At 38.2% G+C, this 72089-nt stretch overlaps 2 protein-coding genes across 2 annotated transcripts; both read left to right on the forward strand.

Annotated features, from left to right (window-relative positions):
- The first annotated feature begins 363 nt into the window (after nt 1–363).
- Nucleotides 364–9944, forward strand: CA3 (carbonic anhydrase 3). Its single transcript, XM_079126767.1, has 7 exons — nt 364–519; nt 1232–1429; nt 3535–3653; nt 5270–5362; nt 6444–6506; nt 7341–7496; nt 8978–9944. Exons 1-7 carry the CDS (start codon nt 486–488, stop codon nt 9095–9097), a joined length of 783 nt encoding a protein of 260 aa, XP_078982893.1. The 5' UTR covers nt 364–485; the 3' UTR covers nt 9098–9944.
- A 15031-nt stretch (nt 9945–24975) lies between these two features.
- CA2 (carbonic anhydrase 2) lies at nt 24976–41553 on the forward strand. The gene is given in 8 exon segments (XM_079126753.1): nt 24976–25381; nt 26464–26565; nt 26568–26660; nt 34390–34508; nt 34983–35075; nt 36070–36132; nt 37389–37544; nt 40755–41553. Coding segments are annotated over 8 exon segments (780 nt in total). The 5' UTR covers nt 24976–25347; the 3' UTR covers nt 40875–41553.
- Nucleotides 41554–72089: the final 30536 nt, after the last annotated feature.

A 72089-nucleotide genomic window follows, 5' to 3' on the forward strand; every position in this document is an offset into this window, starting at 1 on the left:
CAAGCTGCCGGGATGCAGATTTTAGTTCCTGGCTAAGCACAGCGACGACACTGCATTCTCGCCACCCTTCCGACTCCCCAAAATGCAAGGAACGAGGGAGGGAGGGAGGACCAGTCGAAAGCCGCTCGCATTTCTGCACGTCGGCACCTCTTGGAAAGCCCTGCAGCTTTAGGAGACCCAGAGAGAGATGCAAGGGCCCGGAGCCAGGGTTCCCTGGCGAGGGCGGGGAGTGGGGACCTCACCCACCCCGCCTCCTCCTCCCCACAGGCCCCCGACAGCTGTGCAGCTCTTGTAATTCATTGGCTTCCCCCACCCCGCCTTCCAAATACCACCCCAATCCAGTTTAGCCCCCAGCCCCACCTTCGCTGACCTAATAAGGCCATGCAGTGTGCAGGGGACCTATATAAAAGGTGAGGGCTTGAGAGGACTCTGCACGACGCCAGGAGAGAGAAGGCAGCATCCATCCAACTCCGACAAAGAAGACCATGGCCAAGGAGTGGGGCTACGCCAGCCACAACGGTGAGTGACGCCAGCTACAGCCCCTGGTCCAGGATGCTACCAGAGTATATCCCGGCATTGCACAGAAAAATAGGCGATTCTAGGGAGTGCCTTGGAAAATACAGGACTGGGGTGGGGGTAAAAAGTGCTGAGCACTTTTCAGGTGCCAAACGCTGCTGGTCCTTTTGCCTTTATCTCATTTAGTTCTCCTTCTTATCGACTTGGTATTTTCCTTGGAGGAAACTGATGCTCAAAGTTCAGTAATTTGCCTAAGCTGATGTTGCTTCTGACTGAGAAGTCAGAGCACCCTGGGTACAGATCTGACTGTCCCTTACTCCGAAACCCGGGCACTCACATAATCTCTCCCAGGCTGGTGTTCACTTAAGAATTTCTACTCCACCTACCCCTCTGTCTAACCCATGGGAAAAGGAATACCTCTGTTCTGAAAACCACAGTGATGCAAAAACTTATGTGGTCAATGAATTAAGTCCATTTCAAAAATATGCTTTCAGGCCATCTTCCTGAGACAGCAGAGGGAAGACACAGAATTAAATATAGCTTCCAGGTACACTATGAATAGATCATGCTAAGTCTCATGTTGCTCAATTTGAACCCCAGATCTTTTGTAATCATTCTCTCTCATCTGAGTATTTTGTTGGCTTAGTCAATTTGAAAGAGGCCTTGGGTCTTGGGTTGTACCACCAAATAAATAAATATCAACTTTGTTTCCTAGGTCCTGACCACTGGCACGAACTTTACCCAATTGCCAAGGGCGACAATCAGTCGCCCATTGAGCTGCATACTAAAGACATCAAGCATGATCCTTCTCTGCAGCCCTGGTCAGCATCTTATGATCCTGGCTCTGCCAAGACCATCCTGAACAATGGGAAGACCTGCAGAGTCGTGTTTGATGACACTTATGATAGGTCAAGTAAGTATAGCATTTAGGTAGGGGCACATGGGTGTTTTCAACATTTGTATTGGCAAATGTGAGCTACGACATGGTAACAGATTAGTAGGAAGAGGGAGCCCTTCATCCCTGAAAATGGAGATGACATGACATTCAACTTTGCTTTAGTTGTGAAGAATTATATTTATGCAATGAAGAGGAATGTCTCACCCTCTAACTCTGGTCACTTTGTTGTTGCAAAATGGCCCCATGCCCAAGCGAAAAGTTGGCAATACTTTCCTGAAATGGGAGCTTGATAAGACAGCGATGGTGATGAATCCAAGTTAGTATTCCAACTCTGATGACCAATAGCTGAGGGTTCTTGTACTTTTTGACCACAGTGCAAGGAGTTCAAGACTCCCACTCTCACGTTTGGCAGAGAGTCCCCTCTATGAAGCAAGAAATACAATAAAGAAACAAAATAGGCACTTTCTTCCCCTGATGCTCAGAGAAGCCCAATCCAGGGGAGAGAAGAGGACCTTTATATGGGTCAAAATGACTAGGCTTCAATGCTTCAATGGGGTTCATATGATTTATCCTTCTGGTGAATGTGTTTTGTAGTGCCTGATCTTATTTTTCTTGAGCAGTATTTGTGTGTGATAATTTTTTTTTTTAAGTTTAACTTACCCTAGTAAGCAAATCAATGAAATAAAAGTACAATTGGAAATGTGTTATTTTACTATAAATGAGGTAAGCAACACTCTTTCTTTAGTAATCTATGCCTGATGTGCACAACACAATGCCTTATAACCACATTTCTAATAAAGTTAAAAGTATCCTTATTAATATGCATACATGAATGTTCTTAATGATGTATAAAAGAAAAATCAGAGTTCCTGCCTACCAGATGATTCCAAGTAAGTAATATAATAGAAGTTTAGTTTTTCTCAGTGATTCCATGTTGCTGTCTCCCCCTCCTCACCATTTAAATTAAGCTCCATTTTGAAGGAAAAACAATGAAATTAAGACAGTTTTCGTTAGGTTGAACCACATGAAAAATGCATAGTTGAATATTTGCCATTTCATGTAATTGATTCTAATAATTTGGACTCAGATGTCCAGATAGTAACTATTCCAAGCAATCGGATAGAAAAAAGTGCATGTAGCAAGCCACTTTCCTCCTTCATGATCAGGTTCAAACAGGCCTCGCATTATTGTTTTAGATCTTTGTCCCACTTAGAGTGACCAATCATTTCCTAAATAGCTACCCTCTGAATTCTATTTTGATAGCTTATGTGGCTAGATCTTGATTTTAGGGTTTCTGCATAGTTTCCAATGTTCTTTGGAAGATATTTGAACCTTAAATTATTCCCCAGGCTGAATGAATTGAGATGTTCATTCAACAAACCCAAATTAGTGCTACCAAGAATTATCAAACTTAGCAGTCCACAATGATTGATTTCCCGAGAAATATGAATTTTCAATTTCATCTGATTTGAGTAGACAGAGTCTAAATTAGATGTGGGTGAAAGTTCTTGCTCGTAGTCCTAAAAAAAGTGTAGTTGAAAGCAAGACATGGAGGAGGGATTCATGTATGTACACTGATCACCATGTGGGCACTGTGACGAACACTATTCAGGTGTTTAATCTCAGTTAATCCTCACAGCAGCTCTGAAGGTGTGGGATTGTTATCACCTTCTCAGAGATGCAAAAATGGTTCAGAGAAATTTAGCAACTTGTCTGAAGTCACACAGCTCTCATGGGGTGGAGCCAGGATTGGAATCTAAGTCTGTCTATCAACTGCCAAGTTCTTCCCACTGCACCATAGCGCTAACCTGTTCTTTGGGTATATGCATTCTTATTGTCCACCTGTTATTTTTAATTTTATTATAATAAATGTTCAAATCCTATTTCAAAAGTAACAAAACAAGCAAGCAAAATAAGAAAGGCAGAAAAGAAAACACACTTATTTTGATGTGTCCCAAGACTATTTCGTGAGGAGTCTGGTGTGCTTGGGAGTGGCTCCATCTGCCCAGCAGACTGACCACCTCTTGCCCATCAAGTCTTGGTCGTAAGAGCACCCGTGTAAAGCAGGCCTGCATGCAGGAAGTGTGAATTACTGCTGACCTCGCTTATCCAAATCACAGTGCTGAGAGGCGGTCCTCTTTCTGGGCCCTACCGACTTCGCCAGTTTCACCTTCACTGGGGCTCCTCGGATGACCACGGCTCTGAGCACACGGTGGATGGTGTCAAGTACGCAGCGGAGGTAGGAGAAACTGCCAGAATGTACTCTGGGTCTCCCACATTGAAAACTCAAAGATTAAAAAGAAGCACTGCAGCAATTAAATAATACCCATTGTGTTGTTTCAAGCCTCTAGCGAAAAGAGTTGTAGTTTCAGCCTGAAGTGGAGCTGCGAAACATTCTAGGCTACAGAGTAAAAAGGGGTGTGCGTGGGTTAGTGTTATGCATGAAGACTTCCAAGGTTCTATTGAGAAATCAGCTGCTTAACATCAAAAAAAGACCAGGGTCCTGAATGGAACCGGAACAATGAGGATAGCTAACACTTATTAAGTGTCTGAACACTCAGTTCATCCTCTCAGTAGCCCTATGCAAGAGGTTACAGATGAAGCTACTGCAGCACAGACAAGTAACGTAACAGGCACATAGCTGATGCGTGCTCTTCTTTATGCAGGTTGGCTTCGGAGTTCATCTTCGTATCTGGTGTGCTATGCTGTCTCTTATATAAGAATATAATGTTTTAAAAATTGCAGTTAGAAATTCTGAGTAATGCTCACATTCTGATTTTTTTTTTTTTTTTTTTTTTTTTTTTGCGGTGCTAGGGATTGAACCTAGGGACTTATGCTTGTGAGGCAAACACTCTACCAACTGAGCTATATCCCCAACCCCCTCACATTCTGATTTTTAATGAAGGTGTGCATATATATGTGTACATTATGTAATCCACACATGTAGATTGGTCTAGAGATACACATATAATTTAATATGAGCAAATACTACTCTCAGTCCATTAAAGAAAAGCATGACTTACAGCTCAGATCAAGACATCCCACTACAAAGAGAATAAGAGGAACTACCTGTTTGATTTCTTTGTAAGTCAAGTCAGTAAGTGGTGGCCATGGCCCTAAAGATGAGAATCCATTCATTTTTCCCACTTCAGTCTTTTCCAAGGGCAGCCTCTGGTCAACACAGGGACTGAGGCAGGAATTCGAGACCATTGGGAACATTCTCCTAACTGGAATGGTTAGGCAGCACAATTGTTTTCTAAATTGAACTCTTTGAAACCCAAAGTACTTCATTAGGATCAGTCTACTTTTCTATAGCCAATCTAAAAGCCAGTGCCAAGATTAATTATCGAGAATGCCTTCCCAAAAGACATTTTCCTCCAAAAGTGGGGAAAGTTTAGGCTATGTTTTACCGATACAGGAAAGCCCTTGGGTTTGACCTTTACCTGTGGGATTATCTCATACTTTTAATCATCAATAAAATATTTTTAACTGCTATAAACTAATATTATATATATATATATATATATATTTTTTTTTTTTTTTTTTTTTTTGCCAGTCTAAGTAACTCAATATGTAAAACTTGATTAACTTAACAGGTGCTTACATTCTAAGTTAAGATAAGTTTGCCACTAGGTTCTCGAGTCCTGGCTATAAGGAATTAGATAATTTAAAACACATTTTATTTGAACCATTAACAATTTCACTGAAGTATTGTATTATTTAGAATTTTATCAACTTCTATGAGAGTGCTAAGCAACAACCCTTAGACTGTACATGTTTTGATTTATTGCAAATATTTTTTACTTATTTTCTATTCCAGGGATTTACCTTATAACCTGTATTTTATGGTTTCAGCTTCACTTGGTTCACTGGAATCCAAAGTATAACACTTTTGGGGAAGCTCTGAAGCAACCTGATGGAATTGCTGTGGTTGGCATTTTTCTGAAGGTAAGGTAAAAATCGACCACATTTTTTAATTTCAAAATTTAGTCCCTTTATCAATGTTGAGGATACCATGAGTTTTCTTTCTTCCTGATGTCTGAGGTGTGTGTGTGTGTGTGTGTGTGTGTGTGTGTGCGCGTGTTTTTCTTCCTCCACATACAGGTCATTCAAATAATCAAGACATTTTTGCTAATATCAACTCAGAGTATTTTCCTGCTGAAAGTATTCCTTTTTTCATACTCCAGTATCCCTGTACTTCTAAATTTCTCAAGATGTGTGTTGGGGTGGAGGAGTTGAGGATAGAGACTCAAGAGAAGTTACTATGGTTGTGGGGAGGGCAAGGGTGGCATGTGCTCATTATCCTCCTTGCTACTCTGTTTAAATTGCACTGGAAACCAGAAAAGCCCATGTTGGGAACTTCTGAGATGACAAGTGGCTGGCTGGACATCCCCTCAGCTTAAGGTGGCCACTGCCCACATGATCCCCAGCTAAGATAGCACATGGAATGTGTGTGTTGTTGAGCCAGCTTTGGTTTAAAGAGGACTTAGTGTCATTAACACATGAATTTGGTGGTAACATAATCTAGATTTTAAACCAGAGATGAAAATCTGGCTTCTTTCTTTTTGAATGACCTAATTTGCTTTATGTTCTGAATTGACTGTGTCATTTTCAGTGCTGGAACACAACACAATAGGAGCTGAAGTGGGCTTGAGAGGAACGACAATGAATTTAGTTTCAGATACATAAAGTTCATTCTAGCTCTAACTCTATCAAAATAAAAAAAAAAAAAAAAGAAAGAAAGAAAGAAAAAAATGTAACAATTTTCCAGAAAAGGTCAAGGATGTAGAACCAGATCAACATGTAATTTTGTGGTTTTGTACTTCAGAGGCCTGAAGTCCAAGTTTAGATCAGAAAATGTACACTCTAAAATCTTGGGGGGAAAGTAAACTCATATTTTTGCTTAGTACAAGACATTCTGGCAGAGTTATAAACACTAGTTGCATACGAAGGATCAAAATCAGTTTTTAAGATGATCTTAAATTATGAAGAAGGGAAAACATCATGTTGGATTTCAATTTTCTTGCAGATAGGAAGGGAGAAAGGTGAGTTCCAGCTTCTCCTTGATGCACTGGACAAAGTTAAGACAAAGGTAAGAGAAAATCATTTCCCTCCTAAAGTGTAATGCAGAGTACATACATTTTATTTTTACACTTTGGAGTGTATTTTTTTCACCTAAAATCTGTTGCTATGTCTAATGGGATGTGCTTATTTGCATATAAAAAGAATGTCATTATATTTGTATGATTTATAGTTTTTACAGCAATTTCACATACGTTGTTTTATTTAATTACCACAGTCAGCCTGTCAGATAGTGATGTTTTCAAGGAAGTGGGTGAGAGTCAAAGTTGAGTGGCCACCTTACCCTCCCTCCCCACCCACCCACATACATGCCCAGATCCCAGAGATTTTAAATGTCAGCCATGCTGGTCTTTTAAATCCTGGTGCTGCCCTATATATTTTCAACCTTAACAGTTGTCTTTTCTAATTAGCAGACATATTTTAGTTATCTTTGGGACTATTCAAATGTACTGCTATTAAGTCGTATCACTAGAAAAAATAAGTATTCTGAATATAACATTCAATTAAAATGCAAAACTGTTATCACCAAGAACCAAAACATTAATCTATATGAAATACTTCTGTCATGTTTTATATACAGTATGAGTTTCCCCCTTGTAAGACGCAGTAGAATTATAGTTCTATGCATAGTTAAAACAATAAAGAATAGAATATTACAGTGATTGTGTCAGATGAAGTCATGCACGCCAACCAGCTTCCCAAACTTTTGACCTTTATTTCTGAAAGGTCCGAACCTGGGCAAAAAGTTGCACTTGAAATCTGTTTGCCCAAGTCCATGGAGAGACCTTTGGGGTGGGCGGTGTGCGCATCCAGCTCACAGAACCTGTGCCTTACTTTCTTTCAGGGCAAGGAGGCGCCCTTCACGCATTTCGACCCATCCTGCCTGTTCCCTGCCTGCCGGGACTACTGGACCTACCATGGCTCCTTCACCACGCCCCCCTGCGAGGAGTGCATCGTCTGGCTGCTCCTGAAGGAGCCCATGACCGTGAGCTCTGACCAGGTAAACTACCGCCGCAGCGCCTTGGGAGCACCCGCATTTATCACTGACTGCCCCGAGAAGATGCAGATGCTAAATTGAAAAACACAGCTGTTGAATGGATGCTCAGGAATAGCTGTACTCCTAGAGACCTCACAGTTCGCCCTGGTTAATTATAATCAGCCTGGCGTAGGAGTACCAAGAGTGCCAGAATAGATGCAGATGTTTAAAAGTGGTTGTGATAGTGAACAATGAATAAGTTCACGCCCTAAAAACACTTAAGGGTTTAGGTTAATATAAGTGAGCCTTCATTTGTTTGAATGTCCCCCAAATACGAGCACTGGTTAGGAAACAGGATGACCAATATGGGCCTGGGAAGGAGAAGGAATAAGAAAGATTTAACATTCTTGGGAGGTATATATTATTTCTCTAGTTTTATAGATAAATAAGTCAAGTCTCAGAAAGGTAAAGTAATTACCCATGAACACACAGCCAAGTGCAGACTGGTCTGTCTGCTTCTAACACTTCTTGGCTTCTCTTCTCAGGCTTCCAGTCTTTCTGTTCATCCAAAGAACAGTTTAGCAACATTTGTTAAAGAGGCCTTGGAGGTGCTGGGGATGTGGTTCAGTGGGGAAAGTACTTGTCTGGCATGCAGGAGGCCCTGGGTTCAGTCCTTGGTATCTCCTGCCCCCCACTCAAGAAAAGCTATTTGGGAGAAAGTAAGTGGTCAGACACATGAGGAAAAAAAAAAAAAAAAAAAAAAAAAAAAAAAGAAAAAATTAAAGTGAGTGTACAACACAGTCTCCCAACCCAGAACATGAATGCATAACAGTAACATCAGTCCACCACTGTCTCCCTTGCCCAAGACATCAGTTTTCATATTTCTGCCAGTGTGGACTCACACACATAAATTGGCAATTTTATCAAAAGTTCAGATTGGAAGGTCTTATTTATTGATATAAATATTCTGAAAAAAGAATAAAATTTTTCCAAGAAGAAAAGCTAAAACCATTTCAATGTGGAAATATAATATTCCTATTTTCTGGTCCTTTAGTGAAAAAAGTTCAAAATTGAAAATGTAGCCTGACTCTCATTTCTTTTTGCCCTTTTAAAATAATTGACTCCATGAACTTACACAATGAAGGCCTATTAAGCTTATAATTAATTATTTGCACTGATATGTTAAATTGTCATGTCCTTCTATTTAAAATATATATTTCATACCAACCCCTCAAATTAAAAGACTTGTTTCAGAATTCAAGAGGAAAAGGGTTTGACAAAAGGTGTGGTGATCCTACATTAAATGTTTAAAAAAAACAAAAGCTTTACAAATAAAAAAAAATTTAAAAATTATTATTCAGGAACTGGTAGCTAACTAGCTCTGGAATGTGCTCCAAATGCAGGTGTTAGGGTTTGCTTCTCCTTTTAGAAAGTCGGTGATTTCTAACTCTGTTTTGCCCACTTGGTGCAAGTGCCTTGCTAACCATCTATCCTCCCCCTTGCAGATGGCCAAGCTGCGCAGCCTCTTTGCCAGCGCTGAGAATGAGCCCCCGGTACCCCTTGTGGGGAACTGGCGCCCTCCGCAGCCTATCAAGGGCAGGGTGGTGAGAGCCTCCTTCAAGTGAGCTGCTGGTCTTGCCCTCTTCAGGAAAGGAAACCTGCCATTGGAGAGCTTGGTTCCTTGCCTCCTTCTGGTGCTCCTTACCCCAAATGTTATTTCCTGTTCTCACATGGAGCAAGGAATGTGACAAACGCAGTCACCACGAAACCAAAGTCACTTTTGACAAGATCTAATACAAAAGCATGCATTTCACACTTGACCTTTGTAATAGTCATCTTTTTTTCTATAAAAGTAGTATTTTTAGTAGGTTTCAAAGAAGAAGAAACAAAAATGGAAGAATAAATACGTAGAAAAATGGCACTCAAGCACTATTTTCCTGTCATCTTAAATCTCACAGAACCTCAAGTTTCATATTTTTGTATTATGAGTTGTCCATCCTACAGAAATAATGAGTGATTCTATATGTAGGAGGAGAGGTATATGAAGATCATCTAACAAACATCAGCCAGAATGTTTGTTGTACCAAGAATTGAAATGCTAATGTGTTTCACCTCTTAAATAACACCAAGGAAAAGACCATCACTTTTTAGAACTTTAGCAACTATTTAGATACCTGGTTTTGATGGTCAATAAGAGGAAAACACATTAAGACCAGAAGTGTTGTAAGTTTTGATGCAGTGTCTGAATTTCTTCTTCATAAAGATGGTTTTCTTTATCTGAAGCAGGGCCCTTGATTTTTTATTTCATTACTTTTATCTTTGCATGCCTATTAAAGTAAAAACTGTCTCTGATGTCTTGCAAATTCAAGGCTGGAATTAATGATTCCTAGAACACAAAGGAGTAAATGACAGCACTTGAAGCAAAAGCAGTTGTACTGATCACCAAAACCAATAAAGACATGGACACAAAAATTGACTGTTGTGTGTTTTAAAGAAAATGCATTATAAATGACAAAAATAGAGTAAAACTAAGAATGGCAAACTTTGTAGGTTTGTTTTTATAACTGAAGTGTGGCAATAAAGGACTCAAGTTCTGAGTCTGAATGCTACATTCCTTAAGTGGGGAATCACGGCAATTAGTGATGGCCATCTCACTAAATTGCCAAGAGGAATGTGTGAGTACACACCAGAGAGTGTGAAATAATTCCCAGAGGCCTCAATGTTGATTAGGATTCTGGGGTTCAGACCAGTACAATAAGTTATACAGGTAGGCAAACAAGTCAGAAGGTAGTTTTTATGGCATTGCTTCCTAAATCTGCTTTGGAATGACACTGGCTAACACTGCAGAAGTCTGTCTATTTAGACCTTTATCGGATTTTATATCTTTAGACACTGTTATGATTTGGATCTGAGATGTTTCCCAAAGGCTCTTGTGTTGAAAGTTTGGTACCCAATGCAGCAATGTTCAGAGGTGAACTTTTGAGCAATGACTAGATAATGAGGGCTTTGACCTCATCAAAGGATTAATCCATTGATGGATTCATAATTTAATGGCCTATTGAGAGGTGGTAGGAATCTTAGGAAGTAGGCCTGAGTTGAAGGGAGAGTCCTTGGGAGCATACCCTTGGAAACTGTGTCTTGTCTGGGGCCACTTCCTTTCACTGCTTGCCAGCTACTATGAGGTGAGCAGTTTTGTTTTTTCATACCCTTCCACCATAATGTACTGCTTCACCACTGGCCCAGAAACAATGAGCCACCCGACCACGGACTGAAACCTGAAAAAGTGAGCTAAAATAAAAATCTTTCCTCCTTTAAGTTGTTTTTCTCAGGTATTTTGTAGCAGAGGTAAAATGCTAACACAGAATAAGGTCTAATTTTGCTGTTAGTGGCTTTGATCATTGTTCATTACTTCAAGGTTAATATATTAACTACTTGAGAAAATGGCGCAATAAGTTCGTTATTGTTAGGAATGAAGATGGTATTGGGTCAGAAGAGTCCTGAGTTGCTGGAAATCAAGTCATGTAATAGAGTCCTGTGAGGCTAACATTATTTAATAGATTACCACTTGGGTAAGGTGAAACCAGGTTGGTCAGTATGAAGTGGATGCGTTAATTAAATCCCTTGAAATTAGGAGGCGTGGAACTTTGATCATTAGTGGTAACACAGAAGCTCATTCTCTCAGGGTACTTACTTAGTAATACTTAGAGCACTGCAAAAATGTATCAAGTATTCACTCTATGCAGAAAGAAGTGGGTAAACTAATACCAGCTACAGATGGGTCTTATTCAGTACTCTAGCTGGACAAGCCTGGAATTGTTTTGAGGAAAAATGCTGGATCAAAGGAGATGGTTAGAACATAAGCTCCATTAGGGCATGAAGATGAGTCCTCCACACCAATATTCACCAGTGTGTTTGGCACTAAATAAGTGCTGAGTAAGTATTTGAATAAATGATGTTATGAATATAGAGAAATCCAGGAAAAGTACTCATCTTTTTGAACCACACAGTACTCTACATGGTTAATACTAACACTGGATTTTGCTTATTTCTGCCTCCTTGGAAAATGCTCTTGTAGCTTCAGTCAGGAGCTTTCAAGTAGGACATAGTCTCCCCCAGTATGAGTGATTGCTGATGATCACAATTATCATCCACCTTAAAACTTCTTCCCAGTTTCTCCCTTCCCTCAAAGTGCTGCAGCATTATTAATGTCCTTTGGAATATTGAACACATACTTCAGTCTTTATTCCAAGGAGGTATCATTTTTCCTGATCAAGCACAAACCTCCAAATAATTGTACTTCAGGCATCCACATCCTACAAAGGGGCAGAGCCAGGGACTGCTGTGGTGAAAAGTTTCAGCATCTGCCAACTTTTGTTCCTCAAGTTGTAATCATTGGAGCTATCTTAAAATTTCAAAATAAGGTAGAAACTAATTTGGATTAAGTGTTGAATATTCAGATGATTTTACACTTAAAACCCTACAAATGGGGCAGCAGGAACATGAATTTATTGAATATAGGAAATTGTTAAGTTTCTAGGTTTACAAATAAATTATTATTCCTACCTTTTTAAAGTGGAGATAGGATATATTTATGAAAAGGCAAATAACGATTCAGGGCATTTGATATAAACTTTTAAATGTACAATCAGTGAATATTTACCTTAATGAATAGGAAGTATTCTACCTAGAACATGCAAATCTGAAGCTTTCAGTGTCTGACTCTAACCATATATATAACAAAACAAATACAGTTGAGAAAGATCAACAATAATCAAGCTAAGGCATAAGTGAAAAATTACGTCAGTTATCCAAATAAGAATTGACACAATAAAATTGGTCTAAAAAACATATGGTTCCAAAACACATTAACTATTATATCTATAGAAAATTAATTGGTTTCTATTTTCTCTTCTAATGCCTTATTTGATATTAAAGAGGAACCCAGGACATAAGCAAAGTATACTATTTAGCAGAGGAACAAGTGAGAAGAGTTGAGAAAAAGAATGATAACTGTGAATGTCAGAATTTGAAAAATATTAGATTTAATGGATACAAATTTAATAATATTTAGAAACTACCCTGAAGGTAGGTAGTACTTAAAATGCAACTGAGAAGGTGTAATCCTGTTTGCAATTATTTTCATTTTGGTCACTAGATGGCGGCAAAATGTCTTAAAATTTCATATGGTTCACTAGGTGGCAGCAAAAGAATTACAAAATGACTGAAATTCAAACCTATATTGTTTTATTCACATTAATTTCCGAGCAATTAATTTAAAAAGCTAAATGAGAATGTATTTTCCTTACTCAAATTTTTATCATTAGACATTAATATCTATCTACAAAAGAAAAGATTTTAGATTCTTACATATTTTTTGAGAAACTTAATAGTAAAAAATGAGGCCTGAGGGGGAAAAAGGATACTAGTTACTGAACTAAAGCTTAAGTATATAAGAGACAAACATTTTAAAGTCCTATTCAGTATTCAGAAGTACTGAGGTCAACTTTTGCTGACCTCAGCAACATTTGCTGGCAATTTAATTTATTTGTTTCTATCTTCTCATCTGTAAATCAGAATAATAATATTACCTTCCCAGGGGGTTATTTTAAGACCTAAATGAGTTAAAACAAGTAAACTGCTGTGAGAGTCATTCTGACATAACTCTCAATAGGTTAAATTATTGTAAATTAATTTTACTTCAATCAAGAAAAATATCACTAGATTATTCCAATGCTTAAAATCATGCTTTTTTTTTTTTTTTTTTTTTTTTTTTTTTTACTTGTAATGTGACTCTACAATTTATCTATTCGGATCATATTTAAAAATTTACTATCATGGACTCACTTCTGCTTTTTTATTGGGGAAAATGACAATTAAAAACAATGACTACGTATCCCATGTATGCAGCTGGAAGATCAAGACATGGCTTAGTTGAACCAGCACATTGCAAGAGGTTATCCAGAGAAAGACCAGAGAATTTTCCCCGATGAAGCTTCTGTCTCAGGAGCTCTGCACTCTTACTTGAGAAAATGTACAATTAGCAAAACATCCTGAAGACAGACCAAAGAGGAGAGGTGAGAGAACCATGGTGTTCATTTTGTTCAACACTGACTCTCAAATGTTGATGAAACACAGTCCCTCGGATTTCTGCATAAAGTGGAAAATCTATCTTAATAGTACATACAGAGAGTCCCCTGCCGTGAAATTAATTTTGAGCTTGTCTGGGCATGTCATAAAATCAGAATACTGAATAACATGCACCAGCCACTCCTGGGAGGAGGGTTTTATATTTTGAGGGTGGTACAACTCCAAATAAACAAAAGGAGATAAGACAATCTAGGTACATCATCTACGATCAAGGGGTTGACTAGAGAGCTAATGAACTGCAGATGTGAAGGTGTTCAGTAGGTTCAGCCACCTGACAACTTGACCAGGTAGATAATCACAGGTAATCAGCAGGAGTAAAAGCGAGTCTAACAGTTCAGTCACAGGGGACCAAGTGCACTGCAGCGGCAGAAAACCCAGTGATTTAAAAGCTAATTTTAGCCAGGTGAGAATCAACTGTGCAGTAAACAGGGAATCAGATTTTCCCTTGTATTTAAATCATTCCCAGGTAGAGGAGTCTGAAAGTTCAGGGAAAATATTTTGGCCATTAAATGTACATTTTTCTCTGTTCCAACTTGTCCCTGAATTTCTGTGATATTCATGCAACATGCACTTTGCAATGTGGATGGTTCCAAACACGTTTGTTCAAGGGAAGTCATTCCCTAAAGGGCACCGACTCCCATGAAAGTATGATACAAATGCAAGTGTTTGAAAATATGAGGCTCATGTCTGCTTCTGTGTGTGGTGATCAGTTTAATACAGGACTAAGGCCATGAGGGGAAAGCTGGATGGATCAAAACCCAAAGAGGGGGTCTTTGAAGATTGTGCAAGCCAAGCAGGGGAGAAGTAAAAGCAGGGTGCAGTACTGGGCAGAACTGAGAACTAAAAAGGCTAAAAGTGAACACATAGGAGTCTGGGTTCTTGCTCTGAGTCTAATCAGAGTGGCAAGAATACGTGTAATAAAAGTTGGAGTGTGTCGGGGGAGAGGGAAGAGGCTAAGAGCATGAAACTTGAAAGTTAATAAAATTTGATTCCTATTCTCACTTCTGCCACTCATCACTTATTGACCACAAAATATTAATTTTAAAGTCTTTAAGGCTCAGTTTCTCAATGTGTATAATGAAATCTTAAATAAGATAGAAAATATAAAACAAGATGCTTGAAACATTATAAGTCTTTTAAAAAACAAACATTCTTAGAGTTTTACCTGTTTCCATTTGCTTTTATTGAAAGCATTTGAATGAGTTGTGTCTTTCTGTGATGAGCAGTGAGGGAGCGAGGCTTAATGAAGGCAAGGACTTCACATTTCTTGGTACATGACCAAGGCCCCAGGACCCAATATGGAGTCTGGAGCCTGGTCAGAGCTCAAACTTGTCAAATAGATGGAGGAATGAATGGATGGATGGATAGATGGACGGATGGTGACATGAGACTCCTAAAACACCAAATGCCAGTCTAGGTCCAAGAGCTTATGGGAGCTAAGTCCTTATTCTGTTTCTGCAACCCAGGTTTCTCTGTAAAGAGAGTGTGCATGGAAAAAAAGAAGCAGTTTTATATATACCCAAACTTACTATTTGCAAGTTTAAATTTTAAAACCTAATTTAACTTAGAAGAGACATGTTTAAGGAGATATAAAAGGTGATTCTCCCTGGACATTTATCTCTTTTAGCACTTGTGCTTCTATATGCAAATTGAAGAGGGAGGTTGGCAATGAGCCTGTGACACTAGGTCTGATGATACTAGTTGGCATGATTCATCCTAGCACTTGAACTTTCTGTAAGTTGACCTTCATTTTCTCATTACTGACTACAGTGCTCCATTGCATTCAGTTTCTTTTTAATTTTATTTTTTAGTGCATTGTAGTGGTTCATAATAGTGAGGTTCATTTTTATATATTCATAAATGTATTTAGTATAGTTCATTTCATTCAGTTTTGTGTGAAGACATTTATAGCAATTCCACATATGTAGCTAAAGAAACTCTCCCTAATTCAAATGCCTATATGAATGGTTCAATATTAGCAAAGTATAATGCTTTTGGAAATTCAATAAGCATTCCCAACCAACCCATTCTGCTCCACCCCAACCAAGAAGATGATAAATTCAGGTCAATTTTCCACTCTTCACAAACAACATAGACATTAATACTGCATACATACTTATAATTACAACCCAGAGTTTACTTTTTAATTTAGAGCATTTTGAAAAAACTTATTCAGACAATGTATTGCCAGAATCCAGGGTCTATTCCCATGTGGCAGAGTAGGGACAGTACTCTGGCTCAACTCATAACTAGATTTGTAAATCTCTGGCTCCTATTATAAGTATTTTTCATTCAAAGGAGCATTTTAATGACATTTAATCAGAGAAGGTCTAATTTCTTCCTTTTAATTTGTTTTCTCTAACAAAGGGCCCGTTGTCAAGCTTGTGAGGTGTACTAAGTCTCTTGTCCTTAGGAGTTTAATTGATATAAGACATTGATTAGGCCCCAGGAGGGATGGAGAGTTTCAGAGGAATTAGGAAATAACTGCAAGACATAAAGAAGAAAGTTTACAAGCAGAGGGTAGTGTTTTAGCTGGGCAAAAACATTCAACATTTGATTTGTGATTTTTTTCTTTTGTGTCACTACTTTTGTGCTTTGGGCCATTATTAAGTAGAATTGGGGTTGCTTGGACACGAGCACTATAATACACACAAGTGACTTCAAAAAAATTCCTCTTTTTGAAAGGATTTCATGCTTTTCAGAAGTGTTTATGTGTCAAGCATAGAAGAAATAAAAGTAGGTCTAGAAACTACCTGGATGCATTAAGGAAAAAGTACAAAGAAAGGGGAGACTTCCAAATACTGCTCAAGAGACATTAAGTTAAACACAGTGTGGCTACCAAAGAGAAGGGCTTATCAGGCAGCAGCACCGTGCTCAGCACACTGGGCGTGTGAAGTAGAGATATGGCGCCATCGCAAAGAAGGCAGAGATAGCAGAACCGAGGGCATAGGCGACCTGCAAAACCTGGTTCAGTCACCTGGGCCTCAGGGTCAACAATAGACTCCAGGTTTGTTTTGGGTGATGCAGGCCCCTGGGTTACAGTTCTTGATCAAGGACCTCCAATACAGAATTTGAAAAATTAATTATACATACACACAGTATTGTATTATTACACACAGAATATAAACAAAGTAGGTACTTTTAGAAGGGGAAAAAATTTAACTCTAAGTTCTTTCATTTTCTTCCTGGCACCAAGTGTGCAGAGATGGCTAGGGTGGGGTCTTCCGCTAAGGAGACCAGGCTGTAAAGTCTCCTGCTAGCTGGTCTAATTTGCTTTGTCTTAGAGTTTCTCACCATGCTGGTCCACTGCTTCCTTACAGTCTCATCAAGACTGGAGCCGACTGAGAGTGGAAGAGGATAAATCCATCGCAAATCCTAGAAAAGCAGTGCATATAAGATCCTGCTGTGAACTGTGAAAAGTTTCAACAGTTCATTTTTGGACTGGATAATTTTTGGTTATAACTCTTTCAGTTTGGTAGAAGATGGTTAAAAATAAAAATAAAAAAAAGAAAGAAGAGGAAAAAAAACCAAAAATTATTCATCATATCATAGATCAAGGAACATTTATCATATTATTCCTTCTATCCATTGAAATAGTAAAATAACATTCTTTCCTTTCATTCATTCAATGCATTTATGTTCCAGCCACTCTGCTCAGGTGGAAAAAGAGAACCGCGAAGAGCAGCGTAGAGATAATTAAAGGGAATAATTTTGAAAATTTTGTGTTGAATGGCAAAAACACATAAGATGAACATGAAACAAAGAAATTTAAAGAAAATGCCAAGAAGATTCAAAATCAGTAGCAATTTTCTTAGGCTATGTAATACTACATCTATTTTCCTAAATTGAAATTTTGAGCAATCCAGAACTCTCAAAGATGTCTTCCTTTCTGCTTTAGAGTTAATCTGAATAAGCAAAAAATGAGAAAACTACAAAGTTGTAGAATATAAGCATCTTTGTTTCCTGTCTATATCTATATCTGTTATAGGATTACACCAATACAGCTTTCTCATTCACATATTCCTTGACAATGGTGACCCTGGACTCCTGCCCTTGAGCAGGAGGAAGAACTTAGCTGTGGTGTCTATGTTCCTCCTACATGGAAAACTTTAGTTTGTTCTTATGACTAAAGGGAAGTCAGGAATTTCCCATGTGAGGTAGTGATTTCTATGTGAAAGAGAAGTTTAATCACATGGTGAAGCTAACATTAACCTAATCAAGTTATTATGATCATTATGATTTGGGTAGGAAAATCATTGGAAGTGTGTTTAAAGCAAAGTAAGCAAAAAATGCCAAGGTAGAGGGGAAGGATTCCATTCTTTCCTAACCTATCCAATAAACAAAAGGTGAGTGGGAAAATATTATGGGCAAAGTATCATTCTAGGGCTCACCCACTGCTGAATATGTAATTGTTTTTCAGATCTTTGACAAAAGACTACCTCATAGATAATCTTACGACAGGGTTTTAAAACCTGTGTGCAGTAGTCCCCACTGATGCAAGGGGACGCATCCCAAGACACTGAGTGGATAACTGAAACCTCAAATGGTCTCAAACTGCGCACAAACACACACACACACACACACATACACACTTTTTTTCTTTATGTCCTGCAACATTACTACAAAGTATCAGAATTAGTTTATCCTTCCATATTTTAATACCATGTACCTTCCTGTCACCACTCCTATGCTTTGAGCTGTTCTTAAGTCAAATAAAGGTTGTTCAAACACCTGTCACAGCAGTCATTCTGATAACCAAGATAACTACTAAGTGACTAAGAGGCAGGTAGTATATACAGCATGGACATGCTAAAAAAAGGATGACTTCATGTCCCGGGTGGACAAAGTCATGCCGTGAGAGGTTTTGAATGATACACAATCAGAATCTGAAAAATTGTTTATTTCTGGAATTTTCCATTTGATATTTTCAATCTGTGGTTGACCACAGGTAAGTGAAGCCACAGACAATGAAACCACAAATAAGAGGAGACTACTGTACTATTAACATTTTGGTTGAATAATTCTTTATTGTGAGTGGGCCGTCCTGTGCATCGTAGGGTGTTCTGCAGCATCTTGGCCTCTACCACTGGATGACACCTATCACCCCCTCTTGCGGGGAGCCTTCATGGGCGTATAGGAGAACCAAGCTTGGTTGAGCTATTAGACAGGAGGATCTGGCCTCAGGAACTGCCTGAGTCATGTGGTTATCCTGCATTGGTTCACCGCTGAAGTTCAAATGCAAGCAAGCCCTGAACGTGGGAATGAACCACGAGAGCCAAATGGCTTGCTTACCTCCACTTTCCATCCTATTTTTCTGGAAGAAGCTCCTACCGGTCCCCTTTTGATCTGTACCGCTACAAATAAACTAAGTCCAGCTCCTTCATTTGTTGGAGCCAGACCCTTATGGACAAGCCTCTGCCTTTAAGTAAATTCTGTCTTCTGTCATTATTTCTGATATTATTTTATTTATTTATTTATTTCATAGATTTTATTTCACAACCAGCCCATCCCTCCTACAGAAACCCTTTCCCTCACCCACTAGGGACTTGCAGCAAGACACTCTCTCCTCAAGTTATGAAGATCAAGGGTCTCCAGACATAGCCAGCATTTCCTGTAAGGGGAAGGTGGCCCTAACTGAGAACTGATACTCTAAGGAGAGCAGAACACCTATTATTAGATTATTCAACTGTCCTGGAACATAAAATATTTAAAATGCATAATTTGCATATTTTAGTATAATTATCACACTTAATATTTCATTACAGTTCTGTTTGAAATTGAAAAATAATAGCAATATTTGAATCTTAAAAACTAGATAGACTGGATTATTGATAGAAAAGCTAAATATTACTAGGTACTCTGAATAAACAAAGACACATAGAGAAACAATGTTTCTAAAAGTCTGAAAAGCAGCTTGCTAAGGGAAGTTGAACTCAACTGTTTTTTAGATGTAAAGTCAGTGTTATCTCCTCCCACCCCAGTGGTTACATGGTGTTTGGAAGGAAACTGTAAAGATGGCCAGCATGTTGATATTACTTTCTATTTTACAGAGCAGTGCTGCACACATAATCTTAATGCATTAATATCACAGAACCAGGAGCAGGGGAGTCTTTCTAAGCTCCTGGAAGGCACTGAGCTGGCTCTGGGGAAGTCTGCCTGGCAGGTGCTAAGAGCTCCAACAATGGATGGGGCTGTTTGTTTTCAGACCTGGCTCTATTACTTCCTAGCTGAGTAAATTGGGCTAAGCTAATTTACCTCGATGCCTCAGTGTCCCTGGCTATAAAGTAGACCAATGGCAAGCACACAGAACTGTGTTGGTGCATAAACAGATTGCAGTATTATTTTTATAGTGTAGGAACTCCAAAAATGTTCATTAAATGTGAATTTGTTTTTCATCCAAGTTGAAAAAGAAAGAAAGAAAGAAAGAAAACAGAAACAACAACCTATCATTTTACAATGGGAAGAATATAATGACAATTATAGCATTTATTCAGTCAAGAAAATGTGTTGGAACTTTATCATCTTTCAGACATTCATTCTCATCACAATACTCTGGAGCAAGAATTTCCCTCCAATTTACAAATCAAGTAAGTGAAATTCAGAGAGATTGTTTATTTTGCTCAAGTAAGTGTTGGAGTCAGAATATAAACTCAGATTTGTCATTTTACAAAATTGATTTCATTTTAAAATTCTATGACTCTCTACAATGATGATAATAATAATCTTAACAGAGTAGCTAATAAGATGCCCAGTATCATGCTAATTCACATAAATTAGGTTATTAACATGCTCAAAGATCCTGGATAGCCTTACCACATTTTGCATATGAAAACAGAGGTTTGGGGAAGTCATAAAAATCAACCATGTTTGTGTAGTAGATATGTTCTAGAAACCGAATCCAAACTCACAACCTGGGCTCTTGGCCCCCATGTGATGCCGTTTTCTGGTCTCCTATAGAAAAATGAGGGGACACTCGGAGGCCAAGAGGAAAGCCAAAGATAGGATTGGACCAGTTTGGACATCAGGAGAGAAAGCCTGGATCTTTTCCCAGTTGCTAGATGGGTAAAAGCAAGGAGAAGGGGAATAGTAAGAGGGATACTGAGAACCTCCACCTATTTCCTGGCCTATTTAATAGAGAGTTGTGCTAAATAGTCTTTAAATTTCTTTTAATTCTTTTACTTATGGTTTGTATCATTCTCTTCCTTACAGTCTCCCTAGTGGCTTCCCTGGGCAATTAGTGTAAAATCCTTTTCTGGGCTCATGGTCTGTCTTGATTTCACTACTTGTGTTCTCTTCCTCAGCCCTCATACAAAAGTTGCAGAGTGTTCTAGAAACTTCCTTGTTTGGGTCCTCTATATTGCTGTTTCTTGTGCCTAAAATGTCCTTCTCCAGATCTTTCCTCAGTGAATGCTTCCTTCCACAGGACTTTCATGACCACTGCAACTGAAGTAGCGATTCCTTCCTTGTGATTGTCTACCTCATCCCCATTTTATTTTCTCCATACTCATTGTTACTGTTGGAAATTCACGTCATCCCTGTTGTTTGTTTATCCATCTACTCTACTCCCATCCATCAGGTTACCTAGCTAGTGATTGTAGCCCCTACGTTGAAGCCCATCCATCACAGCGCTCGAAAAGATGTGTTACATGAATGGACTCAGCTTGTGTAACCCACATTACACATTAAAAAATGAAACAAAACAAAACAAAGCAAACCTAACCCAAGCACTTAACAGGAGCTCGAGAAACATACAACAGCAGAAAATGACAACTACCCTTTATTAAGTTGTAATTATTGGCACAATGCTAAATCCTTTACCCAAATTATATCATTTAGTCCTCACTACAACTCTCTGAGGTAGGTACCATTATTATCCTACTTTTAAAGGTGTGAAGCTGAGCTTGCAGTGTAGCTCGGTGGTACAACAGTTGCCTAGCATTAATGAAGCCCTGGATTCTATGCCCATCACCGCAAAAATAAGTAAATAAATAAATAAATAAAATAATTATGATGTGAAGCTGAATCTTAGTAAGATCAAACAATTTTTCCAAAATCACAGAGCTGAGCTAGTAAAATTAACCCAGATTCAAAACTAATTTTATTTTAACACAACATTATTTTTAACTGACCGACTTTTGTAGAGGAAAACTGCTGTTTCCTCCTTTTAGATTAATAAAACGTCATAATTTCAAAGCATTTTATGTGAGTAGCTAATACATGTATCCTAACCTGGGACTCAGGCTAGAAAAAGGGTATTAGGTACTCAGGACATAGAGGTAAATCATATGATACAGTTCCCACCCTCAGGGGCTCATTTTAATAACACAAAATATTCAAGTGTGATGGAATAGACTGCCTCCAATGACCCAAACAGTCCTCATTCCTCTCACCAAAACAAACAAACAAACAAAACACTTCAGAATTCTGGAAGTGGCCACCTCTTAAACTGCTCCCTTGAACCTTGTCCAGATGTTTACCTTGGCATTCATTACCTCATATTCTGTTAAGCACTGTCTAGGAAGAAATGAAGAGCTATCATTTACTGAGTGTCATCATGTGGCAGGTGATTTACATATATACATTAATTGAATTCTTGTTTTTCAAGGGATTCTGTTTTTTCTTGGGGCATTATTATTATACACAACAGTGGCATTTGTTATTAGATATTTATACCTGTGTAAAATAAAATGATATAATTTGGTTAATTTCATTCCCCGCTACCTCTCACTAATTTAATTCTTAAATAATCCAGAGGTTGTCATCATACTTACTTTACAAATGGATAGTCAACAGTTTATTGAAGTGGATGATTACAATATAGTGTCTGATTAAAATGTGGTGCCACAAATACTAGGCTAGAGGAATCTCTGAAAAGAGCTATGGGAACCCAAACAAGTGAGTGGCTCTTTACCTCCACATATATATTTGAAACTATAATTGTAAAAAATATGAGACTATCTGGGTTTTTAGTTAAATATTTAATTAATCATGTATACCTCACTGTAAAATATATTAACAATATCTATACTTTTGTGGGAAAAGCAAATGCCTTTTATTTTTATTTTATACTGTCACTAAGATTAATATGTTAGAAGTTTTTTTAATTATAATAATTGGAAACAGACTTCAAGTGTTTTTTTTCATTTTCCCCATATACATACATCATCATATGCTCCCCAGTCCCGGAGGGTAGAGGTAAATATCTTTCTTCAGATACCATTGGTTTCTTTATTTAGGATCATTTTTTTTCAATGAACCAATCCTTCCCTCTTAAAGAAACGAACGTACTATTTTTTAGTTTTTAAAAAAATCGAATAGTCGTTGGCAACAAGTGAATCATGACAATTGGTTAAGAAGGCCCTCAGTAAAGTTAGGTAGTGACTGATCTACATGAAGGAACAAATCCACCTCAGTTGTGGAAAAAAAAAAAAAAAAAAAAAAACTGATTAAAAAAATGCTGGCAATCACTGTAATACCTAATACCAACAAAAGTGAATAATAAAATATTTGGATCTCCTTAAGTACCCAAAGGTGAGCCACCTCCCGCCCATTGGTGAGCATGAGACAGTCTCTGAACACAGCAGCTCTGTGGGAAGGTCTGCTCCCATGGAGAACTAGCAGAGATCAGGGAGCCTACCCAAGGAGGCCTTTGGTGAACTGCAGTTGGTGGTACTTGAAGGATATTTTATAATCAAAATATGCACCTCTTCCATCCACATATTAATAAAGCCACACTCCAGTTCACAGGAAATGAAGACAGGATTCCTGCTACTTTTAGTAGCCTGGCTACCATAACAGAATCTTTATAGCCCACTTGACATTCATAGGCTTTGTGCTCAACTCCCAGCATTTATCACTGGCATATTCCCAGGAACAAGTGAAGAGTCTCACAGCAACTTAGAGTCCCTCTCCATCTGACCTAATTAATATTTTAAAATTATGCAAGGAATAAAAAAAATTATTTCACTGGGTCCCAAGAAAGATTATGCAACTACAGAGGTCAAAATAAAGGTTCTTTTCTGTGAGCTACATTTCATAACGCTCCTAGAAATCTTAAAAGTTCATTGATGTTCTTTAGTCTAAGAATTCCCTGTGACATCAACCAAAAGACCCACTTACACAGGGGAATTACAATTTTCTAGTTTTAAATAGAACAAGGAAATCTAAACATGAATCATTTCTTGTGTGTGTGGAACTGACTGAAATAAAGAGTAGATAATGATTTTGCCATTGACACTGTAAAAATTCGAAATCATACTTTATCCATTTATTTATATATAGATTTTTAAATATAAGTAATGTGATATTAAGGCTGATACCGATCACAAAAGTCACATCCTACTAAGTTCAATTCTAATAATATGCTCTCAAGGATCGAAGAGACCACAGAACAGAACCTCCCCCACCCCCCCTATAGCTTTGTGGCAAAATCTCTTGTGGCAAAATGAATTCTTTCTCCATTTAAAATGGCCTGACTTCCCCATTAGGCACAGTAAACACAGGACGTCAGGTTTACAATAGTTTTAGATGTCCAGGAAAATCTGCTTTCTGAAAATCAGTTTTAGATCACAGAAACAAGAATCGAACTACTAATGCAAAAATGCCTCAGAGCCCACGAAAATCACAATGCACCCTGCCCTAAAAAAAAGTCTTTTCTATTAAATTATTTGAGCGATTCCCTAGGTTTGCCAGATATAAATTCCTTTGTCAGACCCAGAAGTTTCCATCTCTTTGAAAGACATTCTTTTGCCTGATTGCCCCTTTAAAAAGGTGGTATTTAAGTTTTGGTGATTTTAAATCAATATGGATTCAACTAGGAAGTCATCTCCCCCAAAGTTAATTTGTTAAATAAAAAGAAGAAGTAAAGTAGAAGGAAATAAGCACTTCAAGCGAGGTCCTGCTGGGCTACATGGAAATGCAATCCCAGGCCTCCTGTGCGCGCGCTGGCAGGAGAGACCGCGGCTTCTCTGTCGCTCTATCCCACAGCCGTCCAGCAGAGGGCGCGAGGTTCTCAGCACCCAGAGCTGCTCGTTCCCCTACGCCTCAAGGACCGTATCCCTATTTGCCCCAAGGTCAAAGCTCCTAACGAGCCAGCCCCAGGCCCGGGAGATCAGAGCCTGAGCCCTCGGATTTGAAACGCCGCGCGAGTAGGGCAGACGTGGCGGGCAGCAGGTCTTCAAGGGCCAGGGAAACGCTCACAATGGGGACAGGGTATGAAGGGCACCCGGGGCCCGAGTCCCAAGCAGTCAGCGCCTCCGCCAGACTCTGCGCTCCGGAGGGGGATGGGGTGCGCGCTAGACGATCCGCAGCCCCGGTTTGGACGAAGGAACGCGGGAGCCGCCACCCACCGCCGCCACGAGCACCGAGAACCTCGGAGGCTCTCCCAGGAACCCGGGGCCCCGGCCTCTGGCCGAGGGGAGCCGGGCGGCGCGAGAGAAGCTCCCCAGCCCGGACGGACGCCCGCCGAGAGGGCGTTTTCCCCGCCCCCGGCGCCTCGCCAGCCCAGCCCGCCCCGAGCACTGGGAAGATCACCTCCGCCCGTCACCTCCTCCCCTGTCGCCCAGGTCCACCAGGGTCCCCTCCCCCGGGCCGCCCCCGAGCTCGAAGTTGGCGGGAGCCTATAAAAGCCAGTGACGGGGCGACCCGCGGACACGCACGGTGCAGGCGCCCGAGCAGCCACCGCTAGACAGGCGCCAACTCCTGCCTTGCCCCGACCGCCGGCGCGACCATGTCCCATCACTGGGGATACGGCAAGCACAACGGTGAGTGCGGGCGACCCGCGGCGCCGGGGCCCGATCCTTGGATGCCTGGCGCGGGCCCGCAGCGCCGCACCTGCTGTTTACCGCGGCCGCGGGGAGCACGGGAGGCTCGGGAAGAGCGGGAGGCTCAGGTGCGCCCCGGGCGCCGGCCTCGCCCGCGGCTCCCCTGCGCCGGGGATGCCCCCATCGCCCCAACTCCTGCGCACTGTCGAGGAATCCCAGCGTCCGCCCGCCGGCGCGCAGGGCCCGGGAGAGGCAGGCGCAGCCCTGTCCGCGGGACCCGAGGACAGCCCTTCCTGGGTCCCGAGCTGGGACTGCCTAGGAAGCGGAGAAGGGTAGTACGGAAAATTTAGTTGTTGATCACAGAGAAATGAAGCCCCCCTGACATCCTTCCAGCTTCAGCACCACCTGTGGCTAAGATTCCCCGCACAAACCGTCCCGGGGCATTTTCTGGAGTTCCTTGAATACATTGCTGGGATTCTTGAGTTTCGCCTTCATTTCTCCACTTCTGATGTTAGGAGTTCAGTAACCAAGATCCGGGATTTTTCATGGCCATAGGTTTGGGTTTCCGGAGCAAGCGGAGGGAAGACAGTGATGCGTCTGGCGCATCTTGGCAGGGGGCTCCCCTTGGGGGACTCTTGACTGTTAAAGAAAGGATACCAGTGCAGGAGCAGTGGCCCTGACCTTTCATCCAGTGCGAGACCAGAGGGAGGAACCAGGACCTGGGAGGATGCTTTGAGTGACCTGGCATATCCCAAATCCCAGCCACAGACTGATGTTACTTGCTGTGTTTAAGTAAAAAGTCCATGAAAATAGCTAATATTTATATGATGTTTTTTTGCACTAAGAGCTTTATGTGTATTGATTCTAATTTTCACATCTACAAGATAAATTTGTAATATTATCACATATTAAAATGAGGAAACTGAGGCACAGATTGTTTTCTCAAAGGTTACTCTACTATTAAGTGGTGCCACCAAAATGGGAACTGAGCAGTTTGACTCTCGAACCATTGCCCCTTTCTGGGGGTCTGGGTATATTCGTCCGGACACTGGGGTATTCACACGTGTCTTCTCACCTTTCAGGACCTGAGCATTGGCATAAAGACTTCCCCATTGCCCAGGGAGAACGCCAGTCCCCTATTGACATTGACACCAAAAGAGCCAAGCATGACCCTTCCCTGAAGCCCTGTGCGTTTGCTATGAGAAAGCGACTTCTCGGAGGATCATCAACAATGGTCATTCTTTCAACGTGGAGTTTGATGACTCTCAGGACAATGCAGGTTAGTGTTTAAAGTGTGCCTTTTAGCCAGTAGCTGTATTCTCACCTTAGTGGAAGAAGTCCAGCTGTGGTAGGAATCTCTTTAATACTATGGTTTGTCTTAGTACCCAAGATGTCACTCTGATCCGCTTCATTAGGTCCCAGACTCAGAGAAGTAGGCTAATTATTTGAAGTTTCCCGAGGCTGCATCTCCTTTCTAAAATTCCTGGCTTCTATGTGGGACATAGAATAACTGTGGTCTGCCTGTGAAAAGTCACAGAAAGGAAGCCCTTTGCCCAAATCAGATTGGCAACAATGAAATTTGCAAAAATATAACTTCTGAGATTAATTCTAAAATATTTGTCTTCAGAGTTGATACCTTTCCATTAAAAAGTATATCTTCATGTGTGTTATTATCTTCAAGGAAGCAGTAAGAAAAGCGATGAAAACCTGACAAATTAAATATTGAAATTCTTGGAGAACATTATATTTATGAATATTTCTCACTGTTGGGCTAGTGTGATAAAGGTGGCAGTTTATCTTGGTCTATATCCAGAAGTTCATTCCACAACGTAGATGTTTTAAAGTTGGTGGACATGCCTGACCCATGACAGATAAAACCAGTTACCATAGGTTATTTGTAACAGTGCTGTTTACAGGATGCCACCGAATGCTTCTTCTATTTTTTTTTAGAAAAAGGAGAACAATCCCATTTAGTCATAGTAACTGCTTTTCTTGCTCACTGGTTGATTTAATTGCCAATGTCCTATTTTCCTGAGTACTTTCCTCTGAAGGTCATTGAATGAAATGTTCTGGCAAACAGTGTGGCATAGGAATGGGGGAAGCATTGGAACAAAATGAGAAAGTAGAGAGGAAACATTCAATAATGCTGTCAAAGTTTTGGAGTAATGGTCTACAAAGCTAATATAGTATTTAGTATATAATTAAAACCAAATCAGTAAGGTTGACTATTCTTTTCCAGTAGCTATACAATATATTCAGTTCAGTTTTGAAAAACCTCTTCCCTCTTCTTCTTTTAAAAAGTTTTGGACACTTGGTTTTCTGAAACAGTAATTCTGGAAGACAATTTAATGAGAGATATTGTGGAGATTATTTGAGAAATGTTTTCACCCTTCCTGTTCCCTTGTGTACCTCTCCTTAGTACACACAGACACAGTCAGACATACAGACAGAGACTCTCTCTCTCTCTCTCTCTCTCTCTCACACACACACACACACACACACACACACACACACACTTACTTTTTGACCTATCATGATTAGAATCAAGTTGAGGGTATACATTGATGATGCTTCTTCAGTAATTTTGCTACATTGATTTTCCTAAGAATTTCTCCTATTCCAAAGAAATAATGCTCAAATGATTAAACATAAGACAATTTCCCTTTTCATGTAAAAATTACCATATATTTATAGTATGGTCAAAGGTCTCAAGATAAAATATAAATATAGGAAGCTATACAATTTTTATGTTTAGTCATTGAAAAGACATGAGCTACTTTAGTACATAGTTGGCCACAATGAAATCATTATTTTTAAAGGCCACAATGAAATCATTATTGTCAACAGATGTAATGCCCAGCGAATTATGTACCTCATTGGATGGTGCAAAGAAATTGCATAGTTATGTTTTTTTTGAACAATAAAGAAACGAATGGAACCAGATGAAATAGTTCTTTATATTCCTTACAAAGGTAATTGTGAAAACAGATTATTCCAGGAGTGTGCATTACTGGAAGATGGATTTTAGCCTCTGGTAGGATGGCCATAAGTACTAACTGGGGTCAGACAGATCTGGTTTCAAGTTCCAGCTCTGCCACTATCTCAAGTGATTTTTGGAAGGATAATAACTTCCCTAAGTTTTTAAACTAAAAGTGGAGTAACAGTAGTATCTGCCACAGAGGAAAGATTAAATAGAACAGTTTGTATGAAGCACCTAGCCCAGTGCCTGGCACATAGCAGCTCCTCAGTAAACAAACAACCGCTATTATGACTGCACTACTTGATGACTTTATTAGGCAATCGCTGTAGCTGTTGCACCTGTGATAATATCCTCAAGAAACCTTTTATTTAATTACTTTTAAGGTGACTTCCTATTACTTGATAACATTTGAAATTTTATTTTGATATATTCCCAGACATTTGGCTTATTATATTAAATAGTACTGATTCTATTTATGAAGTTATATAGTTATGGATTATATTGTGTATATACTAACCTTTGAAGGATTTCTACATGAATAGTAGCTGATTAGAACTTACTACATTTTTCCAACTATTTTTTCCAGTGAATAATGGCCATGTTTAAATTGTGAAACAGAATAAAAATAGTGGATTGGATAGGGGTTTTAACCCATGTCTTTAGAGATACATGTATTATCCAGCCAGTTCTTGCACCAAAAAATGATTAGTAACACCGATTAAATGCTTGATGAACTAAGTATCATGAAGTCAGAATGGGGTCTTGGGCCCTCTCCTTATCTCCAGAGCTCAGCATGGGCTGAGGCTCCCTAAAATAGAAGGACATAGAAACAATAGATACTGACAATCACTTTGATAAGTACAAAAAGGAAGTACTCCAAGGAACTGTGGAGACATGAGGGAGCCTTAAGTAGTCAGAGAAGAGTTTCTGGAGTAAATAGGCTTAGGTGAAGTCTTGAAGGATTTTGATGTCTTAGAAGAGATTCCAGGCAAAGGGAACTAGGAAACACCAGGGGACCTAAGAGTATACAGTATATGATTTAGAAACACAAGAAGGTCTAGAAAAACAAGGGTCAGTAATGAGTATTAGAAAGACTTATTTGGGCGTGGTGGCACACCTGTAATCCTGCAACTCAGGAGGTAGAGGCAGGAGTGTCGCAAGTTCAAGGTCAGCCTGGGTAACTTAGTAAGACCCTGTCTCAAAATAAAATAAAAAGGGTTGGGGATGCGGCTCACTGGTAGAGCACCCCTGGGTTCAATCCCCCAGTCCCACCCAAAAAAGACTTGTTCTCCCTTGCCATGAAAGACTCCTTTGTAATTTTGCCCATGTCTCTTTCAGTCATTTTGGTTCAACAAGTATGCAGAATATACTAAAATTTGGTAATAAAAAGATAACCCATCTACAGGGTAGATTAAAAAATAATAATACTGTGTGGAAAAATACCCTTCATATATATATATATATATATATATATATATATTTTTTTTTTTTTTTTTTTTAAAGAATCTTAGACTCAAAGCTGGAACAAATGGTAGAGATCCTATAGTCAACCACTTAAAATAAACATGAAGAAACAGAAAGCTCAAGTTTAAATAACTTGCTAAGTCTTCTCCTTCCTAGTTTACTGGAGAGACTAAATGGCAATCCCTTAAAAATAGAATTTGAATGATAACCATAGTTAACGTTTAGTTTGTACATACCATGTTTTCGAAAGCTAATGTATTTTTCTTACATTTAAGTCTAGAAAGTGTTCATTTGGGTCACTTAATTGTTTTAAAAATTAACCATTTAACAGCCCCTTAGTTAAGAGTGATCTTTATGGTATTAATATTTCTAGATATTCTTTACCTCTTATTTTCTGCATTTAAATGCTTCAGTTCATTTACATTTCTCCCCCCTTGATGAGATTTCAGCCTCCTAGAACTTCCCATAAGTTCAGGTTTTCTAATGTGTCCTAAAATGTAACTCGGTATACCCAATCTTAAGTGCTTGGGTGTCAGGAACTGAGCTGGTTGAGTTTATTACTATGTTTACATTAGAGATAATTCTTTTTAAGGGTGGAATTATAGGCTTTAACTAGAAGCTTAGGCTAATGTTCTCATCAGTTTTTAAACCCCTTTAAAATAAACCACCTTAAATTAATGAAAAATGGTTAATCCTGTTAGGTATTTTTTAAGTTATTAAAAAATAACTCTCCCTGCTTGATATGTTTTATTGCCAGCTTTTTTTTTCTGGTGGAAAAGAATACTAGTCAAATTATTAACTGCTGCTAACTTACTAACTTATGTTAATGAGTTTAATACTGCCCTGCTTTATTGCAAAGTTAGAACAAATATTGAAAGTCAATGCCAGAATTATTGGGCCAGCTTATTTCCAACTCCCACATGTTTTCTGTTTTCATTTTTGAAACTAGAATTTTTAAATTTATTTATTTCAAAAAAAAAGAAGGAAGGAAGCTCACCTGTACTCCTTTCAAGCAACATTGTCTGTGTGACATAATGGGTCTTTATACATGAATCCTGGTTGATTTTTCAGGGATTAACTTTTGAAGTTGTAAAATTTTCCTTCCATAAGCAAGCATAAATTAAAAGGAAGCTTAACAACCACAAATGAAAGGGCTTGTCATGTGCTCATTTAATGGGATCAGAACTCTAAATATCTGGAAAACTGACCTTTTAATCATTCTAGTTAATTATGTTCATGGCAAAAGAGTGTCAGTTTTACTCCTATGTAATTGCTGTATGATTTAAACTAAACTTCCATTTTCTTGAATTTTGACTACTTAGTGTAGTTGGAAGTATAGCTAAACATCTCATTGTTGAAAAGAATTGAAATATGAGCATATTCCCTCCAGATTTGTTGGCACTGACCTGAAGCCCTAGGAGGATTGGCTACCGTCAACAAACAAAATATGCATGAATTAATCAGTAGTAAACATAGTAATGCATAATTTAAAAATTTTAGGATATTCATGGAGAAGATTATTCAGCTCCTGGAAATGCTATGTTTTCTGTGAAATTACTGATTTCCTTTATTAACAGAAAATTGCATAAATTTTAATTTTTAAACTAAGGATAATTGGGAGTACTTTTCTTGTCCCTTGGATTTAAGAGAGATTACTGACATACCCTAAAGGTCTTTAGTTTGCTGTTTGAATATGTCTTAAGTAGTAATGATTAGAATGAAAAATATCCAAAAATGCCAAATTTTAAGTTTATATTTTTGTGGGCAGTCTGATTTAGTTCAGTATTACTGAATCTCCTATTTTTAACAAAAACAAATAATTTAAGAATTTTTCAAGTAATAAATATAGATCATTCTATAATGCTATACTTAGTGCTTTTATTATATTATATATACATATATATAATATTTAATTGTTGAGTGATCATGAAAATTAAAATTGGAGTTCTTGATGCTGGTATTTGAAGTTAAATTAAATTTTTGGAGTTTGCAAAAAAATTAGAGAAGAAATCACCTATGTTTCTGTATCCCTTATAGTACAACTTTTTAATATTTTTTTTTTTATTTTGAGACAGTATCTTGCTAAGTTGCTTAGGGCCTTGCTGAGCTGCTGAAGCTGGTCTTAAACTTACAATCCTCCTGCCTCAGCTTCCTAAGCAGCTGGGATTGTAGGCATGCAGCACCATGCCTAGCAATGTCTACCATTTAAAAAAATATATATTTTGCATTTGAAAAATGGACATTTTTAAAGCTGGGGCAATTTAGAAAATGCCATATAGCAATCAAAATAAATAAATAAATAGACCTGGATTATAGTGTAAGCTCCTATATTTAACCAAACTGTTGTCATTCTGTTTCTCAAAAAGATATATCCTGCCTTTATCAGAGTTTATGGTGATTTATTATTATAACAACGTTTTTCCATTACATAATTGACTAACCTTATTGCTCAGAATTTGCTGAGAAATAACCCGGTAAAGAAGACCAAAATTGCTACTTTTTATAGCAATTAAATTTTAATGATTTAGCAATCTTTCCTAATTACAGTGGGCTTCTAATCTGCATAACAAGTTTTCTTTTAACAGGGACTAAACCCAGGTATCTGGTGATAATGGATAAGCACTAAATGTGTTTAATCATTGAACACTGAACACTTTTTTTTGCTTGCTTTTTGGTGTTCACAAGGCCTTTTTAAGTAAAAACTTATATCCAGCTCTTGCCTAATTCTAAATGTTCTTTAAGACAAGAAAATTAGGACACAATTCTAGGGCCTGCAAGGAAGAGAATAACAGTAAGCTTTATTCTCTTTAATATTTAAGATCCTGGCATGATTCTCGATAGGAGAAAAAGAAATACATTCAGAAAGATCAGTTATCTCAGAAGCTTAATATAGTTTTATTTAATTAGTTTTGCCACCTGGTAGAATTAGTGATGTTATAAATGGCATTTGTTTTTATGATCAGCCAATTGGTTATTTACTTCAAAGAGTTATTATAAAGGAATTTTCAATATAGCTGTTTTATAAACATGTATTTCATTTTTAAGGGTATGTCGTTTACAAAAAAAAAAAAAGGAATTCTTTTTTTTTTTTTTTTCAGAGAAAGCTTAATATTGGGGCTAAGGTTAATTCTTTCCATATGGAATTATCTCAGACAAATATTAACTTTTACAATAAGTTGCTTTTGTGTTTCAAGAGACATGATTTTATCAGAATACATCCAAATTCACTTTTCTTAATAGATCTGTAATATAACACCATTTATGACTCATTCTTCCTATTTTTTGTAACATTATAAAGCAAAACTGGCAACCAGAATATATCAAGAGCATAGAAAGGCCATAGTGCCTAAATAACTTCCATCCAGTTCCATCTTTTACTTTGAATAGGTGAATGGATGTTGCTACCATCTAAGCATATTTAAGTGAAAAGAAGTGAACAAACTTTATTGTACAGACCTTGTCCCTTTGTCTTTCAAATCTGAAGTAAATTTGAGCTCACTATTTTATGAAATTATAAGTGAAGGCTAATAAAATACATTTAAAGCAATATCTGTTTTAATTCAAATACTAGATAAACAAAACAGTAGAATTCAGTTACTTATAAAGCTTTAAAATATATTGGTTAAATCCCACTGATACATACAAGTGAAGCAAAGAATTTTTTGTAGCAATTTCCCACTATTGTAATTTTCTCTCAAGACACAACTTGTTAATTTTCTACAGATATGTGCACCTAAAAGTGTGGCTTCTGGTATTGATTTTACTGAATGAAGTTAAGTTAATCCCAGGATAGTATAATTTGAGTATAGTTATTATGGTTTGACTCTTAAGTTCTTGGAGATAATAGAGCACATTATGCTGAATATAAAAGTTGATGTGTACATTATTAGTGAAGAACTAAATGAATGTATCCATTTTATAGGTGAGGAAATTAAAGTCAAAGAGGTTCATTAAAATTTTAGGGGACAAAACAGGTTAGTAGCAGTTTAAGCAGAATTAGATTTTATAAAGTTAAGATTGATAGTATGTGTATTAATAGATTTTAAAATTCTGGTACGTCAAAACTGGTCTCATAGGTCCTTGAAATAGGCTGTAGGGCAGCCCTTGGGCAGTGGAGGCCCCATATTTGCATGTGTGTGTGCAGCAGACCAATGCCTTGGCTAGTAGCTGCCTGAGCTCTTCTTAAGTGATACACAGAGGAATTATTAGTTCCACTTAAAATTTCCTCTCTGGACCTGAACCTATGATTCTAAATCAACCCAAGGAAGAGGTACTACTGTACTCAGCTAGCAAAGAAGGGAAGAGCTTCCATGCTTTGACCAACACGTGAGGGGGGGGGGGGAATCAAAATAATTTTCTTCAGCACTGTAGATTAAACCTGAGCCTGTATTTAATTTTCACAGAGTGAAAATGTGGCTGTCTACATTTAGTAATATAAAACAGGTTTAGAGATGGTAATATTTAGCAGTGTGTGTGTTTCATGTGTGGATGTATGAGCATGTGCATGTGTACATGTGTATGTATGTGTACACAGCTATATTACACACATGGATCTTAATTTCAGCACTGAAAGGGGGACCCCTCGATGGCACCTACAGATTGATTCAGTTTCACTTTCACTGGGGCTCATCTGATGGACAAGGTTCTGAACACACTGTGGATAAAGCGATGTATGCTGCAGAGGTAAGATATGTGAACAAAAATGTCTAGAAGGCATTAATTTTAAAAGCCTCCTTTTGCAAATTCGACTCACACTAAGTGAACCACTTCTTTTGTCAAGGCTACTCAAGTTTGCTTCTTATAACCTCTGATTGTGATATTACAATTAAGGCTAAGGAACTTTCTCTAGTGTCTCCAAGAACAACATTTGCAAAAAATATCTGAATTCAAATTGGAGGAGTTTGTTTTCATATAAATCTAGAAATAATTTATGCCTTCACTCAAAACATTTATTCATTTTTAGAGCTGTTGATGAAATTACTTGCTATTCTACCAAGTAGTGGGTAATTAGACTGAAAATGAAGGAAAAATTTTATTTAAAATAATCTACAATTTTTCTTCAGTAACTATTAGTTAGGGAGAAAAGATCACTGGATAAGGTCTGCTGCCTTTTATCATGTTAATCATTCTTTGTGGTTTTTGTCTCCTGTGCTTTAGCTTCACTTGGTTCACTGGAACACCAAATATAAGGATTTTGGGAAAGCTGTGCAACAACCCGATGGGCTGGCTGTTCTGGGCATTTTTCTGAAGGTTAGTGTATGGCCCAGTTCTTTTTCCTGTTTTCAAGAAGGATTGACCAGACAAAACAGTCACAACAGATATTTTACAAAAGAGCTGAGGAAATGCCTTTGGCCCTGAAGTGTTTTCAGGCTTACTTCTCCCCCCATCTCTCCATGCCTTCTTTCTGGAGGGTAGAAAGACAAAGTGGGAGGTGTTGATTAGATAGTATTACATGGAAATTTGAAGCACAGAAGGAGGTCAACTACAAATGACTAGTAGGTACATGTTTTGTTTTAATTTAACCTTAAGCTAAGATCACTAAAATATTGTTCCAGGACAGACAACACCAAGTAAGACGGGGATCTGGAGGGCTCAAAGTCAGTGACTCAGGATTGGAGAATTTCAGGCCACAGTGGGACCATACAGGTCGAGCCAGTTGTAAAGAGGAGTGTAGAACTGTCTGGACTGGAGATCATGAGCTCTGACATCATATTGAGGGGGGTGCTGCAGGAATTTGAAGTCATCCTAGGACAACACGAAGAAGCAGGAGCTGATGAAGCTGCTGGGATGCAAACCTGAGAAACTATAAAATGTAAGGCCGTTAAGGCAGTGGCAAGGGGGGAATTCAGTGACTACAAAAGAGTCAAAGGATATTAGGAAGGCTAAGGCATGGGGAAAGCTGAAGGAGAGACTGATTATAAAGAAGAAAAGGCAATGTTGTAATGTCATGCAAGGAGGCAAAGTAAGGAAGGTAGATACACTTTCACTTCAACAGTTGAAGGACACCAGGGACATTGGAAAGATGGTTTCAGGGTAACTAGAGGGGTAGAAGCAGAGGCAGGTTGGGAAGTGACAGTAGGGAAGTCCATGGTATCAGTGTCTTCCAGCTAAGACTGATCAGTGTGGCATGCATAAAGTGGTAGAGTTTGCTTCACTTTTTAGAGAAATTTATGGTATGCTGCCTGAATTAAAAATGCTATAGTATCAGTTGGTTACATTATCTTCCTCCTTGTGTTTTCTGTAGATTGGCAGTGCTAAACCAGGCCTTCAGAAAGTCCTTGATATGCTGGATTCCATTAAAACAAAGGTAAAGTTTAATTTTCTGCTGCTTCTTGGGGGTACCTCTTTTCAATACTTGATTGGTTTTAGAAATTTCCTTTTATCAAGTTTTATTGACATATGGTGTTTGGATGAACAATTAATGGAGGTAAAATATTGCTTACATATTTACTTTTCTTTCTGCAAAAAGTTGACCCTAATTCTAGTAGAATCCTAAGATTTGCATCTATTGAATCTGCTTCCCATCATTTGAACATCCTGGTGAAAGAATCAGAGAATCTCATGACTGCAAGGAGGCTGAAAGATCATCTGGTCAAATTATTCAGTCATTTATACAACAAATATTTGTTGAGTACTTTCTATGTGCCAGTCACTTTGCTAATCCAGGAGATACAATGATGAACAAGACAAACAGTCATGCTTCATGGAGATTTATGTTCTGTGACTTCTTTGAATTCATCCATCCTGTTTTTAAATCCTCTCTGTAGCAGACCTGTGTTGAGGTCAATGAGAGTCTGCTTAAACACTGAAGTCACTCCCAGTGGTGTGGAAGTACATCACCCATGGCAGCCCCACCTGTTTAAAGCTTATCCTCAAGTTGAAACAGCGTCTATCTTCTGAAACATGCAACCTCCACTCCTAGCCTCACCCCCTTGAATCCTATATTATGGGCCTGATCCCTCTTCCAAATAACCCTAGGATTTCTCTCTCATGACCCAGGCTAATTATCTCTAGTCCCCTCTAGTTATTCTCATAGGACATAGTCTTATCTTTTTGTAACAACCTTGTCACTCTTCCAGGAAAACTTTCTTGTTTCCCATCTATTGCTATTCAGCCCAGAGCTGAACACAGTTCTTTGGTTCTGATCTAGCTGTCAAATAGCATGGCAAGACAATGGCCTCCCCATCAAGGATAATATATTTCTGTTACTGAAAACTCAAATTTTAAAAAATTATTTTAGTGGCATCAGTCTCATTTTAAATACCAGACGTGATCCGTTAATGACTTAATGGAAAACATAAATGATTATGTTAGAGGACAAAATGAAAAATGGACATGTGACAAATCAGTTCTTGCTCACACCTGCCTAATCTGTAAGTCCAAGTCAAATGTCTTCTGTTAATTTCTTCTCACTTTGCCCGTAAATCTGGAAACTGTATATAAAAAAGAAAAAAAAAAGGTTCCTGGCTGTACGGAGGAGTAGATTTATTTATTGTTTGCACTCTCTTTTTGTTGTCCTGCTGTGATCACGTGTCAAAATTAACCTGTGTGTTTGCCTGGCAGGGTAAGAGTTCTGACTTCACTGGCTTTGATCCTCGTGACCTCCTTCCTGAAAGCCTGGACTACTGGACCTACCCTGGCTCACTGACCACCCCTCCTCTTCTGGAATGTGTGACCTGGATTGTGCTCAAGGAACCTATCAGTGTCAGCAGTGAGCAGGTCAGTTTTCTACGGAGAAGTCTGCTTAGAGATGTGGGGTGTTTAGTGAAGGCTGAAGAGTTTGGCCTTTGGAATCAGTCCTCAGATTTGATCCTTCTGCTGCTTCTAGCCATGCAACTAGTATCTGCAACAGTGCTCAGCAAGTAATCGGCATTCAGTAAATATTTGTTGTTATTAGCCACAGCTCTAGGCAGTTTGTTTAGTCTGTAAAATTGAAGATTTGTTGTGAGGATTAAATGAGAAAAATATCTTTCACTATTGCACATATTTTTGGCCAACTACAAGGAAATAAAAGCTCAAAAAAAAAAAAAAAAATGAGATTCAAAGTTACCCAGATAGCAGTGGAAATTCCCAGCCCACTGCTCACTCACATAAGAGCTTACTGCAGTTTCACTTATTTAAGAATGGATTTCTGAACCCCAAGGAATGTGAAAGCCATGCTTTGGAGAAAAAGTATCTATCAACACTCAGGGAGCTTGCTGTAGAGACTCAGAACAGACATTCTTATATTACCCGTACAGTGTAGATGGTCATGTTCAAGTACTAATGCAGCTACTGTCTCAGTGATAAGCATCCACAGAAGTGGATACAAAGGAATTTTTCCTGGGCTGTCTCATAGCACACAGATGAAATGCAGAAAATGGACATTTCTTAGGATTCACAAGAGGTTGTATCATGAATAATTTAAGGAGAGAGTCAGCAGTGAGCAGCTTTGCAAATGACAAGTGTTTGAATACTTGTATGATTTAAGCCTATAAAATTTTGAAATCATAGAAATTTAGATCTGCAGTGTGCAAGAGAGGTTGTGTTGTCCGACTTTCTCATTTTGCTGTCTAGAATGTGTTGAAAAACCGTCGGGGGTGCAGGAAAGTTGAAGTGCTTTCCACCCAGCTAGCTCATGGTAAAATCAGGTCTGGGAGCAAGAACTCTATTCTTGTGTTCTCCTTTAGAATATTAACTTATGAATACTAAAGATAATTTACAGTCTTCTTTAAAGGAAATCTATATCTGTCCAAAAGCTTATTTTGTAATATATCAAAATGGGCCAAAAAATAATGTGCTTGACTTGAAAATTGGCCTTGTTGTCATACATTTGAGCAATCTTCCTGAAGTAGTAGCAGAAGCAAATATTATAATGCCACATCTTATTTGTAGATGTAGTGTTTGGTTATGGTATTATTACTTTTATTATTATTATTATTATTATTATTATTATTATTATTATTTGGTACTGGGTATTGAATCCCAGGGTACTCAACCACTAAACCACATCTCCAGCCCTTTTTTTGTATTTTATTTAGAGACAGGGTCTCACTGAGCTACTTAGGACCTCTCTAAATTTCTGAGGCTGGCTTTGAATTCATGGTCCTCCTGCCTCAACTTCCCAAGCCACTGGGATTACAGGCTTGTGCCCTGCCTGGGTTATGGTTTAAAAACATGAAAATTTTTTTTTATTCCTTCACTAAGAACCATTAAGCTTGAGATCCAGTGTCTGCCATTGATAGCTATTATGACAAATGGATTTATTATGTACAACACACCCATACACACAAGTACCCAGAAAGGTAAAAGCAATTGAACTGACTTCATTAGTCCTCATGCTTTGAATTACCCTTTAAGGTAGAAAGTGATATAAACTAGAAATATTAATCACATATATTAGCATAATACCAAGAGTAGGGATATTTTTCAAATCATGTAAGACAGAAGGGTCATGCTCAGATTAGTAAGCCAGCACTCTGGTTTCTTCTTTTTGTGATTCTCTTTACTTCACCTTGCCCGTTGGTGACTTTGGAGATGCAGAAGCACTTTGAGCATCATATCCATGTACAGTCACCTCACGGAGGAAAGGAACAACTTTTCTATTGGTTCCCTAGGAACAGGGAAGCCTTTCTTCAAAAGGCTTCACAGCCTAGCACACCTTTCACATCCCACTTCTAACCCAATTCTCAGGAAGGGAATATGATTGCCATGGTCAGTGTAGTGGCTTAAAGGGAGATGACAGATGTCTGTCAATGATAAAGTATGAGGGAAATGGATGTTAGGTATGGAATAGAAGCGGGTCTGCTACATTCTGCTGCCTTGATTGGCTATACTCAGGCTTTGTCTTTGTGATGCTAAAATAATGAGTCAAACTGATCAATGTAAGAATATAATTTAAGTGGCAGAAAGGAAGTATTAGTCACTTACACTGGATTGATCCAAAAAGTTTGACTTAATTGAACTTTATAAGCAAACTCAACTCCTTTTTTCTTTCTTTTGTTTTTGTACTGGGAATTGAACTCAGGGACACTTAACCACTGAGCCACATCCCCAACCCTTTTTTATATTGTATTTAGAGACAGGATCTTGCTGAGTCGCTTAGGGCCTCGCTAAGTTACTAAGGCTGGCTTTGAACTCGGGATCCTCTTGCCTCAGCCTCCTGAGCTGCTGGGATTACAGGAGTGTGCCCCTGCACCCTGGTGACTCTAACTCTTTTATATTGCTGGAATTCCAGGGTTGTAGTAAATCGACCTTGGATGCCCTTAGAGAGTTCTCTTGCATCGCTTCATGTGCTTCTATTATGTCCAAACCATCTTTCTTAATTTAGGGGAAGGGGGACTCCACTTTACAAACAACCTCAAAGACGTGGGATTTTGTCTGAATGCAGCCTGTGTCACATCATTGAACCAGGAAATCGAAACAGGTGTAAAAGGGAATAAAAATCAACCATGACAAGGGCTTGAAATCCCAGCTGGGGAAAATACATTTTCGTGTTTCTATATATTTAAGTAGAATGTCCGCTTATCACTCAGCCCATAGAGTTTTCAGATCCTGGGCCTTTTATCTAATTGTACAATGTTGTACTTTGTCTTCCCTGGGGCCAAAAGCAAAAATTTAATTTGGATCTAGAACTATTATTGTTGTACATGATAAAGGCATGAATTTATAGACTTTGATTTTTTATTTAAAATGAGAATAAGAAACAAAGCTCACTGAAAATCTCCTTTAAGGTGACCCCAAAGATTCTGTGTATTTTTATGAATTGATTTGTTACATGAAAGCATATATGCATAATCCATGTATGATTCTGTATCTATTAGGAATCAAACTGAGTTTGGGCCATCGATAGATGGTACTTGAATTTTGGGGAATGTATTTCAACAATTAACACAAGCACATACATAAATACTATTTCGAAGCTTCTAAAATTTTTACTATGTCTTTTAGATGTCAAAATTCCGTCAGCTTAACTTCAATGGTGAAGGTGAACCTGAAGAGCTGATGGTGGACAACTGGCGACCAGCTCAGCCACTCAAGAACAGAGAAATCAAAGCTTCCTTTAAATAAGATGATCCCAGAGCAGGGCATCCAAACAGTGAACCTTCAGGTGTTTCCCTTTAGCTAAGTACAAATCTACCTTGGTGAAATGGACCCTGGCTGCTTTGTGTCTGGTTTCCTTCATCTCTCACTTGACATGCTTACTGAATAAATGTGAAGAGCGAGACCAAATGTCCCGCTTGACAGAAGTGCCGTGATGGGGTGCTGCTCTGCTTAGGGTATAAGCTTTCTGTAACAGGAATCTAATATAAGGGATAGGAGTGAAGCACCTTGACTTTGTTCACAGCACAAGGGTGATGAGCACTCACCTCACAACTGTTCATTGAAATGCTATTTTTAAAATATAGGAAAGTGGGATGGTTGAGTGCAAACCCATACAGAGACCAATTAAAGCAAATCAGGTCAAATAGTCACAATTTTATGTAATATAAACCAGATAAAATAGTTATTCATGATTCCAAGATCTTAAAGGAAATCTTTTAAAATTCTTATATATTTGTAGCAAAGTTATCTTAAATATGAATTATGTTGTAATTTAGTGATTTTTGAATTCTAGAGCTATAAATGGAGTACGATCTGTAAAAATTGCTATAGTTGTGGTACAGAGTATATTTCCATTCAAATAACATATTATAAATGAACAAATATTGTATTTTAGATATATTCTGTAATAAAATTCAGAATTCTGTCTGAGTTATTTTTTTTTACAAGCATGGCAGCGGGCAGTTATGGAGGAACAAATATTTCCTTTCACAGTCCATATCAATTCATTGTTAATAATGAACTGTCATAATTGGTGTACTCATAATTGAAGGAGTCTCCTGCAAGAAAAACCCTGGAGGACATTTACTATTTGCCAACCACTGATTTAAGTGCTTTATGGGCACTTACTCATCTAATCCTCATGACAACCCTGTGAGGGTGAATCCTGCAAGGGAAGGAGAACGTACTATATGAAACATACGTAGCAAGGTGGAGGAGAGAAGGAAGGGTGTACACACTAAATCCCTGTGAGCTCCTGGGGAATAAAATAAACTCTATTTTATTTAAAAAGGGAATCCACATGAAACCTGGAATTAAAATAAAAGATAATTTGAATCTTATACCTAGTATGGGAAGAAGGTGAATGAATGAAATACAAATTTCTCACTCTTATACCTTTTCTGGATTTAGCTCTGGGCCTTGACCCTGGAATATTTGGCTCATGAGTTATTCTCAAATATCATGTTTAACACACAGCTCAGGTTCTACACTTCAGAAAATAAAAACCCTTTCTTACTTTAGATTAAACATTTTCTGAACTCATTTAAATCTACTCTCCTAAAGCATGAGTACTGAATTTTATATAGGAGTTTGGTGATTTGCTTTGAATCTCAGCTCTTCCTAACCTCTCTGGTGCTGGATATAAAGAGAAAGTGATACCCACATTCCTCTCCCATCCTGCAGTTGGTAGCAGGGTGATAGGAAACTAAACTCTACCACTAAAAGGCATCTCAAACTAATCTGGCTTAGGCATTTTGTTGTTGTTGTTGTTTTTGTTTTTGTTTTTCCTTTGTTGGTACCAGGGATTGAGCCCAGAGGCACTTAACCACTGAGCCACATCCCAAGCCCTTTTTTATGTTTTATTTAGAGACAGTATTTTGCTGAGTTTCTGAGGCTGGCTCTGAATTTGCAATCCTCCTGCCTCAGCCTCCTGAGCTGCTGGGGTTACAGGAGAGCACCACCATGCCCAGCTAGGTTTCTTTCCTCCTACTTTCACACGAGCCCAGATGGATGATGCCTGGGTCTCTGGGAAAGCCGGCCAATTCTGCAAGGTGTCCCCAGATCCTTGCCATTCTCTGTCATTCAGTAGCTGGTTTAGGTGGCCCAAGTCCCAATCTGTGTCTGCTGATGTGGGGCTTATTTCATCTGGTCTTTGGAAGCTCCTATTAGAACACTTATCCCTGTCATTTCCACTAGTTGCAAAGTCCTGTAGTTGCCTATTAAAGAACCTGGGGGAGGGCCCAGGTAGGTGGAAACAGGATATATGGGTAACTCCTGTCACACAGGAAGGATTACACAGGACAGCCTTCCTCTTCTGAGTGAGGTACCAATGTCCTTGCTTCACCTCAACACTCAGATTTGAGAAAGAATGGTGGGGCAGGGGACGGACACTGCTGATTGACATTGTCACTTCCTCTCCCCTCCTCCTCTACGTGCTAGGTCAGGAAAGTTTGGCTGGCCTTTCTTCTACGTGACTATGGCTTGTCTTATACTTTCTTTCTGAAAGTGACATCACTTGGACCTTTTCCCAAGCCCACAATAGCAGTCAAAATACACAGAAAGAAAATTGGCTGCACAGGAGGGGGAGTTCTCTAAAAATTATTTCAAAATTAGTATCCACACAACTATGGATACATTGCTACCACAGACTTCAGAGTTCTTTAGTCTGCTTGGTAAAATCTAGAAGAAATTTGTGTTTCTCTCCTTTCTCTCTCCATCCTCTCTGCCCAGATTCTTACCTTCCTTATAAGTGATAGTGCTTCAGCGTTTGTGAAAGATAGTGTTATATTTTGGAACTGGAATGTGTTAAAAGTCCATGTGTTAAAGAATTCTAAAGCAGGTGGCTGTTATGGGGTGGTAGAAGCTAAGAAATGGGGCCTAGCAGAAGGTCTTAGGTAATTGGGGGTATGTCCTCAAAGGGGATTGTGGGACTGGGTCTCTTCCACTTTCTTTTGGCTTACCAGCAGCCATGAGGTAATAGCAGTTTCCACTGCTGCCCAATTCCACCTTTATGTACTGCCTCAGCACAGGTCCAGAAGCAATGCGGCCAACTGACTGTAGACTAAAACCTCCAAAACTGAACCAAATAAACCTTTTCTTTTTTTCAGTTGATTGCCTCAGGTATTTTGTTATAGTAATGCAAGGCTGCTAACATAGGTAGCATCATTACTTTTTATCTAGTATGTTTAACAATTTGTTTTATGGAAGGAAACAAAAGAGAACTCTGAAGGCTCTATATTGAAAGGCTCATGTTCTACAAAAAGAAAGTCACATAATTTTCTTTACATGTTTGAAACTGTCAGGGCAGAGGAACCCAGCATATTGGCTTGAGGTTGTATCCAGCCTCAGATGCAGTTACATTCTGCAGAGCAACATGACACCCCACCATTAAGCACATGTTTTATAATGGAGAGGAAACTAGATAGAGGTTTTGAAACCAAAGGGCACCTCAGCCAGCGGGGGCCTGTGGTTGCACTTAGAAAGACTGAATCCTGAGCAGTCCAAGGGACCTTGTATACTTTAAACCATTGTCCCAGAGATCTGAAAATTTCCTCCAGGCACCTTTGATCTTTGGAAAAAAGGTCATTCCCGATATTAGTAGAGAAGGTATGGTTCCTGGCCTTCTCTTAGAAGAATGATTCTGTTTTGTTTGACTGATACCAAAGTATCCTCCCAGAATAGGTCTGTTTAACCTCTGTTACTAGTCCGTCATTTTTTCCCCTCCCTTCATACACCTGAATTCCTACTTCCTAAAAGCTTCTAGCTCTGCATACTTTGTGGCCTTTGAAGTCTGTTCTTAGAAAGTTCTGGCAGAAAGAATGATGCCTTTCAGCCCTGAGACCTGTGTATGGGACGTGTAGAATTTCAAAACAAATTTATACACACACACACACACACACACACACACACACGCACGCACGCACCCACACACCATGGCTGAGAATGTGTAAGTTTTCATATGTAAGATATTTCTCCAGTGTCTGGCTCTTTGGTTGCTTCAGGAGCCAGTACTGAAGTAGGACTTAGTATTACAACTGCTCCATGTCACCTCCTAGCCATATACCCTCAAACATAAGAAACTCAAGTACTGTTGAACAGTTCAGGCTGCAGTTGTCGTAGAATAGGATTGTTGTTTAAAGTTATCATAGAATAGAAGTGTGGTTTTACATCATACATGTGCAGTATTTCATGTCCTGAATCCCATTCACCAAAGGTCACGTTTCCCCTCAGGGACTCTGCATCTCCCTTTGCTGCAGTCCCTGCCCCTGAAGCTTCCTTTGGGCCTCAATTTCTTCTCTAATTACAACAGTGTAATTTAGTTCCACCTTCACAGCCCCTTTCACCTCAATACACACATATACACTCACACATACGCTCAGGCTCATGCATGCATGAACACAGGCACGCTTGTGCACACACATGCATCTGCGCTTTATAGTGTACTCCACCAAGTATGTTAAAGATTAGCAAAGGAAAGTTCCTCTTTTCAAGATCTACTCTCCATAAAGGTGGTAAGAGAAATATAAATGTCTATTTTTCTTGTCATTAATCATTTTTAATTCTTCTACCATACATGTATTATTTCTCATATATTCAATATAAAAGAGTAAAAGTATTCCAATTTTAAAAATGAAGACTTGGGCATTCAAAAAGGCTAGACTACATGCCCAACAAACCACAGGCAAAAGGCAAAGACATGCCCAAGCTTATGATCCCTTCCCCATACCTGATGCAGGGTGAACCGATGGCCCAGGGCCTGTTCGCTAATTGTATCAGGCTCTCATCCCCACTCCTACCCTTTCTCAAATATGCTGGTTTGGGGGGCCAGAACACAAGGAGTAGAGCACAGCAGGTTAAGTGGCCAATTTTGCAAGGGGAATTTGAGAATTTAGACTAGGCCAGGCTTTGTCTAGCACAGTGTATGACTCAGAGCAAAAAGTTCAACTTAGACCTTCAATAAATACTGCTGAATGAATAGGTTAGTGTTTTTCTTTAAGTCAATGTAATGAAAATGGATTGTGGATACTAAGGATGGTTGTACAACAATGCAGAGGTACTTAATACTACTAAACTATACACTTTAAAATGGTCAAAATGATAAAATTTTATGCTATATGTATTTTATCACAATCTTTAAAACAGGCAAGTGTAAATGATTTTACACTATTCATTGTTTCATTATTTGCTCTTCCCTGTTCATTGAAAATGTATTTTGTCAACAAACAACCCCCCCCCCACACACACACCAGATACTTACAGATGTAATTTAAAAGATGAATAAGTACCTTGACCATGACACGGTACCAACATGAGCTGCATTCAAGAGTCACAAATGCTGTGGTTGATCACAATGGATTCTGGAGTTGGGTTGCCTCGGCTTAATGCCTGGCTTTATGTCTCTTAGCTGCATGAAATGGGACCAGTTATTTAATCCCTTTAAACCCTTTTTTCCTCATCTGTAAAACCAGGATCATACTAGCTAACACATAACATTCTTGTTAACTAATCCATGTAAAAGACATATTATCATGCTTAGAAAGCACTAAAAACAAACCAACTATGATTATTCAGATTCCAGAAGTCACTAAAACTAAAAAAAAAACCTTTAGCATTAGTCCAATCCTTATCTGGCTGCTGCTTGCAAACAGCAATGATTGACTTTGTATAGCATATAAAGAATCCATGGTCATTTTGTGAAATATTTTGAAGTATAGGAATGAATAAATATAGATAAATAAAAATATATTTCAAAGTCTAGATAGCCTTTTTGCAACCAGAAAATAAAATTCAATTATTTTCCATAATTAATTGTCTTCTCCAAAATACATTGAAGGGTATATTTAATTTTTTTTTATTTTAAACTGGTCAAGTAAACCTGAGTCATTCCCAGGGAACCTGCAGAACTGTTCTGCTGCTCTTGGGGGAGGTGGTATTGGATACAAATGCAGCCCTACTGGAATTTCTCCCTTTCCTCTTGTTTTTGCTTTAACTTCTAAAGTGTTTGAAAGAGAAATGATTAGTCTATCTCAGATTGGAGTTAACTGTTCAATCTGGCAAAATGAAGAGCACTTTCTTAAGTATCTTGGTCTCGTGAATGGAAATAGAAACACCAACTTTGAGGGAAAAGAGATTTCTTATTGCATCATTGGTATCCATCAGAGATTAATAGGTAAGGTATCAGAAACAAACCCAGAAATTTTTAATAAAAGAAAGAAGTTAACAGAGCAAGCAGTATAGCCTTTAGAGTCCAACTGAGAGACCTACATTTTAACTGTGACCTTGAATAAATTGCTTACTGATTCAAATCCATTCCTTCATGTGTAAAGTGAGGATAGTGATACATTTCAGAGTTGATGTGAGAAGTAAATGGGATTATGTACAAACAGCACCAGAGTAGTGCACCTCACTGTAAGTGGTCAATAAACAGTTGGTTTTATAAATACAATACCCTCAAAATAATTTGTTTCCCAATAAAACAAAACTATGGCCAAAACCTTACCTGAAAATCATATCAGACTCCATCTGACTGACCTGGGTATGGTAAGATAGTGGCCAGTAGGAGGTAGGTCAGTCTGTGATGAACCCTGGCTCTGCTCTTATTATTCACCACGAGACGATGGGGAAGATACTCCACTTCCAGAAGCTCTGATTTCCATATCCATCAATGGAAATAATAAAGGTATATACTTGTTAGAGTTGTTTTGAAAATTTAAAAGGAGAATCTAGGTAACACTCTTTTGGGGTGGGGGTGAGTACTAGGAATTGAACCCAGAGCACTTTGCAACTAAGCAATATCCCAAGCCTTTTTTATTTTTTATTTTTTTAAAATTTTTTGTAACAGGGTTTTACTAAGTTACTTAGGGCCTCATAAGTTAGATGTGGAGGCTGGCCTTCAACTTGGGATCTTCCTGCCTCAGCCTCCCAGGTCTCTGGGATTACAGGCCTGCATCACCATGTCTGGTAGTAAAACTCTTAATATTATATGTTGCTCATGGCACATTCTCAATAAACGTTATTTGAAGTTACTAAAAAAAAAAAAAAAAAAATCTGTTGGCTCAACCATGTAGAAATTTATTCCATGAAGAAAGAATTAGATTTTTTTCCCCCAGTCTTCTGAAGATACAAAACCAACTATGTGGCTCCCTTCACTTTAGAACAAGCTTTGGTTATGTGGCAAGCCTACTGGAATGCCTGATTACTCTGGGTACAACTCAAGGAACTCCCACAGTAACATGTCCCAAAGAGGACACCATCCAACAGATTAATGGTCCATTAACTGTGGAATGACAGTCCCTGAAATGAGTTTGTTAAGACACAAATATCTGATGCCTTCCTTAGTGTAGAGATGGAGCTGTCAGGAACATGAAGCTCCACTACTTATTTTTCAGATGATTTTGTAGAGTTGAAGAAGTGCTTTTCTAGAGGCATTCCCAAGCATTTGCATACTTTTAATCATCATGACTGTGAACCAAAATGGTTGCTATAACCATGAGTTTATAATATGTGCTTTTTATGCCATTGACCCTGAAATAACTTATTTAATATGTACTATTCATATTTTAAATTGACTTTAAATTATACCAATAAGATTACTATGTCCAAATTTACATGAAAATTAGAAAACATTTACATTAATGTTTACATTTTTGGACTTCTGATCCTACAATATTCTTGCAGAAAGTTTGGTCTGCAAAAGTTTCTTTCTTTCCACACATTTCCTCAAACCTGAGAGAAAAGTACCTTTATTTCGGAAACATTCCTTGGGCGTAATTCACTATTGTCTGTTGACAAAAAGGGAAGGTGGAAACACTCATTGTGGGCAAAACCCTCAGGTAATGGATTACAGAAAGGTCCCTGACTCTGTGTCCTTCCACCATTCCTGTGACTAGCTAGGGAAAGGTGGGTGAGTCTGCCATTGCATATGGGACTGGGGACCCACTGTACTGTATCTCTAGTAGTATGTTAACCTTGCCACAGCTTCTGGCTGAGACCTGATACCTCCTTCAGTTCTCATAGGTTGGGATGCTCTTGAAAAGGAAGGGGGTATGATCATGTCCTCCCTATGTATTATACTGGCTTGAAACTACTCCAAAATGCTGACTAGCACACACACACACACACACACACACACACACACACACACACACACACCCCGTAGGATCTAGGGAGCTCCCACAGCATGGGGCCAATGGGGTCATCAAGTTGTGGTCAGCTTAGATCCAGACTCCATCTTCTTTCTTGCTGCTTTTGCTTTCATGGTGAATTCTAGTTTGAATCATTTGTCACTCCAGTTTGTATGTTTTTATAGCTTGAATCCTGATGAGGTCAATACTCTATCTCTTTTTTTCACATGCAGGAAGATTTTTAGTTCTTCTATAAGCTAATTCATTCTAATAGACATTGAAGATAGCATCCAACTCTGCTCCTCCTCCACAGAACATAGGCTTAACCTTCTCATGGATTTCCAGGATGACAGGGAATTCCTAAATCTAATCACCGTCAGCCGGTGACCATCTGCATTGGTTTGCTAGGGCTTCTGTAACAAAGTACACAACCTGAGTGACTTAAGCCATAAGTTTTTGCCTCACAGTTATAGAGGCTGGAGGTCCAAGATCAAGGTGTCATCTGGCCTCTGAAAGTGCAAGGGAAGGATCTGCTCCTGATCTGTTCCCTAGCTTCTGGTAGTTTCTTGATTTTTGTGGCAACTCAATCTCAGTCTTCTCAAAGGACATTCTCCCTATGTGTTTGTGTCCAAATTTCCCCTTTCAGGCCACCATTCATATTAGAATCAGGGCCCATCTCTGCCAGTATGAGCTCATCTTAATTACATCTGCAATAACTGACCCTATTTCCAAATAAGGTCACAGTTGGAGGTTCTGAGAACTAGGACTCCAATATTATCTTCTTTCTTTTTTGGTATGGAGAAACAAGAATCAGCCCATAACAGTACCCAAAATACCCTTTCAGATAAGCTCTGTGTTATATGACAAAGTGAAATTATATTCTTCACTCGTGCCTAAACATTTTCCTATTTGGACCAACACTTTATCTATCATTACTTCTTGTTAGTAAATTTATGAACCATATATGGAAAGTTTTAATCACTGCAACAGAAATTCAACCCAAAATCTAAAATAAGGGGAAAATATATAATCTAGAGCTCCCAAGTATCGTCTTCTATAGAAATTCATGTCTTTTACAACAGGCAGAATTTTTTAAACAAAATTTTATTTAAAAAAATTTGTGCCAATCTGGAAATAATAAACACTTGTTAAGCTACACTCAAGTCCCCCATGTCTTTAAATACACTTTGGTATAAATTTTTATTTTTCATGAAGCAATGTGTCTGTTGTATATATCCTGTGTTTCATGAATGTTTGTCATCTTAGACATAATTATGAGATATTTTTTTCATAATGAGAGCAAAGCTATTTCTATGTATGTCAGAATAAGACTTCCTGCTACCAATGTATTAAATTTCTTTGATCATTCCATAAAATAAACTAACTCTCTTTTTCTTTTTTTGTTGATAAAAATACTTTTTATATAAAGCAAATATGAATTTGGCTTTGTGTTAACTCATTGAATATGTGAAGAGAAATAATTCACTTTCAAACTTCTTTCTTAAGAGGCTGATGATATTCTGGAACATCTTCACTTCAAATACCAGACCTCTTTTTGAAGGAATTCTGAAATAACCCTTCATATAACTTTTCTTTGCCCTTCAGAGACAAGAATAAAAGCATTAAAATTATACTGAAATGGCCTGGAGAAGAGAGTTAACCAAACTCCATGCTTGCTGTGGGTGCAAATTAAAAGAGATCATGAGAGGTCAGAGAAACTAATGCATTGGTTATTATCACCCTGCCAGGCCCCTTCCAGCTGGAGTTGTCTCTCTAGGGTTCCCACTTTGGGGAAGCAGAACTCTGTGGTTCTGAGTACCATGAAACACTTAATGGACTGTGGAGGGAATTCAAATCAAATTTGGACCAAGAAGTATCTTAAAATAAGATTTCTGCTCAAAAGAGAAAACCATGAACAGGTGAACCTAATAAGCAGATGCCTTTTACAAATTAGGCTACAGATTGTCTAATAGAGAGAGGAGGGCAAAACAGCATGCAGAGTCACCAAGACAAAGACCTTCTGGAAGCCCACAGGGGAGAAGGGAGAAGATGATCCTCAGAGTTGCTTGGGTTTGTGTGACAGCTCTCTGTTTCTGTCCTCTTTTTGTGAATTCTTCACTTCCTCTTTCTTACGGTGGCCTGAATTATTCTTTGTTTCTTATAATCTAAGTTCCTACACATATAACCAAAAAAGCACTTTACTTCCATAAATGTTTATTGAGCCCCTTCTATTATGTGTTGGGGACCCTGAGCTAGAGATATCCAGCCTTCAAGGAGTGCCCAGGAGAAATCTGTTATGCATATTTTTATCCAAATGACCTTCATGAAATAATGCAGAAAACAACTTACAAGGCTTTTTGTGAGAACTGAAGAAGATAATGCATTTTAAAATACTTGGTTTACTTAGTGCTGGCACAGGAATGATCAATAGATGTCAGCTTCTTCCTTTCAATTCTTGTTATCTATAACTTCATATGCAGTCAAAAAGTCTACTTAAAGATTTACATTAAGAACCACATCCCCAAACCTAAAGGACAAGATATTTTATTATTCTGAGTCATTTTCCTTCATGTGACATTTGTTTCCTATATCACATAGACTTGATGACCTTAAATACAAAACCAAAGAGAAGTTATTTTCTTGGTTTGTCATATGAAATGTGACTAAATCACTTTTAGCTCTACTCTTTCACAATAAGGTATGTGCTTGAGAAATGGAAATATTTCTCTTCTGGAAATGGGGCCCCAAAGGTATACAACGTTGGGTTCATCCTCCCTGTGACAGGCATGGATCTCCTCAGTGACATAATCTTTGTCTCCCTTTAGCGTTCTTTGGATCTTTCCAAGTTATCTAGTATTCCTAGGTCTCTTCTCCAAGAATTGGCCCTGAGGGTCTCTCTATATCAGACAACTTTCTGACTGTGGTAATACTGTTTCTGGCAATCAAAGAAAAGATACTAAGTAAATACTTAGACAATGTGCTTTAAAAACAAATTAAAGCATAGTGTATTTGGCTGAGAGCTCATTAGAGCATTTGAGGTTCAAGGGAGGATGTGCAAGCTTGTACACACTTTGGCAAGTTACAGCATCCAGGTCAGCTGTAAATCCACGTCTTTGCTCACAGCAAATCTCAGGAGAGTTGTCTCTACTTGCTGACTCCACTTCCTCATTCCCTTCTCTCCTTGACTGACTTCAATCAACATTCTGACTGCACCAGACCAATGAAACAGCACTATTTAAGATCACAAAGACCAGAACACAAAGATCAAAAAGATATAAATGATGCAGACTCTCCCTTCTTAGTCTTCATGTTACCTGACATCATCGTGCATTTGATACATTTTTTTTCTGCTAGTTTAACATGTTTTTCTGCTGACTTCAAGGACTAGTTTTCCTTTTCCTTTGCTCCTATCTTGTACTAACCTCCTTCATTGCCTCCTCTTTCTCTACCAGACCTCCTATTGATGAAGTGTGTTTCCCCTCTAATTAGGTTTTCTACCTAAGTGATCCAGAATTACAGCAATAATTGTTACTTGCACATTGAAGACACCTTATTTATTTATTTATTATTGTGGTTCTGGGGACCAAACTCAGGGTCTCAGGCATGCTAAGCAAGCACTCTACCACTGAGTGATACATCCAGCCCAAGCCTCCCAAATTTTTATTCTGCTTCAGACCTGTACCCTGAACCAGAGCCTCTCATGCCCTACTGCCTATTCCATTTTGCCACCTGGATGACGGAGAGGCATATTAAACTTGAATGTGACCAAAAAGCCCCCCTGAGCTTGTTTCTGTAATCTCCATTCTCAGCTTTCTTTAGAACAGCAAATGGCATCCCGTCCCATAGGGGCTTGAACCAAAACTGAGAAATCACACTTGCTGTCTCTTTCCCTAAGACTCTTTATGTCACTCCTGTTCCAAATCACCATCGTGTTTCCTGTTCACTACTGCAAAACCATCTTGACAAGTCTCCCTGCCTCTACTCTGCAGCTTATTTTCCACAGAAGAGTCAGTTATCCATTTAAAGCACAATCCAAGTCATGTCCTTCCCTCTTTAAGATCCTTCAGTGGCTTCACAGCCTCAAGGCCCTGCCTGGTTTGCCCGGAAGGCCTTTCCCTTTAAGCTCACTATCCTCTTCTCTTCCATTGTATTCTCCTCCCCTACCCCTCGAGGATTTTACACTTCCTTTCCCCTGGAATTTCCAGAGGGCTAGTATGAATTGAAACACAGTGCCCTTTGAAGAAGACCCTATCTTATTATCCTTGTATGAATTACTCCTCTCTGCCTCACCTCTATCACTTTCTTGTCTTTTGATTTTCAGCAAAGCAGCTACCATTGTTTGAAACTATCTTATTTATTTACCCATATTGTTTCTGGTGTTTTCTCACCTCCAGTACCTCAGATCCTTCTTGCATCACCAGCACTGAGCACAGAGCCTGGCCTAGAGCAGGGGCATCCTCCATCAGTGGTTGGCAGGCTACTGGACGCTTTCATTTTCTGTAAAGGTGTGTCAGGAGCAAGACTGTCACAAGGATCGACTAGGTAGTGCTTTTCTGTACTTATAGAGGTGGCTCAGTAAATGTTAGTCATCATTATTATTAAAACAAATCCTGGTGTAGAAAATTAGCTATTAATAAATGCTATCTAATACTGAAAAGGGGGGTTCATAGACATCCTCATACATTGCTGGAACAATGTAAATTCTCTTGGAGAGCAGGTGGGCTCTATGGAGCAGACTTTAAATTTGTTATGAAGGACCTTAGCAATTTTCGCAGCATTTCACTCATAACTATACAAAGAAAATATATCTGTATTTTCAGAGAGTAAAATTGATGAGGAAACTCAAAATGTATTCATCATTATTTATTATAGTATAAATATAGAAGAAACCTCAAAATGGTAATAGTTAAATAAAATATGTTTACAAAACATACAATAAAGGAGGAACTTTAGATTACATAGAGGGAAATGAGAGGGAGGAGGAGGTGGGAGTATGAAAAATGGTGTAATGAGACAGACACCATTACCCTATGTATATGTATGATTACACGAATGGTATGAATCTACATTGTGCACAACCATAGAAATGAAAAGATGTACCTCATTTGTATACAATGAATCAAAATGCAGTCTGTAAAAATAAAAAATAACTTAAGAAGCATACAATAACATGGAAATTTTAAGTATATATGCTTTTTTTCTTTTTTGTGGTATTGAGGATTAAACCCAATGGTACCAGATCACTGAACTATATCCTCAGCAACCCCTCCTCTCCCTTTTTAAAAATTTTGAGACAGGGTCTCTTTAAGTTGCAGAGGCCGATCTTGTAATATTCTTGATCAGCCTCCCAAATACTTGGATTACAGGTATACACCACCATGCCTGGCTAAGCATATACTCTTGAAGTAAAAAATTATGTGTACTTGTACTATGGTAAATGCTGTCCCCTCAAATAAAAATCCATTTAAAAAGTGGAACTAGAAATAAATATACAGTGCTGGCAATATTATGGCACTTAGCTAATGTTTTTTTCTCTAATTTCCAACTTTGTTTAATTATGTTGTTTTTATGAGTATATAATAAAAACAGAAGTGCATATAATAATTATAATTAAGACATATTTTTAGTTCAGCCTTGTATCTCTAGTGATTCATTTGACAATTATTTGAAAAGTTTTGAAGGATAATACAAAAATATAGAAAAGTACCCAAAATATAATTGATTCCAATATTCTATCACCTATTAACAACTGTTAATATTTGATTTTTTTTTTGCTTTGGCTATCCTCAGTTATTAATTTAAAATACATCACTGGCAAACTCTATATATACGCAAGTCAATTTTTTTTTTGTCAATTTGTAGGTGTTTTTTCACCATCAGTAAGCATACCCCTGTTGCCCACTTTTAAAATGACCAATATTTTTACTCATCTCTACTGCCATCTTTTGTCTCAGTGAAGTAAATTTCACTTTCAGTCAAAAACTACCCTCGGAATTCCACCTTTTCATCTTTTGCACTCATGATTATTCTGCCTTCCATTCTTTCTTCAGCCTTTTACTTTCACTTGATTTGTGACATACTCAAGCCCTTATACTAAAAACAAACAAACAAACAAAATACACCCAAGAAGACTTTATAGCTAACTTCCATTATTTAAAAACAAAACAAAACAAAACAAAACAAACCATGGAAGTAGAGGAAATGATTAGTTTTATCAGAAAAGCCAAGGCATTGAAAAAGCAAAAACAGAATAGATTGCATTAGATTGCAAGAAACTTAGACATAATCAATACATTTGAAACGTGTTTGGATCCTGACTCCAACAAGCAATTTTTCTGAGACAATGGAAAAATTTTGAATATCTTCACTAATGGATGAAGTTATTGTTCATTTTGTTGCCTACAATAGTGGCATTATATAAGAAAAATATGCAATTCTAGTGAAGCATAGGGAAGAATGTAGGGATTATATTAAATCTCATGATGTCTGGGATTTGCCAGAAAGGAATTTGGGGAAAGAGAGCAAGAGAAAGAATAAGTATAGTAAAAGTGACAAAGTGATTGATGATAATTGTTCCAGATGATTCATTTTGCTCTTATTTCTACTTAACTGGATGCTTGAACATTTTTTCTTCAAAAATGTTTTAAAATACCTTGTGAACAGTATGTTTCTTTTAACCTCATTTCCTTTCAGGGTACATTCTCGACTCTATCTCCCTTTCTCTTGACAATTTTAGAAATAACTGGTTAACCACCTCCACTTCCGTATTTACCTACAGCAACCTGATTCTTTTGCACAAAATTTTCCTGAAACCGATCTAGCAAAGGCATCTTATATCTCTGTCATCTACTTTTATTTCTCTGTCCCACTGGGAGAGGCTGTTTACCTGTAGAGGGGAAGAAGACAGGAAATAGAGTGGGGGAGGGTGGGCACTACTCAAAGAACTGTCACATGACATGCTTGCTCACATATGTCACTAAGAAGGATGTTATAATCCTTTTGAAGAAGCGATTGTCAGTTATGAGGACCACAAAAGCCTTCACTGGAGCGAAGGATAAAGACCTTTTCTGTGCTTGCTAACCCATCTGTCAATTACAGCAAATAGGATGTGTTATGGCTTCCCCGCCTGCCTTGGAGGGCTAGTTTGAGGATTCTTCACAGGAACAAAATATACCCTTAAATAAAGACCAAACTCCTCCATGTGACCTCTAAGGGCTGGTGTGACTATCTCCAGCTTTCTGCTCTTGGCACAGACTCACGGTGCTTTGTTTCCCCATCCTGTACAGCATTTTCCAGTTCTTCTTATCACTGCTCATTGCACAAACAGTCCCCTCACCCCAGGCCCTGCCAACTGCCTCGCAGGCAGCAGCACCTTCAGAGCTCAACAGTTATTCCTTTCTCAGGAAGCCTGATCTCCTGAAGTGGGTCAGTCCTTCCTACAACCTGCTTTTCCACTCCATGTTCTACTATTTCTCATTTTTTTTTTTCTTTTTTTTTTTGCGGTGCTGGGGCTTGAACCCAGGACCTTGTGCTTGTGAGGCAACCTATTTCTCATCCTTTATTGAGTTAGAACCTTACATTATTGAGTCTTTGATAAAGTTTGTCCCCATGAGAGTGTAGACTTCATGAGGGTTGGCATCACATTTTAATTTTTTTCCCTCACTTATCTTTACTATCTTGCAAGTGGTAGGCTCTTAAATAGTTCTCAGTCTCTCAAAATGTAAACCTCAAGAGTCATTTGACTTCTCTTTTATCTCCACCTATCCTGCTCTGTGCTTCCTATTTATGACCCAGCTTTCATCTCAGTCCTCTTCAATTCCATCCTAAACCTATGTGCTTCAATGTGGATGCTAATTCACAAGTGTGGGGGCAGGGCTAAGGAAGAGTAGAGTTACTTTAGATTAGGTAGAGGGGAGTGAAGGGAAGGGGTTGGGGGGTAGGAAGGATAGTAGAGTGGAACATATTATTACCTCGTGAACATATGTGACTTCATAACTGACGTGATCCTACAACATGTACAATCAGAAAAGATGAGAAATTATACTCCATTTTTATATGACTTATCAAAATGCATAAATGTATTCCACAAATAAAATTTTTAAAAAATAAAAAAATTTTAAAAAAGATTAAAAAGTGGAGTCAATATTCTAAATCTCAATTGCTGTATCAAAATTCAATCACTTCCCTGTGTTAAATCTCATTGTCTTGGTTTAAGTTCTCCAATTAGTCTTACGCTCACCTCTCAGCATAAAAGATTTCGAAAATTGTCTTTTTCTGAATCTCATATCCTGCCAGCATACCAATGACTTCTGTGGTCATTGTGGATGGGTGACCTCACAGTCCCTTTTTCCTTATCTCCGAAAACTGTTACCTCTACTCCACCTTGTTACCAATCTAGACTCATTCCTTTTAGATAACTTAAATTCTATGTCACCATAGTTTACAGTGTGTCCATAATTACCTCAGTGAATGGGTTATTTGCAGCCCTCATCTTACGACCACTTTGCTGCATTTAAAAATGTTGCCCAATTTTACCATATAAAAACTATTCAAGGGGCTGGGGATATAGCTCAGTTTATAGAGAGCTTGCCTGCCAAGCACAAGACCCTGGGTTCAATTTCCAGCACCAAAAACAAAACAAAACAAAACAAAAACCCCCCACTATTCAGTGTGTTGTCTATCATGAAAACTACCTCTGCTGGTCATCCTCTGTCTCTGTTTTCATTTACATGAGTTTTCCCCCTGCCTCTCAAACCATTGCTTCTCCAGTTTCTGTCCTTACCCACTGCTTTTCTCATTCAAAATGGATGTCCAGGTGATTCACATGGTTTAAGCAACTTTTATATCAAGATGACTCTGTATATCTATCCATCCACCCATTTGTTTCTCTTTTTGCTATCTTGACTTTTCGTCTGAGCTATAAATATGAATAACCAAATACTTTCTGAATATCTCTACTTGGATACACCATATTCAACTTCAAATTTTAAACTTCACATGCTGCACCCTCCCCTCCTTACCTCTTCCTATCCTGATCTGTTCTTCCTACTAGTTTTCTTGCTCATTTAATGACACTATCACCCCAATCAGACACTTGTGAATCATCCTGAATTCTTCCTACTCCTTCTCCTCCACATATCCATTTAATTGCTAAATAAATATTCTATTTCATAAAGTAGCTTGAATTAATGTCATTTTTTTATCTTATAGGAATACCCTCTTTCGTTTGCTCATTATTTCTCACTTGGAATATTACAATAGCCTCCTACCTTTGTTTACCTCCCACAAACTTCACTTATTCATTATTTCTCTTGAGGATATTAGTCTTCTCTCCTCCTTTAATCCTGAGGAGCTTTTAAATTCATCTTCCATACTGTCATAGAATGGTCTAACTAAAATGAAATTCCAACCAGTTACTACTCCTCTGCTTAAAAGACTTCAAAGCCTATCTGCCTTCTTCAAGATAAAGTTCAAGGCCTAAAATAGCATAAACAAGCCTGCCATAACCACTCTGGCCAAGGTAGTCTTTTATAGTAGGAATATCAAGCTGGTTGTCATTTCCATTCAGGCCACTCGATTCCTCCTCTCTCATCATCCCTGTCCTAGACTACAGTCTGAGAATTTCTAATATCGTGCTATTGCAAAAGTATCCAATTGGTTATCACTAAGTGATAGCTTCCCGCCTGCCAACTCATTTGCCAGATGGCTGCGCAATTGCTTTTCCTAAAGTGTTGATACAACCATGTCATTTTTCTGCTCTACACCTTTGTTCACTAATCAGCCTTTTCAAAATGTATTCACTCGTTTACCCATTTAGTCAACAAATATTTAGCAGCCGGCATATACCAGGCATTGTGCTAAAGCTCTCAGCAACTATAATATGTGTTCTAGGACCAATTTGTACTTCCAGCTGCAGATTCCTGCTGCGGATCTCTCTGCTTATCATTCTCTACCGTAGTTCAATGTCACTGGTTCCTTCTGTCCTTAGGGACTCAGCTAAAACATCCCTTTCTCAGAAGGACTTCACTGCATCTTTTATCTAAATCCTTTAATTTTTCTCTAAAAGATGCTATAGTAGCATCTTCATTTCCTTCATGGCATTTGCATCTTACAAGCCTTATAAGCATGTTTATGTCATTTCTTTTTTTGTCTCTCACTGCTGTAAATTCTTTAAGGACAAAGAACTGCCTTCTGCTCACTACTAGCTACCCAGTGCCTAGGATAGTGCTTGGCACATGGATATTATACGTGAAGAGAAAGCATGAAATCTGCATAAGTGAAATCATACAATTCATGATTCTTTATACTATTAATATAAAAGTTTCCAATTTTGAACAACATAGATGCACTATGCTTCAGTAGTCAATGCCCTGACCCACTATTTCAGCTATTTCTCTTCTTGAATCTTTTTTCCCCACCTAGTACTTCTTCCTCATTCTACGTTCTTCAATTTGTTCTCCATTGGAAACACAGAGTTGACCAGGTATGGTGGTACACACCTCCTGCTGAGGCAGGAGGATTGAGAGTTCAAAGTCAACCTCAGGAAAAACCAGGTGCTAAGTAACTCAGTGAGACTCTGTCTCTAGACAAAATATAAAATAGGGTTGAGGATGTGGCTCAGTGGTTAAGTGCCCCTGAGTTCAATCCCCAGTACCCCCATCTCCCCAAAAATAAAAAAGAAACACAGGCCCTTGGCTATGTGCTATCATATTATTAGTATACATCTATTCTTCAGCATTTGTATGTAGGAACACAGGCTCCTACTGAATTATGAGCTCCTTAAGGCTAAGATTCTGTCTCTAGATTTAGTGTAAAAAACTTCTTGAATACTTAGCACTATGCTAAGTGACTGAACACAATCTCATTTGATCCTATAAAGGAAACTTTACATGGCAGAAAACATTGCCTATTGTAGGTAAATGAAGCTGCAAGTCACAAGGGTAACTGATTTTCCAGGGTCAAAATAAGTTAAAAAGCAATAATAAAATTTATCAGTTAATAAATTCTAGCACTAGGGCTTGAAACAAGTTAGTGTTGATTTTAAGACGAAGTATTTTTATGTTTGCCTCTTGCTCATCTTTGTATACCAAGTACTAATTCATTATCTTCCACATAACAAACATCAAATTGCCTATAAGTTCAAATTTAAACTAGATGGGCATTCACCTCCTCTGAGGTTTGCTGTGTATTAGGTAAATTCTTATGCCACATAGTTTTGTTCATAAGTTTTAATATATATTCCAAAAAAGATACATTGCCACTCCGCATTTTCTCCAGATCATGATAATTTTTCATATCCTCACCTTCAAAGGAGAACAAGTATGTTTTCTAAGAAATACTGTGATATCCCACCATGCACATCTTCTCTGTGACCATCAGTTTTGTGATCCGAGAAAGGAAGCTACAGATGATCTAATTGACTTCTAAGAGCCAATCTATTCTGAAATTCTGTGAATCTGTTACTGTGAACAGATGGATCAGGAGCACATGTGTCTAACAGGGTAGAAACTTACCTAACCAACCCAGACTAATAAGAATGCCAAATACCTATTGTGAACCAATAGCTTCACATGAGAGTTCACATAAAGTATTTATAATCCAATTTCCAGAAGCATCACATAATTTTAGAATAAAAGGAAAAAAAAAAAATAAAAGAATTGCTGCCGTAATGGAACACTCTTTTTAAATTTTTTTACCAGTGTACTCCAGCATCACTCCTTTACAGTCCAGCTGCTTTTGAGTGAAGTTAGTACCTGTAGAAAGCAGTGATTCATATGTGCACAGGATTCAGCAAAGTTTTGGTTTTCCTTTTGACTCCCAATGGTACTTAAACATCCTCATCCCAGAGAGAATAAAGTCCAACAGGACTCAAGCAGAAAAATTGAGTAAGTCTATTGTTTTTATCTTGATAAATTTAGCACAAAGTTTTGGAATGTAGCCAGGGTAAGAACTGCCATAACAAACAAATATTTTCTTTAAAAGTAAAAGTGGAAGTGATTGCAGCAATTGTTATTTGTGAGGCTCCAAAGAGATACTGAATATTGCTACATAATAAATTTGTCCCATGAAATTTTAAGTTTTCTGACATGACCTCATTAAGTCACAGCTGAATTTTTTATCAACAAAATAAAAGATTTAGAACTACAATCTTTTGTACTTTAAGGTATGTTTGTTTGAGGCTAATGATCTCATACAGTTTTAAGTAAGTAGAATAATGATGTCTACATCATAGGTCGATTGCATTTTAGCTCAGATGTGAATAGCAAGGTAATGTTTTGAAGTGGCCAGAGGCAAGTTTTTCTCAATTGAACAGAAAATTTTAGCTCTCTGTGAAGGAGAGCTTAGAAACTACTTTGGACATCCATAGAACTATAAGGAGAAACTAGTTTGGTAGACTCAAGTACTACCATACTTTCTATCATATTAAGTTTCCTAGGGAAATTTTACTGTGGATAAAGAAGCTAGGATGACATTTCTCTTGCTTTAACACAATGGAAATAAGTGAAGATTTCATTCTGTATTTTATTTTTATTTTTTATTAAATTGTCTATTAGAAGGCATACCCTTCTGGATCTCTACCTTCAAGAGGAAGCACCAGCATCAGGAGTTAAGACTGTGAAGACAATTACCAACTGAGATTTAACTGTGCTGGTATTTGCATTAGGATTATTAATTGTTCTTATTAATGCTCTGACTGCAAAGTCCACTGCTTTTGTGCAATCTTTTCCGATTCTGTTCTTCCCATAAGCTTTCTTATTTTAGTGTCCAAATTTGTAGACAGAGACATGCATTATGGTAGAAATACCAGAATCATTTCCATTTCATGAACAGTAGAATATCTAAATGTGTGAGATATTAAAGCCTACTCATAATGCAATGCAGAGTCACAGTGAAAATTAGGATATACAATTCTTAATTCTTGCATCTTGTTTTAAGAAGTACTTTTTCATCTATATTTAACACTGAAGATATGTGGTTGGATAACAAACACATTTATCAAAGTATCATGTTACATCCACAAACATACACAGTTATTTGTCAATGAAAAATAAATTAAAATATTTTTTAAAAAAGGAAAAAAATCAAAACCTTTCAATTGACTTCATTTCCCTTTTATTTTTTTTCACAGATTCATTTCCAAAAACACATATATCACTCTAGAGACACACCAAATGCCATTATTATTATTTTTTTTAGATACGGCTAAAGTTGCAAAGTTGCACAGTTGAAAAATACCACATAGCTTTCAGACTGCACTTGACAACTTTTTAAAAGAGAAATGTCAACATTCCAAAGACTTTCCTACTGAGTGGTGAAGGGTGGAGACAGTTTGCACCTGTCAGCATGCTAAGCTGGCAGTGAATGGTACTTCCACGGTGGATAAGGTTGTGGAAGGTGGTGGTGGTGTAAGTCACCGTCCTGCATCACAGAGTGAGACATGGCCAGGCAATGGGTGCATGACACAAAAAAACCTGCCCTGGGGCTTTTCATTATGTATACTGAATCTTTTGTAAATTGTTGGGGGCTATGCCATGCAGACTACGCCAAGATGGCGCCTGATAGCCAGCCAGAGGTTGTTTTGATCACATCGGTGGTGAGGAGGTTGATTAATATAAGCACACTCAGGTGATTTATCATTGGTCTATTCAATTAAGTCCACGCACACAACGCGCGTGCACAGGTGTTCCCGAGTGCTCCTGATCTGCCTGCTCCTTTTGACCTTTACCTGATTGGACAGCTAGCTCCTCGCCTAATCTTCGCATAATTGGCTTCAGCCCTACCCTCCACCTCCTGGAGGGGATATAAGCCGGCTCTCCTCCACCGCCAGCGCCCGTGTTTCCGCGTTTCCTGAATCAACAAATAAACCTTTCCGAATTCAAGAGCCTCCCTACTCTACTCCGATGGACGGCGTCAGTAAATATCATTTCTCCACATGAATTAATTATTCGTTTGATTCAAGAAACATATAGCACATTTACTTTTTTTCCAGGTACTATGTTCAGCGTGAGAGAGAAATGAAAAACAAGCAATCTCTCTTCTTAAACAAGTCAACACCCCACCGCAGTGCAATGCAGTAAAGAGTATGAGAAACGGTGGAGGCAAAGGAGGTGGTTCTAAGAATGTGCTTAAAAAAAAAAAAAAAAAAAAAAAAAAAAAAAAGCTTAAAATGTGAAGACAATGTTTGAGTTTACAATTCAGGAAAACCTGAGCGCCTTCCAGGTAAATATAAGGGAGGAGAATGGAATGCAGTGAGGCATGAAACAAAAACCATCAGAGTTTTGAGAAATGCAAGTGAGTATGACTACAGCATACCTTGCACTTGTGCGCACGCACATACGTGCATTTGTGCTTGTGCATCTGAATGTGTACACAATGTGTGGGCAGTGGGAGTGAAGGGGAATAACGGGGTTGGAGGCTGAAAGTGACGACAAACAGGCAAAATCGGAGTCATAAAAGGTTTTTGTTTGTCAACAGTTTTAATCGTGCTATTTGACAATTTATTCATTTCCATTTGCCTCCATTATCTATTCTCCATCACAGCATTTTCAAACCTTTGCTGAACATTTGGCTCTGGAAAGGTAGTAGCCGTTACTATGTGAGCCACAATTGTATCTCTGGGAAAAAGCACAGTCAATGACCCACAGGAGAGGTTCAACCGTTACAGGCTGAATGAATGAGGAAATTCATCTGTCAAACTTTAAGCCCTATGCCACCTCCTTCCTCCCTGCTGACCTTGATTTCTGTTTAATTGAGGAAATACTCTTGCTCTAGTATTGCATTAGTTTCCTATTGCTTTCATAACAAAAGTGCCAAAAGCTAAGTGTCTTAAACAACAAATTTATTTTCTCACAATTCTGGAGACTCAAAGTTCAAGATCAAGGTGTCAGCAGAGTTGATTCCCCCTCAAGGTGTGATGGTAGTTAGGATAGTTAGGGTAGTTTTGATTTGCATTTCTCTTATTACTAGAGATGTTGAACATTTTTTCATTTATCTGTTATCATAGATCTTCTGTGAAGTGTCCATTTCCTTAGCCCATTTCTTGATTGGATTATTTGTATTCTTGGTGTAGAGTTTTTTGAGTTCTTTATAGATTCTGGAAATTAGTGCTCTATCTGAAGTATGAGTGGCAAAGATTTTCTCCCACTCTGTAGGCTCTCTCTTCACATTACTGATAGTTTCCTTTGCTGAGAGAAAGCTTTTTAGTTTGAATCTATCCCAGTTGTTGATTCTTGCTTTTATTTCTTGTGCTATGGGAGTCCTGTCAAGGAAGTCTGATCCTAGTCCGACATGTTGAAAATTTGGACCTACTTTTTCCTCTATAAGATGAAGGGTCTCTGGTCTGATTCCGAGGTCCTTGATCCATTTTGAGTTGAGTTTTGTGCAGGATGAGAGATAGGGATTTAATTTCATTCTGTTGCATATGGATTTCCAGTTTTCCCAGCACCATTTGTTGAAGAGGCTATCTTTTCTCCATTGCATATTTTTGGCCCCTTTGTCTAGAATGAGGAAATTGTATTTATTTGGGTTTGTGTCCATGTCCTCTATTCTATACAATTGATCTACCTGTCTATTTTGGTACCAATACCATGCCGTTTTTGTTACTATTGCTTTGTAGTAGAGTTGAAGATCTGGTATTGCGATACCCCCTGCTTTGCTCTTTCTGCTAAGGATTGCTTTAGCTATTCTGGGTTTCTTATTCTTCCAGATGAATTTCATAATTGCTTGCTCTGTTTCTGTAAGGTACATCATTGGGATTTTAATTGGAATTAAAATTGAATCTGTATAGCACTTTTGGTATTTTGGCCATTTTGACAACATTAATTCTGCCTATCCAAGAACATGGGAGATCTTTCCATCTTCTAAGATTTTCTTTAATTTCTTTCTTTAGTGTTCTGTAGTTCTCACTGTAGAGGTCTTTTACCTCTTTTGTGAGATTGATTCCCAAGTATTTTATTTTTTTCGATGCTATTGTGAATGGGGTAGTTTTCCTAACTTCTCTTTCTGAAGATTCATCACTTATGTATAAAAATGCATAGGATTTATGAGCATTGATCTTGTAACCTGCTACTTTACTGAATTCACTTATGAGTTCTAAGAGTTTTCTGGTGGAATTTCCAGGTTCCTCTAAATATATAATCATGTCATCAGCTAACAGGGATAGTTTGAGTTCTTCTTTTCCTATACCTATCCCTTTAATTTCTTTGGTTTGTTTAATTGCTCTGGCTAGAATTTCAAGGACGATGTTGAATAGAAGTGGTGAAAGAGGGCATCCCTGCCTTGTTCCAGTTTTTAGGAGAAATGCTTTCAGTTTTTCACCATTTAGAATGATATTGGCCATGGGCTTAGCGTAGATGGCCTTTACCGTGTTAAGGAATGTTCCCACTATCCCTATTTTTTCTAGTGTTTTGAGCATGAAGGGATGCTGTATTTTATCAAATGCTTTTTCTGCATCTATCAAAATAATCATGTGATTCTTAACTTTAAGTCTGTTGATATGGTGAATTACTTTTATTGATTTCCGGATGTTGAACCAACCTTGTATCCCTGGGATAAAACCCACTTGATCGTGGTGCACTATCTTTTTAATATATTTTTGTATGCGATTTGCTAAAATATTGTTGAGAATTTTTGCATCGATGTTCATTAAGGATATTGGTCTGAAATTTTCTTTCCCCGATGTGTCTCTGTCTGGTTTAGGTATCAGGGTGATATTGGCTTCATAGAATGAGTTTGGGAGGGTTCCCTCCTCTTCTATTTTATGGAATACTTTGAGAAGTATTGGAATGAGCTCTTCTTTAAAGGTTTTGTAGAACTCAGCTGAGAACCCATCTGGTCCCAGGCTTTTCTTTGTTGGTAGGCTTTTGATGACCTCTTCTATTTCATTGCTTGAAATTGATTTATTTAAGTTGTGTATGTCCTCCTCATTCAGTTTAGGTAATTCATATGTCTCTAGAAACTTGTTGATGTCTTTGAGGTTTTCTGTTTTGTTGGAGTATAGATTTTCAAAATAGCTTCTAATTATGTTTTGTATTTCACTCATGTCTGTTGTGATATTTCCTTGTTCATTCCGAATTTTAGTAATTTGAGTTTTCTCCCTCATTCTCATTGTTTGTGTGGCTAAGGGTTTATCAATTTTGTTTATTTTTCAAAGAACCAACTATTTATTTTGTTAATTTTTCCGATTGTTTCTTTTGTTTCAATTTCGTTGATTTTGGCTCTGATTTTAACTATTTCCTGTCTTCTACTACTTTTGGTGTTGGTCTGCTCTTCTTTTTCTAGGGCTTTGAGCTGTAGTGTTAAGTCGTTTATTTGTTGATTTTTACTTCTTTTGTTGAATGTGCTCCATGAAATAAATTTTCCTCTAAGTACTGCTTTCATAGTGTCCCAGAGATTTTGATATGATGTGTCTTTGTTCTCGTTTACTTCTAAGATTTTTTTTATTTCCCTCCTGATGTTTTCTGTTATCCATTCATCATATAATAACATATTATTTAATCTCCAAGTATTGGAGAAGTTTCTGTTTTTTATTCTGTCGTTTATTTCTAATTTCAATCCATTATGATCTGATAGAATACAAGGTCGTATCTCTATCTTCTTGTATTTGCTAACAGTAGCTTTGTGGCATAAGATATGGTCTATTTTAGAGAAGGATCCATGTGCTGCTGAGAAGAAAGTATATTTGTTCTTTTTTGGATGGTATATTCTATATATGTCCATTAAGTCTAAATTGTTGATTGTGTTATTGAGATCTATGGTTTCTTTATTCAGTTTTTGTTTGGAAGATCTATCCAGTGGTGAGAGAAGTGTGTTAAAATCGCCTAGTATTATTGTGTTGTGGCCTATTTGATTTGTGGAATTGAGAAGGATTTGTTTGACGTACATGGATGAGCCAATGTTCGGGGCATAGATGTTTATGATTGTTATGTCTTGCTGATTTATGCTTCCCTTAAGCAGTATGTAATGTCCTTCTTCATCCCTTCTGACTAGTTTTGGCTTGAAGTCCGCATTATCTGAAATGAGGATGGATACTCCAGCTTTTTTGCTGTGTCCGTATGCATGGTATATTTTTTCCCATCCTTTCATCTTTAGTCTATGGGTGTCTTTTTCTATGAGATAAATCTCTTGCAGGCAGCATATTGTTGGATTTTTCTTTTTAATCCAATCTGCCAGTCTGTGTCTTTTGATTGATGAGTTCAAGCCATTAACATTCAGGGTTATTATTGTGATTTGATTTGTATTTCCAGTCATTTGACTCATTTTTGTTGTTTGACATGATTTGGTTCTCCTTTATTTGGCTATTCCTTTAGGCTAGTTCCTCCTGTTGCTGATTTGCATTGTTGTTTTTCATCTCTTCCTCATGGAATATTTTGCTGAGAATGTTCTGTAATGCTGGCTTTCTTTTTGTAAATTCTTTTAGCTTTCGTTTATCATGGAAGGATTTTATTTCATCGTCAAATCTGAAAGTAAGTTTTGCTGAGTATAAGATTCTTGGTTGGCATTTTCTTTCAGGGCTTGGTAAATATTGTTCCAGGCCCTTCTAGCTTTTAGGGTCTGGATTGAAAAATCTGCTGATATTCTTATTGGTTTCCCCCTAAATGTAATTTGATTCTTTTCTCTTGCAGTCTTTAAAATTCTGTCTTTATTTTGTATGTTAGGTATTTTCATAATAATGTGCCTTGGTGTGGGTCTGTTGTAATTTTGTATATTTGGAGTCCTATAAGCCTCTTGTACCTGGTTTTCCATTTCATTCTTCAGATCTGGGAAATTTTCTGATATTATTTCATTAAATAGATTGTTCATTCCTTTGGTTTGTTTCTCTAAGCCTTCCTAAATCCCAATAATTCTTAAATTTGGCCTTTTCATGATATCCCACAATTCTTGTAGATTCTGTTCATGATTTCTTACCATCTTCTCTGTTTGGTCAATTTTGTTTTCAAGATTAAATATTTTGTCTTCAGTGTCTGCAGTTCTGTCTTCCAGGTGTTCTATCCTATTGGTTATGCTTTCTATGGAGTTTTTAACTGGTTTAGTGTTTCCTTCATTTCAAGGATTTCTGTTTTTCTTTTTTTTTTTTTTTTCTCAGTATGTCTAACTCTTTATTGAAATGATCTCTTGCTTCCTGTATTTTTTCTTTTAACTGTTGATTGGTACGATCATTTAATGCCTGCATTTGCTCTTTCATCTCCTTGTTTGCTTCCCTGATTGTTTTAATTATGTACATTCTGAACTCCTTTTCTGACACATCTTCTGCTGTGCTGTGGTTGGGTTTTATTGATATAGTATCTAGGTTGGTTTGGGACATTTTCTTCCTTTGTTTTCTCATATTGGTCAGATGTCAGTGGGACTCTGAGATATTGCAAATTTCCTCTATTGGCTTATAGTGTCCCTGTAGATTTCCAGTATATCACCTCCCAGCCTTCAGTAGCCTGAAGTCTTGGAGGAACTTGATGATGCAGTGCTTCCGAAGAAAGCTGCCCCTAGCCTGCTACTGGGTCCAGGGCTTGGGGTTGGTTCTGTGTGGAAATCCTCTCACTGGGTGGTCCTGCTCCTAGAAGCTGGCTACAGACAGAGCCTGCCCCCACCTGAGGGAACCAGGCTGCTTGGGGAAAGCCTCTCCCTGTCCTGCCTTGGTCCCAAAAGCCGCCTGCGGGCTGTGGCCTGCCGCTGGGTTCAGGGCTTGGGGTTGGCTCTGTGCGGAAAAACTCTCACTGGGCAGGCCTGTTCCAAGAAGCTGGCTGTGGACCCTGTCTGCTGCTGGAGATAGCAGGCTGCTTAGGGAAGTCTCTCACTGCCCTACCCTGGTCCCAGAAGCCACCTGCAGGCTAGGGCGCGCCTCTGGGTCCTGGGCTTGGGGTTGGCTCTGTGCGTAAAAGCTCTCACTGGGCGGGCCTGCTTCTAGAAGCTGGCTGTGGATCAAGCCTGCAGCAGGAGAGAGCAAGGCTACTTGGGGAAGTCTCTGGCTGCCCTGCCCTACTCTGAGAAGCAGCCCCTGTCCTGGCCTGCCTCCCGGCCGAGCTTCACCCGGTGGGAGAGACTCACTATGCGGCTCTATGTTGGTCCAAGTCTCTCAATACCTTCGCTTCTTGAATCCTGAGTTCTGGAGCGACAGGAGATGCAGTCACCCTCTAGTCCGTCATCTTGGATCTCCTCTGTCCTGATATTTATTAAATGTCTATGATATACTAGACACTCTGCTAGGTTTTTGGGGGTAAAAATTAGTGACACAGAAAGATGATCTTAAAGCAGTTTGCCATTTGCATACTCCAAATGCCAATCCTTCAACATATAAGCCTCCATTAATTATATGTGTTGGATTTCCAGATCAATAAGCAAAATCTCAAACTAGTTCACCTAAGAATTTTTCTTAGATCCTTTAATAAAACAATAAGGGAGAAAATATTTTCAGATAATAATACAATTTGGAAAGTTTTGTTTAAAACATGTTTGAATATTTAAAAAAACTTGACAGTTTAATAACCTGTTCAGATAAAATAATAGAACACTTATAAAAATGACTACATAAATAAGCCAAAATGGTTGTCACATCCTAAGTTTACTCATTTGTGCTAGGTCCCAAGATTGCTGAAAAGAAGCAATGTTTGCTTAAAACATATGATACTTCTAGGTTTCCTGGGCATTCTGAATGCCTACTGCATGAGATAATATTTCCTGGTCATCTTCCATTTTATCTGTTCGTGACAGTGGTTAGTTGGCCTTTTGTCATTGTAACAGTGACTGACATAATCAAGTTATTAAGAGAATAGGCTCATTTAGGTTTACAGTTTTTGAGTTCCAGTCCATGTTTGATTGACCCCATTACTTTGGGTCCTGTGGGAAGAAAGCAACTCATGGCAGGGAGCATGTGGTGGAACAAACTGCTCATCTCATGAACTAGATGTAAGAAAGAGAGAAAGAGGACGAGGACAGGGTCCCACAATCCCCTTTGAGGGCATACACCCAATGACCTAAACACCTTTCTCTAAGCCCTACCTCCTAAAGTTTCCACCACTTCTCGATAGCACTATGGGCTGGAGACCAAGATTTATCACATGGTCCTTTTGGAGTATGTTCCAGATTTAAATGATAGGAGAGAGCAATATACTTACCTAGGTAAGTCTCAGCTGCCATTAGTAAAATAGAGATGCCTTACTCACCACATTGTGATAAAGATCAAATGAGATATCCTGAGAAAGTACTGGGCACACTGGCTGGCATGCAGCAGCTCTCCAGTAAATGTTGGTGGAGTCTAAACCTGAGTCATATAATCTGTCCTGTTATTTTTAGAGTAAGACTGGAGAACTTTCACAATATCTTATGTCCTTTAAAGCAGGAAGTCCTCCCATAGCATTATTAAAACTATGTATTACTAGACCAATAGGCAAACTTGTTTTTGCAGAAGGTAAATAAAAAAGAAAATAATAAAGCTCTGAAACTAAAAACAAAATGTAACTTGCATTATAACATTTGATACGAACTATTCTTAAAAGCACTTGAGAGAATTGTATATTGCCCTGATATTAAAAAGGGCACGATTTTAAAATTCTTTTAAAATTCTCTGTTATACATTGTATTGGGTTAATATCAGAGATATTAAGTGAAGCAGTTAATCACATTCTCACTTAACTTTAAAGTATTAAGCTTTTGATCTATTGCAAATAAAATAATGTATTAATATTGCAGGTAGCAAAATCAATTTAATTCCATAAATATGAAACAAATAAATATACCAACATTTATACAGCATGTGTTGTCAACTCTGTCATTGTTATATATATGGATTGAATTGCACCTTTATTTATTTTAAGTTTATGCTCCATCTGTTTCTGAAGGAACTCTCGGTAGTGTGTAAAATACACATGGTTTAAATATGCAATAAGACACAAACATAACTCAAAATTAAATGAATTCCACAAAAAAATTCAAGTAATCTGAATTTATCAGTTTCTGAGAAAAGTCTGTTCTCTTGAGGGGAAACATAGACCCAACTTCTTATCCATCTTTGTTTCTACAGAGCTCTTTTATGGAACCTGTAACTATTGGGTTTGTGGCAAAGATATAAATAAGCCCATCTGAGATTAGGGCAGAGAGGACTTATATTTAGCTGTCTGTGCTATTGAAATCCTGCTGAGACATGTTGCTGTGGATCAGTGAAAAATAATATTTTGAGATTACATACCTGGAATACATCTATTTTTACAAAAATAAATCTAGAATCCTATACTTGCCTAGAAGTAAATTATAACCTTGACTTTGTAGCAAATGACATTCCAAATGATGATTTCTTTCATTTTTTTCTGGGGGAGTGATATTCTCTTAATGCAAATAGGCAAAATTGTCCATTTTTCATTTATTATCTTGGTTATTTATTTGATTTGATTGATGCTAAGCAAAGAAGAGTACAACACAGTCCCCGTATGTGAAGTTTTGCTCCTGATTGGGAAATGAGGATATCGACAGATATTAAAAACCTAACCTGGTCAGTGCATTGTGAGTAAAGAAAGGACACTTCACTCAGATGAGGCCTCAGGCCCCCAGCTGAAGGAATAATGGGATTAACAAACAGGCGAAGTTCATTGTCACCTAAAGGGGGCACCTTGGACACATTTCACCTCATGCAGCAGGTTTGAGATACTTTGATGGCAGAGAGGTAAGTTGCAGTCAGATTTGAAGTGTTCACCCAAGTCATGCTAAAGAGAAGGCCCGAGTCCTCATGCCAATGTGGGACCACTAGAGAATTTCAACATGTTCAAAGTGGAGTTTTAGAAATACCCAACTGAAGGTAGATAGTGAGAGAGTCAGAGAGAGAAAGTCAGCAAACTATAAGGGAGAGATGATATAAAATATCTGTAAGAATGGAAATTTATAAGAATGGATTCTTCTGTAGGAGAGATAATTCTAAGATAGCCATTAGTATAAGCACACAAAGAAAATTACATTCTTTTAAACAGATTCCCGTATCCTGAGTTTGTTCTCTTGCCATGAACAACATCATGGTCTAAACTCATCAAGTATCATCAAGCAGTAAGTAATTCCTGTTTTGTCCTTGGCTATTATCTCACTCCTCTGGTCTTTTGCCAAACTCATCACTGGTTCTGAAAAAGAAAATATGGAGACATCAAAGCCGTCAGAACTTATCTCTTATTGAATTTCCATAAGGCACTGAGAAATGTGATGTTATGTAAAAATACAAGGATTACTATATTCCATATTTTTGCCTAAGAAATTCAAACTACTTGTGATTAAAACTAGAAAAGACACAAAGAAGCATGGAGTGTTAAGAAAGATAACAACCTTGTAGTCAACTTTAAAATAAATAGCAGTTAATGCTTATTTTTTT

This window comes from Sciurus vulgaris, assembly GCF_902686455.1.
Source record: "Sciurus vulgaris genome assembly, chromosome: 1".
NCBI classification, from domain to species: domain Eukaryota; kingdom Metazoa; phylum Chordata; class Mammalia; order Rodentia; family Sciuridae; genus Sciurus; species Sciurus vulgaris.

What these genes read in the sequence shown, in the direction of transcription:
- CA3 (XM_079126767.1), top strand. Translation starts at nt 486, where the DNA reads ATGGCCAAGGAGTGGGGCTACGCCAGCCACAACG. An exon ending in TGACACTTATGATAGGTCAA is followed by an intron (nt 1,430 to 3,534) that starts GTAAGTATAGCA and finishes TCCAAATCACAG; the next exon opens with TGCTGAGAGGCGGTCCTCTT. An exon ending in GTGTCAAGTACGCAGCGGAG is followed by an intron (nt 3,654 to 5,269) that starts GTAGGAGAAACT and finishes TTATGGTTTCAG; the next exon opens with CTTCACTTGGTTCACTGGAA.